Here is a 72,089-nt window from a genome sequence, read left to right on the forward strand (position 1 = left end):
GCAAATAAGAGAATCAAAATAAGTAACTATCACAATGGAAAGCTCTAGCCATATTACTCTTCCATTCTCTTGCTTACAAGTTACCCTAGAGTATAAATTTTAACTAATCTCTGCTTAATATGGACGAACTCTTGAGTCTCCACAAGGATTACTATCAGTACTTATACACATAACCAAATATGGAATCATATTCCTTAATATAAAATTTCCACATCCTAACTCACTCTCCAATACTCATTTACAAAGTTGTTCAAGAAAAATCCCTAACCTCGTGCTCTCACTAGTGCCTTATATTATCCTCTTAGACCAATTTTCTACTGCTTTGGAATCAGACCCTCCGTGAAACTTAGGTGGGGCGAACTTCAAGAATTGCTCTAAAGATCTATCCTCACCCCTCTTTTGGTTCCTAGGTTGGTTGATTGGCTCAGAGCCTTGGTGCTCAGCTAACCTTGCTAAGATATCAGTCATACGGTTAATAGTAGTAGCTACTTGGTTATCTCCATCATTTCCTTGTCCTTGGTTCTGTCCAATTGCTGATCCCTGATCATCCCCTTGAGCTTGGGGTTAGCTAGCCCCTCGCCCTCGGCCTCTTCCACTTCTTTGGCCGTCCAAAATTTTAATATTTTCTAAAGGCATGACGTAAAATAAATATACATAAGCGAAGTTTGAAAATGATACTTTAATCATGCAAAACAAAAATAAATAAGAGAGACACCGAAATAATTGCAAACATGCACAACCCATAGTATAGATTAGAAGTCATAGAGCAATAAAGTCAAGCACCTCATAAGTAACGTTCAAGTGCTTCAAAAGATAGGAAACATAGTTAAGCAAAATACAATGGTATTTGAACAAGTACTACCCCGACTATCTTGGACAAAAACTATTAAAGTAGACTAAATCACTAACTTAGTGATTGGCAGAGCCAGAAGTCTCTGCTACTTCAGTAGGATCATATTCAGCACTAGGAGTTTCTTCCTCATTTTCCTCGCAAGTATCTTGCCATCCACCACTTGTTCGACCAAAGTAACACGCTCAACCATCATCCCCTCAGTCCGGTCTCTAATTTCGTGTACTATCCTAACAAGTCGGCTCTTAGCCTCCTGAAACTACTCACGAAAAGTCTCAACCTTTTTCCGCTCCTCAAGTACATCCATTTCCAATTCATGAATTCTAGCAGTCTAGGCATCCACAGTTGCCCCCAGTCCTCGATTATCCTCTAATCACTTATTCCGATAAATTCAAACCTTACATCAATTATAATAAGGCTCTTGGGTTAATTCCTCTCCACAAAGAGAAAATATAGCTTTATAATGAAATCAAAATGTTTGAAATTTAAGAGAAGGACATAAAATTTTCAGAATGACGCTCATAAGAGTGAAAATTTAATAAATTTTTTTAAGTAGGTAAATAAGTGGAAAATGCATTTTATTCCTTTGAAAACTCTTTTGTTTTGGTTTAAAATCATCATATGTGGAATTAACTAGCAAATCTGGATTTCGTATCTCTAATAGCTAAAACTACTATTTGCACCGATTTCTTTCATTCCTACAAGTATAAAGATAATTCGAATCTCATTCAATATTTCACTACTAATCTCTCACATAATGTTTCCTTTCGATATAATACCACATAACTCCTCAGTTTTGTTTCCACCAATGCTATATAAGAAACTCTCAAGTATTAATTCTATTTAACCCCTAAAACACAGTAGGTTCTCCAGTTCATGTAATATTTAAGTTAATCCCACAGTCCGGCATCCAAAACTTCAAGCCTAGGATACACTACAAGATCTGAAGTCTAAAGCTATGATACTAACTGTGACGCTCCCACCTCTCCCTAAGGCGAACCCTAAGGTATCATCGGGACGCCTGCCCAACTCTTGTGAAGACTCACGCACTCGTTCAAGCTTCATATAGAGCCACAAAACAACCATCGACTTAATAAAAGTAGTTTGAATATACAAGCTATAACTTCAAAGCTAAAAGTTACGATTAAAATCCACCAACCAACAATAACAAAATTACACTTAAAGTGTGAGAACCCTCACTTTAAATACAATTTTCCCAAATTACTTGCCTTTCCCTAGGATTTAAATCACTTATTATATGCCCTTGCATTATATTCTACATGTGTTACAACAATTCCCCTGTATTGCATTTCATTTCCTCTTACTTAAATTAAAACATTTCTTTGAGTTGGTTTAGTTTATTTCACCACTTGCAATTTTTACCAAATATTCTTTTATTGTGGTTGGGACTTTATATGATAGGTTAGAGGTGTTAAATAGGTATTGGAACATTTGGAAGGGTTGAACATCTTTAGTCAAAGATTAAGGAAGAAATGGACAAGAATTGGGCCAAGTGGCCAAACCCTAACCATGTATCTTGTTTGACCAAGGGATTAGAAGGAATTTAAGCCATCTTGGAGCCTTTTTTTTTCCTTAGCTTGGCCGGCCCTCATAGCTTCCAAAAAAAGGAGAGAAAATTCCTTTTTCCTTTCTTTCTAAACCTAGTTTGATCTTGAGAGAAAAATCAAAAGTGAAGGACTTGAGTTGGTGAGCAAACTACTTCCAACCTAATGGGTGATTTTCAAGCTTGAAGCTCTTGGTTTAGTGGTTGTTTTGGGTGACTCAAGCTTCTTACAAGAGAAGTAAATGATCTTTAAATCTTAATTTATGATGATATATTATGTACTTTAAGTTTTAATGGCAAACTACAAGTTATTTGGATGAGATTTGTGGTTAATCTTCTTGAACTAAATAAGTGGTAGTAGGGTTAGTTAGTTTGCCTATCATGTGTTTGATGAAATGTTTGAACTTTGTTCATGGTTATTTTTGAAGTATTAACATGTTTTAGACACTTGACATTTTGTTTAAGTGAAAACCATGAAAGGATGAAGGTTGGTTAAATAAGTGAACTTGTGGACTGTTTTCTTTCTTCTTGGCTGACCGGTTTTGGAAGGAGAAGTTTCTCCTTGATTTTGTGGTTCTTTTGTTCCTTAAATTAAGCCTAAGACACTTGGCTAGACATTGGTTGAGCTTATGTGTGAGTTGCAGTAGAAATGAAGCAAGTAAAGTGGTTGTTTGGACCACTAGTAGACTGTTTTGGTTTCTCTTGTTGGCTAAACTGTTATGGCCTTTTAAATCATGTTTATCTATTTCATTTTGAGCTCCAATGGTACTAAGTGACTTGATCCCCTGTATATGAACACTAGAGGATCGAATTGGATGAATGTGAACCAAAACAAATGAAGATAGCATCAAGATCTAGTGTATCTTTGCTAGGGTTTAGGGCTGATCTAGAACTGAAAAATCAGCCATCTTGTCCGAGCTACTGGCACTAATAGGAGATGAACTAGAGTGTGTATTTGGAAATCTAATTTCGACATTTCCACAGTGAGATATAGCCATTTTCCCAAAACTGCGCGGGGGCAACTGTTTTACCCGTGAAGAACATTTTGAGCTTGGATGAAACTTTTCTTGTGCCCAACTTTCATGCACTTGTCAAACTTGTTTCTCATGAACTTTTACTGCATTTTGGGCCAAATTTGCATGATGAATTGTGTGGCTTTAACTACTCACTTGGTCTCTTAATGAGCCTACATTTGAGTAGGAAATGGATCTAGAATGTTAACGATTTCACTCGTTGCCCTAGGATTGGGAAACAGAGGTGATTGTAACCGAGATACTTGACGTTTGATCACTGCATTGCTTGACAGGTGAGTGTTCCACTACCTGTTACCTGCTTATGTGAAATATCTAAATACTTGATTTACGACTGTTTGAGCCAAACCTTGTTTTGATAAAAATGGTGGCAAGCGTGTACTTTATCACACTCGACCTCCCTCATTTTCCACTGAGGCTCTGTATACTGCTATTATGAGATGTGATTTCTCTATATGTGATTGTACTTGAGTTGTTTGGGTGATACTCCATCAACAACTGCTACCGTTTGGGTACCCAACCTCATAGGTGAGTCGGTTGTATCGTGTGACAGCCCCACCTTCCCCTAAGGCGAACCAAAGAGGTTAGCGGACTGCCTGCCCAGCTCTCGCCAGGACTAACGGTGCAGTATAGAGCGATCTTTCACGTTCCGGAACTTATAACGCGCGCAAATAAGGCAAAAGGGCAAAATAACCCAAAATAAAAGAAAATGAAACCCGGAGTCGGCCATGAATAGTAACCGACTCGTCCGAACCCAACCAAACATCGAATTACATATACCCCATAACATTTAGCCTTTACAAACCAAAAATGACATTTAAAAGTGATACAAAAGTCGCTACATATATGGTTTGCCAAGACAAAAGTGAAAACGGCCCTAATGATACATTTAGGGTCCCATTTTATATACAATACAAAAGAGTCATTCATCTAGTTCATTTGGCAACCATTTATCAAAATTCATTCCAAAAGTGTCATATTCCTGTAAGGAAAACAAAAGGAACGGGGTGAGCTAAAGCTCAGTGAGCAACTATCACAATAGCAATTAAGATCACATAAGCAAAACCATTCAATTCCAGTATGCAATTTCGAAGTAAAGTAAATCAGTGAAAGGATACGGTCGGCTCTCAAGAGCCCATTTCCACGCTTATGTCTTGATCCAACCTCATTGACTCTCCGTCAATGTTGAAGAGTGACCAACCGTAGACTCCTCTTCTCTCCCATTCCTTCCACCAAACATCCCCCTACTGGGCCCGCACTCCAAACACTTGCACTGTGGTATTACTCGAGTATACCGGAATCAAGAGTCTCTCATACTACAAGATTCCTTATAACTTTACCCAAGGCTCATTAATTGTCACGACCAAACCCTTGTCGGCTCGATTCAATCAACTACCAATGGGGTTGAGCTCAATGATAACATTTGTAGTCGTTGGATACTTGTCCAATCGATATCAAGTCATGTATTTCATTTCATATATCAGTTCATATAACTTTCCAATAACTTTCCAATAACTTTTCAATAACATGTGAAACAATAAGTGAGAGTGGTAAAGTACACTCTCACATCAATCCATTAACATACAACATCTCAAGTTCAAATATCAAAGCCATATAATAGCACACAAGTGAGTAGTACACTCACCAATCAATTAAGTGCTATTTCATGCACTTCCGTCAGGAGAATGTCGTGAGCTATCGTCACGCCCTAGAACATGTAAACAAATACCATAAGACTCGATAACGAGTCATAAAGTCAAACCAATTATCGCCCAATAGGGTTTCATGCATGGAAATTCAAGGGTTAAATACTTAACCTTTACTCAAGTCGAGAATATAGTTTTCTAAATCGCGAGTAAAAATTCGGGCAGCATGCCCTTTGTGTTTACCAAATTTTCCAGCCATAAGGCTTCATTATTTTTCTTCAATCACAACCCAACAACACGCATATAAGCATTTCATGTCAAGAGCCGTTCCATAGCTCACAATATCATAAAACAAGAAACCATACCGAGCCATAAACAACACCAATTCACAACCCCAATAGGGTTTTATAAACATATACAAGCATGAAAGCAAACCAGAAATTAAGAAAGGCTTTAATGTTGGCCTTGATAAGAAAACCGGTTTTGACGTCATAATGCGGTAATGGCACAACTCTCACTACAATTATCGGTTAGGGGTGTAAGACCCACCGTTTCGAAGCTATGGGACAGGGCTACAACAATGTAGAAGGTCACTCAATCCAGTTCCTGACCCAACTAGGTCAAAAATGCCAAACACTAAACCAGAATCACCAAAACAGGTTTGCAAAACACAGAAAACTGTAATCGGTATATCTCAGTCCATACAAGTCCAAATGCCGAAATTCCAAAGGCATAAGTTAGCTAAGACATTCAGCTACATTTCATCAGAAGACACCAACTTCCAAATCCAAACCAATTCCAGTCAAAACAGGCAATTACTATCGCAGTTCGGACATTCTGTGCACCAAAAAAAGCAACAGTAAAAACGGCATAACTCACTCTACACTTGTCCAATTGCCCTGAAATTTTGCAGACACACTAAACTCATCAATACCTACAACTTTCATGTTTTGAGCAAAGTTCAATTCGACCTCTAGCTATGACCTAAAATTTCGGACAGAATAGGGGTTCAAGAACCCTAACTTTTCACATTTCATTCCAAATCCAAAATTGATTGCATTTAACAACAATTCACACCTACTAGAGCCAAAGCCCCTTATTACCAACCATCATACTAGTCCAAAACATCAAAATCATATGAAACCAGAAAATTCCTCATAAAATGGAAAACTTCACCAAATCAAGCCAAACCAAGAAATAAATCATATAATCCAACACTCAAGCCACTTCTAAGCATAATATAACCATCATTAGGTGTAGTAGGGTGTTCAAGCATCACTTACCAAGAAATTAAGAGAGATAGAGAGGTTGGCCACCTTAGAGCTTCAAAACAACTTCACTAATACACTTACAAGCACTAGAAGAAAGATTTTTATGGAATAGAATCTAGTGTAGGCTTTTGGTCTTGCAAGATTGAGTGAAATGGAAGCTTGAGAGTTGAAGAAATTCCTTTCTTCTTTGCAGGAGAGGGCCGGCCATAAGAGGTAAGAAAATGGTGGTTTTTGTGCATTTTTTTGATATTTAAACCTTTGGTCAAAAAAAGTCAAGAAAGTGAATAGTGTTTCTTAAAGTCCAACAAATGAGAAGGTGACACTTGTCACCTCCATAAATGCATCCTTATCATTCTTTTCTCTCTCTCACATCAATCACTTCACACACACTACTTATCTCTTAACACCCGATAAAATTTTCACTGTATCCGAAACTTAACCTTATTGGCCGAATTTTTCCAAACTTTTCGCACTAGTGGGTCCCACGTCCAAAATATATTCTTAATTTTCTAAAAACTCACCAATACTAGAAAAATCATCTAAAAACTATAATTACTCATAAAATCTACCAGAAAAATATTCCTAGGCCCGAAAATGCAGAAAACATGCAATTAAGGGGAAATAAACCCTAGGAAAATAATTAGGGTTTTACGGGTTCTCACATATCGAGCCAGCAAGGGCTTGGTCGAGAAGGCCGATAAACCTTGGGGATTGGAAACCGATATACTTGTGTATTACCTAACTAATATTTATGAAATGCGGGCCCGGTAGGAGGTTGACCGGTGGACAGATATTGGAGGAAGTGGTGTTCTACGGACTTTATATTATTTAAATGCAAACGTTGTTGGAGAGTCAACGGACCCCAGTATGATCAAGCTCGAGGGGATTTGGCTTTTGGAAGCCACCCGTATCCTTGAATTGAACTGTGATTAAATTGTTATTGTACTATACGTTGTTTGCCTGGTTATATTATGTCCTTATTTGGCTATGTGCTTACTTATTTACTTGGAACCCCACTGAGCTTTAGCTTACCCCACTCCCTTTGTTTTCCTTAACAGATCGGGGAAGGACTTGTGGTCAAGAGCTTTCTTAGCTTTATTTTGCTTTGAACTTGTAACCTTTTGTTTAAGATGACTTTACTTTTGACTCTTGTAAGTTTGAATCCATAAGTTCGACTTATGTTATGTAATTGTAGTATGGAGTGGTAAGTGTGACTTTTAGCTTGACATTTTAAGTTTGGAAAGTTGGCTTGATGATTATATGCCTTTAGAGTTTGTACGCTTTAATTTGAAGTTATTTCACCGGTTATATTGAGTTGCTAGTTCTTTGATCAACCGAGCTCCAGTGAGAGCTGGGCAAGCAGTCCGCTGATACCTTACGGTTCGCCTTAGGGAGAGGTGGGGCTATCATAGGTGGTATCAGAGCCTAGGTTTGAATTGGCCTAGGCGTGTTAGGAATTTTCGACTTGAGGATTATATTTGATTATTTCCCCTTAAGGGCACTTAAGTTTTCTCTACACTTTGTGTAGGATGGATGGACTTAGTGGTCCTAGTAATAGTCCAGTTGGCGAGCCACCTTGTGGAGTACTCCCGATAATTAAGTACCAGATTAGGCCACGAGAAGCCACTATGCGTTGGAGTCCGGGTAACCACCATCGGCGTTGCAAGTGCCGCCATACCTATGCCTACCCTAATACCGTAGTTTTGGCCGTAGTAGAGGAAAGGAAGGAGTTAGCGAAGGATAATGCTAGGCTTGAACCTGAAGTGAATCAACTAAAGGAATCTAATAATATGCAAGCCGAGCGGATTAAGGAGCTTGAGTATATATGGTCAAGGGCCAGGAGAGGATTGATAATCTTTATGCGCAGCCAGGGGAAACTGTGGCGACCCCACTTCCCCCTGAGGCGAACCAAAGGGTTGGCGGGCCGTCTGCCCAGCTCTCGCCAGGACTCACGCAAGCATTCTAACCCAAATCCTTTCGATAAAAATCTAATCTATTACAAAACAATTTCCTCGAATAGTCTCATCACGAAACCACACTAACTACACGGATAACAGTAATTAAAATTTCCAACCTACTGCTCTTAAACTTCTCACGCATTACATCCAAGGAATAGGATCGCACAATCCCAAATACATATAAAACTATACAACCAAATATCGAACTAGGGTTTACACATTTTCCAGCTTCAAGTGGCAATCCAAAATAAAAGTACATTATCCGAATCAAACACAATACAGCCCACAACATAAGTCATAGTATTCGGTACATTCAAGAAGGGAAATATAAGCAAGTATTCCAGCTTTCAACTTCCAGAACCTGTTAAGGAAAACAATAAATGTGGGGTGAGCTAAAGCTCAGTGGTGCCCCAAAACATGCACTCACATAAATCAAACAACAGATAACAATTCAAACAAATTTAATCAATTAAGAAAGCGTATAACAGCACAAGGTAGGATACAGGGGCTCTCGGGAGCCATTCTCCTTGCTTGATCAGATACCCTCGTAGTTGACCCTCCGTCAACTTTCACTACTTATAGTCCATGTAGATCCACTTATTTTAATCCTAACCCGTCACCATTCATACCTCCGCTTCGGGCCCGAACTTCGTCTACCGACGCAGTATACTCGAGATATACCCGTAATAAAATTTGTCGAGAGATTCACGAATCGACGTTTTTGTAGTTGATTCAAGTGTCGAGGGATTCACCCAACGACGTAACTACATTTAGATTCAAAGATTATTGTAGTTCGATTCAAGTGCCGAGGGATTCACCCAACGACGTAACTACTTTTAGATTCAAGGATTATTGTAGTTGATTCAAGTGCCGAGGGATTCACCCAACGACGTAACTACTTTTAGATTCAAGGATTATTGTAGTTGATTCAAGTGCCGAGGGATTCACCCAACGACGTAACTACTCTTAGATTAAGGATTCACGAGAAAAATGATTCACGCAAGTCACCACTCGAACGGCTAGTGCGATAAAGTACACACTGCTCACTTCGATGGATCAAAAACTCATTTCACAATTCATCACATATCGAGTCAAGAAAGCACTTAATTCAAGTAGGAAAAGAACAGGCAGGGACACTCACCAAGAGTGGAGTTCAGATATCAAGTTGGGAATCGAATTCCGCGTCCTCGCAATATCCTAAAAACCAAATTTTGAAACTATAAGTTTCTACTCAGCTTTTAAGCTTATAGACATCGAGGTATATTTAATATACTACTAGTCTACTTTTCCTTAGAAGAATCAAGAGTTTCCGTAGGTTGAATCCTGACGAAAGTAGAAGAAATGTTTATTATAGTTTTCCTTAAGATACTTTTCCTTATAAAAGGTAACTAGTTTTATTTTCTTGAAATAAGTCGACAAACCTTTTAATATGAATGTTAGAAAGTTACTTTGAACATTTCTCTAAAGTTACGGCTTTTGCAAAAATTATCCTTAAAAACTATTTTTCCTAAAATAGGGTTTCTTGCCGAGCAAGTTTCCCAAGCTTTTCACTAAGATTAGTAAAACTCATATTTTGGAACTTTTCCTATAGTTAACTATCCAAGTGCAAAGCTTAAGAAAAGAAAAGGAATTAAAATAAGACTTAGAGTTTTCAAAAGCTATAGAACTTATTTACTATAGCTATCAAGGCTAGATTGAGCTAAAGAAAATTATCGAGTTGGAAAGTTTTAGGCAAAACACTAGATATTGAGTTTTTATAATTTAATACTAGTTGGAAAATATTTTTGGTTAATTTTGAACGCAGTTACTCGAGTTCGCAAGGTCTATACAATTTCCCCCCGCTCCGATTCCATTTCGAGATCATAATATGGATCAAAATATGGCAAATAATCACATAGCAAATTACTAGGGCTTCGTCAATCATTAGCCCTAGCTTTCAACAAGTGCATTTCTGAATAAAATAAAATGATCAGCCAAGGCTTCATCAATCATTAGCACTTGGTTTCAGCAAACCCATCGAAAGCAAATAGAAATAGAAGTAAAGCCCCAAGACATTCCAGCAATTAACTTCCATCATCCAGTAATACTTATAAAATCATTCCAATGGCCAAGGGCTTCATCAATCATTAGCCCTTGACAACATCAATCACTCCCAACCACAATTTAATCAAGAATTTAAACCACAAGTAAGCTAAAATCTCAATCCAAATCCAACTTTAGTTTCACAAAGAAACAAGGCATTCACACCAGACAGTCCACTTTGAGGAGTCACGGACAGCAGTACATATGGAGGAAAAATATGAAATTTCTACAGAACAAAGGCCCATGAATCTAGTTTCAAATGCCACTGACGGCACCTTAATCGGATTTTCCTACACCAAGATATAAGCATTTTACTGAGACTGGTCAGTAAGTCCCGAAAATCTGGAAGCTCTTGCTCACATGGGGAAAAGCTCCTTTTTCTCTTTTTAAAACCACAAGGCTTTTTGTCTAACCATTCATACGACTCTAATAGAATTTAAGCACCACATTTTCCAGTCAATTTCAACCATTATGAATTCAAAGAATAATTTCACAATCAAGCTGGAAATTCTTACTCAAACTTTGACAACTACAGGGAAAATTTCCAGCATTCGTATACCCACGTTTTTGGTTAAGTCATTCGTGATATCAAGTATTTCATTGCTAAACAGCATGTATGTCTTAAAATGCACCCTTTTTCTGTGTTTCGAAACCATTTTATGCCAAGGAAAATATTCGAACATCAACTAGTGAAATCCGGAAACAATTCAATATTTTCTGCTCAAACGTTTGGTTAGCTAAATTTTCCAGCAACCATTTGTCTTGTATAAAATTTCTCCCTTGGCTTATTCAGGGATATAGATACTCAAATCCGGCATACGGATACTTAATTGGCTGAGTAACATTTCCAGTTCCAAAAATAAAAATAACAAAAGTTCAGGTGGGATAACAACACAAGTCACCGAATTTCCAAGAAAATCTCCATCTAGCCTCGGCATGAGCTGCACAAAATCCAGTTGCATCTTATTTTTATTTTCAGTTCTGACCCAACTATTTAGCTACATGCAAAGCTAAGATTTCCTTGCTATAAGCTAGCTGGTTACGATTATAGGCAATTAAACCAAATCAAGATGCATTAACCCAATCAAGCTCTCGGCAGCTCACAAGGAGATTTCCAGCAATGGTATGTTCTTAACTCCAACCTTTTCCTTGGCCAAAACAGGGTATTTAGTTACTCAATTCAGCAGGCCAACACCTAGTTGGTAATTAGCTTCTTTAGTTCAAGAATTAGGTTTGATCAACACCAATGACGTTCAATTTTTTCGAGAACAAAGTTTCCAGCTAGCCCCGGAATAACCTGCATGAAACAGATCCTGTTCTCATTTTATTTTCTTGGTTTGCCGTGTTAATCATCCTCATGCCAGCCTCAATCATCAAGTTGTTTGCTAGATAAGTATAGATATCAACTCAGATTATCACATTTAATCACATTAGATTGCAGTTCAAAATTTCCAGCTCACGGTAATTCAACTCCTCAAGCAGAGTTTCTCACACCTCTGGTTCCAACATTTGATCGAATCACTCTATGTGCAAGGCCATAGTTCTCTTGTCTTAAGTTAGGTAACACAGCCGAGAGCTCAGGTTATCAATAGGGATAGTTAGGATTAAAATCACAGCTTGTCAAAATTATGCGAATTAAGCAAATCATTTCCAGATTATTCTCGGCAGAATCATATCCCTTAAAACAAAATTTTCCTAAGCTTCTTAATACAACATCCGAACACTTGATTGACATGCATGGTCTTAAATCTCATGTCCAGAGTTAAATAATCGCATAGGTGAGCTCAGATTACCCCAGGGAAATAAGATTGAAGCTGCATTGCTAATACAGCTACTCGGCAGGGACATATAACCAAAACAGAAATTTTCCTAATAGCTTAAATCCATCATCCGATGGTACCACAGTACATGCATGCTTCAAGATAGCTCATACTACCCCTGATTAGTCCTAAAATAATCCAGAATTTTACCTCACAGAAGCTCACTCACTCGACAGAAAGCTGAAGTCAATCCCTCTCACTCGGCTCTTCTCCTCACGCACGGCAGACTGGTTCTAGTTGGGTTTCAGTGGGTGCAGCTGGTGATGGTGGAAGCTGGATAACACTGGCTGAGCTTGGAGAAGGCAGAGGCAAGTCTGCTCACGGCTCCTCCTCCTCTCCTCCCTCTTCGATGCTTGCGGACAGAACCAGAAATGGGCTCGCAACTCCCAGCTTCCTCCCTCACTCTCGACTATAAGTAGCAGCTCAACCTCTCCCTCACTCTCGGTCGATAATAACAAGGGGAGGGTGGAGTGTGGCCTGGGTTGAAGGATTGCAGAGGCTATGGAATGGAGGTGGAGTGTGCAGGAGTGATTGAGTGTGTAGATAGAGAAGAAGGGCATTGGCCGGATGAAGAGGTGCTTGATCATTGTGTTCCGGGGGAGTGTTTGGTGTTGCTGAAATTGGTTATGGCCGTGGGTGATGTTGTGAAGTTGTGAGGGATATTTTAGTCTTTTCACCACTTCTCCTATTAGCCACTTAAGGCCTTGGTCTTAACTTGATCCCAAAAATTAATCCCAAGTATGATTTGATCGCTTAATTATACGCTAATATACCTAAACCATTTTTATCGAATAATAATCAATTAAACTTGAATATTAAGGTTCCTATTAATTCCTGACATTATTTAGCGATTAAATTAGTTATCAGAATTTCCAATTATTTGTTCCCAAGAAATAGAGTTAGTCTAACTCGAAATTTATCGATTTAGTATAATGAAGTCAAGTGAAATAATACTTTAATGCAAGTGTGCCAGTTTGCACATAAAAGTTATTTTTACGCACTTATTTGAAAACAAAGAAAGATAAGGATATATTTATCGAATTTTCACGCCGTAAGCATGTTTAATATATTAGAATCATATTTATCTAAAATTCATTGGTTTTCATCTTAACGCGGAAATTCCTATTAACATTTAACATTATTAACGATTAAAACTAGTTATCGGAAATCAAAGAATTTATTTTAAGGTAATAGAATTAATCCAACTCAAGAAATATTAATTTAGTATAGCAAACCGAATAATTCAATATTGGCACAATTATATTATTTATTACATAGAAATTATCTTTATACTTTTATTGCAAAACAATTAATTACAATACTAGAATTCAAAGAAATTAATTATTAGATCAATGAAATAGTTTACCATAGAAATATGAAGTTAATGTAACAAAACTAAGAAGTTTAGTAGTTTAGCACAATTCTTTTATTTTGCACCTGACGTTTATTTCTACGTACTCATTTAAAGACAATTGGACTTAGTGCTAAAATTTATTAAAGAATTAAAATGTAAATAAAATATGCACTGATATTTATATGTCTATTTTCAGGGTTCTCACATCCTCCCCTCCTTAAAATGAATTTTGTCCTCAAAATTCTTACTTCCTAAAGAGATAGATCGGGGTACATATATATATATATTTGTATATAAATTCAATTAGGCACTTAATTTAACCATTTATTTGCTATAATATTTCTAATAGCAAAGTAGTTAAAATAAAGGATATTCGTAGCATACATACAATTCGTAGCGTACATGTAATTCTTAGCGGAAAATTACGCTTCCAAAAGTGCTAGTCTAGTTTAGGGTAACTATAACCTCTATTCCTTGAGTGAAATCAAACCCTCTTGATTTGTAAAACGTTCACTACTAGGACCCCGTTCAAGGTCATTAACACGAATTACTTCCATCTGGCACCTGATCGATCTGTAGCGGACTTAATTATCTGCTGAGTACTTCCTCTTTGTAAATGCTCTAGGGCATCCCGGAATCTTGTGCTTGGTACTACCGCACCTCAAGCACTTTCCCTGTTTCCTCCCACATCCGTCCTTAGTATGGCCAGTTTTCCTACAATACCTACAATTTGCTTGAAAAGTGGCGGCCTGGCTATTTCGAGAGTTTTCTTTATTTTCCTTCTCCAGTTCTATATTTTGGCGTAGTAGCTCAATTTTCTCTGCATATTCTTGTTTCCATCGTCCTTCCCAGTAGTCGGCCAATTTCTTTTGAAATTCTACCTCATTTCGGAGAATGTCCATTTCCTTACGCATTTCTTCCAAAGTTGTCATCTTATTAGTTGGCTTAAGTCGAACAGCTAGCCTGCCAGGCAGATCATAGAATCAAAATAAGCAACTATTCATACTGGAAGCTTAAGCCGTAATACTCCATCATCCTTTTACTGATGGTTACTCCAAGATATAAACCTTACTACTTTCTACTTAATCCAACGAGTTCTTAAATGTCACCGAGATTACCATCGTTAATCACTATCACGACAGAGTAAGGAAGCCTTATCCCAAAGAAAAATTTTCATGTCTTAGTGCACTATTCAATACTTACCTTCAAAGTTGTTTGAAACAATAGTCGTACTTCTTATTCTCACTAGGGCCTTATTATATTCCTTCGATTCAATCTTACTATTTTGAGATCAGATTCCCCAATAAAACCTAGGTAGACGAATTTCAAGAGTCACTCCATTTTCGCAACTCTTTTGGTTCCTAGGTTAGTTGATTGGCCTAAAGCTTTGGTACTCCACCAACCATTCTAAGGTATCAGTCATATGGTCAATTGGGGTAACTACGTGGGTGGTTCCTTCTAAATTCCCATTGATGGCACCTTTGTCGAAGTCTGTCTACCATTAGCTCTTGCAACAATTATAACATCATTAAAGGCTCTACTTTCAAAATTTTACGTACCTTTCGTGACTAATAACAGGGTATTAATTACACGTTTGGAAAAATTGTGGTCTAGATACATATATAAATAAAATGGTTATTCGAATGGAGGGCGAGAAGAAAAGAAATTGGTTCTGATCTTGATAATCAAAATTTCCCACTTTTAATCGTAGAGATTTTCCGGGTATCCTTTCCGTATTTTATCTTCCATTTCCACATCATTTCGTCTAATCATTCATGTTTGCCACGAAACCTTAACTAAAGGAATTTGGCCTTAGTGTTTTTCCGTAATTTAAGTGTCGAATCGACTGCTTCCCAAAGTATATAAAAGTTCAACTGCTCGAATTTACAATTTATCTGCGCGTCATACTCAACTAAAAATTTTCACCCAAGATAGCATTATCACTCCCTAGGCTCTATATTTCTCACAACGAGCTGATTTAAAATAAGTAATAACCTATTATGCATATATACGATTGCGGTTAATTTCACTCCATATATATCATTAATACTAAGCAAATTCATGATCAATTTAATTATATCACAAAACAAAGTCAATTACAACATATATCCAGCTCAAGTACACTCTAATCAGAAATCGAACAAATCTCTTTTTAAGTGCATTCAATATCCAAACATGGTAAAGTTCCGACTCCAGCATCCCATCCTATTGATTTCTATCCGTAATAGAGTTGGTGAATCCTTGAAATTCCTACCTTTGTTCGCAAAAGTTCAGTTTATTTCATTATTTCCTCTTTTTTTTTTTTTTTTTTCATTCACTGGATCTATCAAGTCATTGCTTCAACGTTGGTTTAACCCTTCTTCTAAAGGTATGAGCTGATAAATAGATCGAGTATAATAACTTTTAAATTTTATTCATGTTCTTACCCTTTCCTACTTCTGGTTATTAATAATGGTTACATCAACAACTTGTATACATGATACGATAACTATTTCTTTAACTCATAAACTGTAACGATTTTACCAAGACATGATTGCCCTAATAGTCTCCACCTACTCCATATATTATTTATTTTTATTTTTATTTATTTTTTTATTTTTTTTTTCTAATCTCATAGTTCTATACACCACTTTGGTTACCAAAATTCACTCAGGTTAGTAATTATTTAATTCCCGGGACTAATAAATATTACAGCGTTACAAAATTAAACACGTAATCATCAAATTATATACTCACAATATATGTCACATTGCATACCAAATTCATACAACTTCAAAAGCTAGATAATTCACAAATACATTCAATATTTTCATACATAACTCAAACTTCAATCTTTATAAGCATGAAAGGATACAATACAACAACACACAAATTATTATAACCACATAGCTAATAGCCTAACCCTTAGTTTGGGTTCAACTTAACCTTCATTAGTTTAGTCCTGGACAATCCCACTAGACCCCCTTAGTAACACTAATCAAATTTCCTTAGTAAATTGTAGATCTACTACGTCTAGTGCCAAATCAAATAATATGATCATTACTTAAGTACATCAGTGGCTCTTGAGTATTCTAAATGATCTCAAACATTTCCTACATTGGCTTTTCTAATAACCTACAACTAGTTATCTTTATCCTTTTGAACATTAGCCCCAAATAATCCTCCAGTAAAATTTAAGGAGCCACAATGCCGTCGAAAATTCACCTTACATGGCAAATTCATCAAACTCATCTCACCTCAAATTTTTTTAAAATTCTCCTCAAGGTTTAGAGCTATTCACGACTGCATAGTTCTTACTTAAACTACGATTTCGCTCAATCTCTATGTCTAAACCAATAGTTTGGGTAAAAGATGGCATATAATCCACTTACCATGTGAATGACTAGCAAAATTATCCATCTTAAGTACAGAATTGGCACTAATCTTCAAGATCTCACTATTGGCTTTTTACTTTTATTTTTCAAAAGCTAAACTTGCTACTTTCGGTTCTACTCTTCTGGATTTGATCCCTAGTCACATCATAATGCAATATACTAAATTCTTCCAAATTTGCAAATACACCATTTAATGAAATATCTGGTATTCGAGTACAGGAATCTAGAAACGGGGTAGTTCACAGCTCAGGCTGGCCAGTCCCAAGAGTAACTTACCTACATTTGAGATTCCTACCCAACATACATATCTAATATCCCCAACTGTAGACTTTTGTTTCACACTTAACAAGTCAATCCCCACAGTCCGAGAACCTTTTCCCAGTTTGAGCTCGATAAGAGCTCTGATACCAACTGTAACGGTTCTCAGGGTCACATCACGGGGTACCTATCAGCTTGCCACCCGCACGCGGGCATCCCCTACGGAGAGTTTCGCTTCGTGACTCTTCACGAACGAGAGGCTCGGGGCTTTTCCAGACGAAGGACTTAAGGTCCCAACTGTCGGCATATGCCTCTGATACCACCTGTGGCGACCCCACTTCCCCCTGAGGCGAACCAAAGGGTTGGCGGGCCGTCTGCCCAGCTCTCGCCAGGACTCACGCAAGCATTCTAACCCAAATCCTTTCGATAAAAATCTAATCTATTACAAAACAATTTCCTCGAATAGTCTCATCACGAAACCACACTAACTACACGGATAACAGTAATTAAAATTTCCAACCTACTGCTCTTAAACTTCTCACGCATTACATCCAAGGAATAGGATCGCACAATCCCAAATACATATAAAACTATACAACAAATATCGAACTAGGGTTTACACATTTTCCAGCTTCAAGTGGCAATCCAAAATAAAAGTACATTATCCGAATCAAACACAATACAGCCCACAACATAAGTCATAGTATTCGGTACATTCAAGAAGGGAAATATAAGCAAGTATTCCAACTTTCAACTTCCAGAACCTGTTAAGGAAAACAATAAACGTGGGGTGAGCTAAAGCTCAGTGGTGCCCCAAAACATGCACTCACATAAATCAAACAACAGATAACAATTTAAACAAATTTAATCAATTAAGAAAGCGTATAACAGCACAAGGTAGGATACAGGGGCTCTCGGGAGCCATTCTCCTTGCTTGATCAGATACCCTCGTAGTTGACCCTCCGTCAACTTTCACTACTTATAGTCCATGTAGATCCACTTATTTTAATCCTAACCCGTCACCATTCATACCTCCGCTTCGGGCCCGAACTTCGTCTACCGACGCAGTATACTCGAGATATACCCGTAATAAAATTTGTCGAGAGATTCACGAATCGACGTTTTTGTAGTTGATTCAAGTGTCGAGGGATTCACCCAACGACGTAACTACATTTAGATTCAAAGATTATTGTAGTTCGATTCAAGTGCCGAGGGATTCACCCAACGACGTAACTACTTTTAGATTCAAGGATTATTGTAGTTGATTCAAGTGCCGAGGGATTCACCCAACGACGTAACTACTTTTAGATTCAAGGATTATTGTAGTTGATTCAAGTGCCGAGGGATTCACCCAACGACGTAACTACTCTTAGATTAAGGATTCACGAGAAAAATGATTCACGCAAGTCACCACTCGAACGGCTAGTGCGATAAAGTACACACTGCTCACTTCGATGGATCAAAAACTCATTTTACAATTCATCACATATCGAGTCAAGAAAGCACTTAATTCAAGTAGGAAAAGAACAGGCAGGGACACTCACCAAGAGTGGAGTTCAGATATCAAGTTGGGAATCGAATTCCGCGTCCTCGTAATATCCTAAAAATGAAATTTTGAAACTATAAGTTTCTACTCAGCTTTTAAGCTTATAGACATCGAGGTATATTTAATATACTACTAGTCTACTTTTCCTTAGAAGAATCAAGAGTTTCCGTAGGTTGAATCTTGACGAAAGTAGAAGAAATGTTTATTATAGTTTTCCTTAAGATACTTTTCCTTATAAAAGGTAACTAGTTTTATTTTCTTGAAATAAGTCGACAAACCTTTTAATATGAATGTTAGAAAGTTACTTTGAACATTTCTCTAAAGTTACGGCTTTTGCAAAAATTATCCTTAAAAACTATTTTTCCTAAAATAGGGTTTCTTGCCGAGCAAGTTTCCCAAGCTTTTCACTAAGATTAGTAAAACTCATATTTTGGAACTTTTCCTATAGTTAACTATCCAAGTGCAAAGCTTAAGAAAAGAAAAGGAATTAAAATAAGACTTAGAGTTTTCAAAAGCTATAGAACTTATTTACTATAGCTATCAAGGCTAGATTGAGCTAAAGAAAATTATCGAGTTGGAAAGTTTTAGGCAAAACACTAGATATTGAGTTTTTATAATTTAATACTAGTTGGAAAATATTTTTGGTTAATTTTGAACGCAGTTACTCGAGTTCGCAAGGTCTATACAATTTCCCCCCGCTCCGATTCCATTTCGAGATCATAATATGGATCAAAATATGGCAAATAATCACATAGCAAATTACTAGGGCTTCGTCAATCATTAGCCCTAGCTTTCAACAAGTGCATTTCTGAATAAAATAAAATGATCAGCCAAGGCTTCATCAATCATTAGCACTTGGTTTCAGCAAACCCATCGAAAGCAAATAGAAATAGAAGTAAAGCCCCAAGACATTCCAGCAATTAACTTCCATCATCCAGTAATACTTATAAAATCATTCCAATGGCCAAGGGCTTCATCAATCATTAGCCCTTGACAACATCAATCACTCCCAACCACAATTTAATCAAGAATTTAAACCACAAGTAAGCTAAAATCTCAATCCAAATCCAACTTTAGTTTCACAAAGAAACAAGGCATTCACACCAGACAGTCCACTTTGAGGAGTCACGGACAGCAGTACATATGGAGGAAAAATATGAAATTTCTACAGAACAAAGGCCCATGAATCTAGTTTCAAATGCCACTGACGGCACCTTAATCGGATTTTCCTACACCAAGATATAAGCATTTTACTGAGACTGGTCAGTAAGTCCCGAAAATCTGGAAGCTCTTGCTCACATGGGGAAAAGCTCCTTTTTCTCTTTTTAAAACCACAAGGCTTTTTGTCTAACCATTCATACGACTCTAATAGAATTTAAGCACCACATTTTCCAGTCAATTTCAACCATTATGAATTCAAAGAATAATTTCACAATCAAGCTGGAAATTCTTACTCAAACTTTGACAACTACAGGGAAAATTTCCAGCATTCGTATACCCACGTTTTTGGTTAAGTCATTCGTGATATCAAGTATTTCATTGCTAAACAGCATGTATGTCTTAAAATGCACCCTTTTTCTGTGTTTCGAAACCATTTTATGCCAAGGAAAATATTCGAACATCAACTAGTGAAATCCGGAAACAATTCAATATTTTCTGCTCAAACGTTTGGTTAGCTAAATTTTCCAGCAACCATTTGTCTTGTATAAAATTTCTCCCTTGGCTTATTCAGGGATTTAGATACTCAAATCCGGCATACGGATACTTAATTGGCTGAGTAACATTTCCAGTTCCAAAAATAAAAATAACAAAAGTTCAGGTGGGATAACAACACAAGTCACCGAATTTCCAAGAAAATCTCCATCTAGCCTCGGCATGAGCTGCACAAAATCCAGTTGCATCTTATTTTTATTTTCAGTTCTGACCCAACTATTTAGCTACATGCAAAGCTAAGATTTCCTTGCTATAAGCTAGCTGGTTACGATTATAGGCAATTAAACCAAATCAAGATGCATTAACCCAATCAAGCTCTCGGCAGCTCACAAGGAGATTTCCAGCAATGGTATGTTCTTAACTCCAACCTTTTCCTTGGCCAAAACAGGGTATTTAGTTACTCAATTCAGCAGGCCAACACCTAGTTGGTAATTAGCTTCTTTAGTTCAAGAATTAGGTTTGATCAACACCAATGACGTTCAATTTTTTCGAGAACAAAGTTTCCAGCTAGCCCCGGAATAACCTGCATGAAACAGATCCTGTTCTCATTTTATTTTCTTGGTTTGCCGTGTTAATCATCCTCATGCCAGCCTCAATCATCAAGTTGTTTGCTAGATAAGTATAGATATCAACTCAGATTATCACATTTAATCACATTAGATTGCAGTTCAAAATTTCCAGCTCACGGTAATTCAACTCCTCAAGCAGAGTTTCTCACACCTCTGGTTCCAACATTTGATCGAATCACTCTATGTGCAAGGCCATAGTTCTCTTGTCTTAAGTTAGGTAACACAGCCGAGAGCTCAGGTTATCAATAGGGATAGTTAGGATTAAAATCACAGCTTGTCAAAATTATGCGAATTAAGCAAATCATTTCCAGATTATTCTCGGCAGAATCATATCCCTTAAAACAAAATTTTCCTAAGCTTCTTAATACAACATCCGAACACTTGATTGACATGCATGGTCTTAAATCTCATGTCCAGAGTTAAATAATCGCATAGGTGAGCTCAGATTACCCCAGGGAAATAAGATTGAAGCTGCATTGCTAATACAGCTACTCGGCAGGGACATATAACCAAAACAGAAATTTTCCTAATAGCTTAAATCCATCATCCGATGGTACCACAGTACATGCATGCTTCAAGATAGCTCATACTACCCCTGATTAGTCCTAAAATAATCCATAATTTTACCTCACAGAAGCTCACTCACTCGACAGAAAGCTGAAGTCAATCCCTCTCACTCGGCTCTTCTCCTCACGCACGGCAGACTGGTTCTAGTTGGGTTGCAGTGGGTGCAGCTGGTGATGGTGGAAGCTGGATAACACTGGCTGAGCATGGAGAAGGCAGAGGCAAGTCTGCTCACGGCTCCTCCTCCTCTCCTCCCTCTTCGATGCTTGCGGACAGAACCAGAAATGGGCTCGCAACTCCCAGCTTCCTCCCTCACTCTCGACTATAAGTAGCAGCTCAACCTCTCCCTCACTCTCGGTCGATAATAACAAGGGGAGGGTGGAGTGTGGCCTGGGTTGAAGGATTGCAGAGGCTATGGAATGGAGGTGGAGTGTGCAGGAGTGATTGAGTGTGTAGATAGAGAAGAAGGGCATTGGCCGGATGAAGAGGTGCTTGATCATTGTGTTCCGGGGGAGTGTTTGGTGTTGCAGAAATTGGTTATGGCCGTGGGTGATGTTGTGAAGTTGTGAGGGATATTTTAGTCTTTTCACCACTTCTCCTATTAGCCACTTAAGGCCTTGGTCTTAACTTGATCCCAAAAATTAATCCCAAGTATGATTTGATCGCTTAATTATACGCTAATATACCTAAACCATTTTTATCGAATAATAATCAATTAAACTTGAATATTAAGGTTCCTATTAATTCCTGACATTATTTAGCGATTAAATTAGTTATCAGAATTTCCAATTATTTGTTCCCAAGAAATAGAGTTAGTCTAACTCGAAATTTATCGATTTAGTATAATGAAGTCAAGTGAAATAATACTTTAATGCAAGTGTGCCAGTTTGCACATAAAAGTTATTTTTACGCACTTATTTGAAAACAAAGAAAGATAAGGATATATTTATCGAATTTTCACGCCGTAAGCATGTTTAATATATTAGAATCATATTTATCTAAAATTCATTGGTTTTCATCTTAACGCGGAAATTCCTATTAACATTTAACATTATTAACGATTAAAACTAGTTATCGGAAATCAAAGAATTTATTTTAAGGTAATAGAATTAATCCAACTCAAGAAATATTAATTTAGTATAGCAAACCGAATAATTCAATATTGGCACAATTATATTATTTATTACATAGAAATTATCTTTATACTTTTATTGCAAAACAATTAATTACAATACTAGAATTCAAAGAAATTAATTATTAGATCAATGAAATAGTTTACCATAGAAATATGAAGTTAATGTAACAAAACTAAGAAGTTTAGTAGTTTAGCACAATTCTTTTATTTTGCACCTGACGTTTATTTCTACGTACTCATTTAAAGACAATTGGACTTAGTGCTAAAATTTATTAAAGAATTAAAATGTAAATAAAATATGCACTGATATTTATATGTCTATTTTCAGGGTTCTCACAGAAACTCAGGCGCGCATGGTTACTAGAGCTATGAAGGTGAGGACTAGAGCCGAGTCGATCCCGAACGTTTGTGATGACCTACTTGGGGATGTGAGCGATGAGGCTTCCTACATTGGAAACGAGGCAGGAGCTAAACCTGCCCAGGACGGGAGGTCAGCTAGTCCCACAGCGGATTAGGTCTTCACTTCTAGGTTAGGATTGTGGATGATTTTGACCATTGTACATAGAAAGGTTAGGGAATGTGGTGACTTGGTAGTTGTACAGTTCTCTTTTGACTGCGTACATTGGCCTGTGCATGATATGACATGATGAGCTGTGCCTGTACTTTTGAGGCTCGTACTTGCTACTTCTAGCCTTGTTAGCTTGAAAATGACTGCTATGACCTTTGAATGTATAATACTTTGACCTTTGATTTTGACTTTTGACTTTTGACTTTGACTTTGACCTGACTTTATTTCAAATTGGCATTTAACTACTTTGTGTTTTCCCTTGCTTATCGTGATTTCGACTTCATTTTTCTTTGACTTTCGATTGTGAATAAGTATCTGTTGTGTACCTATACTTGCTTACCCAGTTAGTTATAATACTTGGGCCCTAGACCAGTAAGTAATAATGGAGACTAGATGACAACGTGGTCGGGGCCGTGGACATGGATCCAGGCAGGTTCAGGATCAAGAGAAGGAACAGGGGTCTGTAGCTAATCAAAATCAGGGACCCAGAGTTGAAGGAGGGGACTAGGTAGCTACAGCTATCAATCGTATGACTGATTTACTGGCCCGTTTGGTTGACCAGCAGAGTCAAGTACCTGGTAATCAGGAAAAGGACCCCAAAGTAGGTGAAGATAGGGCCCTGGAACAGTTCCAAAAGTTCGCTCCTCCAAAATTTCTTGGGGGCCCCGATCCCGAAGTTGCCGAGAACTAGTTTGAGCGAATGGAGGATATATTCGCTGCGTTACATTACACTGAAGAGAGGCAAGTGACTTTCGCTGTTTTCCAACTGGAAGGTGCGGCCCGTTCTTGGTGGAACATAGTGAGGGCAAAGTGGGACAGGGAGCAAACCCCACGTACTTGGTTAAATTTCACCAGGGAATTTAATGAGAAGTACCTCCCACCCTTAATCTAGGAGAAAAGAGAGGACGAGTTTATCAAACTGCGCTAAGGCACTTCAAGAGTGGCGAAATATGAGACCCAGTTCACCCGACTCTCCAAATTTGCTCCAGAATTGGTAGTTAATGAGCAAAAGCGCATAAGACAGTTCATACAAGGTTTGAATGTAGAAATTCAAAAGGACTTAGCCTCTGCTCAAATTGATACATTTAAAGATGCTCTTGACAAAACTCAACGAGTGGAGCAGGTCCGACTTCAGGTTCGGACCTTTCAAACCAAGAAACGTGGTGCATCTAGTAGTGTCCCTGGACGAGGTGATCAGAATGTACTGCCTCCTAAGTTTGGAAGAGGTGCGGGTGGAGTCCGAATTGTTGGGGCACCGAGAGGAGGAGCTCCATCTAGAGGGGCTCAAAATGGAACGGGACAAGAACAATAGAGGACTATATCCCTAGGAGTTCCTACACCCACTCCTCGTGCAAACTGTAGATATTGTGGTAGGGCAAACCACACTGAGGACGCTTGCTAGCGAAAATTGAAGAAATGTCTCCGTTGCGAAAGTTCAGAACATCAGATCACCACTTGTCCTATTAAGAGCCGTGAAGGAAACGAGGGTGCATGGCCGGAGATGTCAAACCATAAGCAACCAACTGCTAGTGGGAGTAGACCAAAATCCTCTGCTAGGGTTTTTGCCATGGACTATCAGTGAGCCCCTGAGTCCTCTGAGGTAGTAAAAGGTATGATTCCTGTATTCCACTGCTTATCTAAGTTTTTAATTGACCCTAGGGCAACCCATTCATTTGTGAATCCTGCTTTTATGTGTGGTATTGATGTGAATCCTGTTAAATTGCCCTATGACTTGGAAGTTAAAGCACTTACTGGGAATCGAAGCCTAATTACCAATATAGTTTGTAAAAATTGTGAGATTTGGGTAGGAGAACGGAAGTTGGTGGGAGACTTGATAAGTTTAGACCTTAAGGGGTACGACATGATTATAGGCATGGATTTGTTGGCCCGTTATAATGCCCAATTGAACTGTAAAACTAAGGTGATGGAATTCTTGATACCCGAAGATGCCACTCTAAGGTTGGATGTGAGAGGTAGGTTAGTCTCGTCTGCACTTGTTTCGGAAATTCGAGTTAGGAAGTTATTGAGAAAAGGGGCGCAGGGTTACTTAGCTTTCTTGATTAACACTCCTGGAGATAAGGTGAAAATGGAGGATGTGTTAGTACTAAATGAATTTCCTGATGTTTTCCCTGACGAGTTGAAGTCGATGCCACCAGAGAGGGAAATAGAATTTAAGATCGATTTGGTACTTGGAACCACTCCTATTGCAAAAACACCATACTGAATGGCCCCTGCCAAACTTAAGGAATTGAAACTGCAGTTACAGGATCTGTTAGAGCGAGGGTTTATTCGAGAAAGTGAACCACCGTGGGGAGCGCCTGTTTTATTTGTTAAAAGAAGGATGGTAGTTTGAGACTTTGTATAGACTATCGCGGCCTAAATGATGTCACGGTGAAAAATAAGTGTCCTTTGCCACACATTGATGAGTTGTTTGATCAGTTGCAAGGAGCGGTGGTTTTCTCTAAATTGGATCTAAGACAAGGTTATTATCAGTTACGAATTAAGCAGGAGGACATACTGAAAACTGCTTTTAATTCCAGATATGGACATTTTGAATTTGCCATGATGCCTTTTGGTTTAACAAATGCTCCTGCCGCATTTATGGATTTGATGCATCGAGTTTTTAAATCCTACTTGGATCAATTTGTCGTAGTGTTTATCGATGATATCTTGGTATATTCTTAGACTCGAGAGGATCACGAACGGCATTTGAGGATAGTTTTGTAGACTTTAAGAGAGCATCAGTTATATGCCAAATTTAGTAAGTGCGAGTTTTGGTTGGAGAAAATTTCTTTTCTAGGGCATATAATATCTAAAGATGGCATTTTCGTGGATCCAGTGAAAGTAGAGGCCATAGCTTAGGTGAAACGGCCAGAAACCCCAATTGAGATCCGTAGTTTCCTAGGTTTAGCTGGGTATTACCGTCGGTTCATTAAAGATTTCTCCAAGTTAGCCGGTCCTTTAACCGACTTGACGAAAAAGCATGGTCAATTTTTCTGGAGTTCTAAGTGTGAATCTAGTTTTCGGGAATTAAAGAAACGGTTAACGTCGGCACCCATTTTAGCTTTACCAAATGAGAAAGACAGCTTCACTGTACATACAGACGCCTCAAGAGAAGGATTCGAATGTGTTCTAATGCAAAATGGGAGTGTAATTGCCTATGCCTCTAGGAAATTAAAATCCCATAAGCGAAATTACCCCACTCATGACTTAGAATTGGCCACTGTAGTTTTTACCCTAAAGAAGTGGAGACATTACTTATATGGGGTGACTTTTGAGGTGTATACTGACCATAAGAGTTTGAAATACCTATTCTCTCAGAAAGAGTTAAATTTGAGACAACGTTGGTGGGTGAAATTTCTTGAGGATTATGACTGTACAATTAACTACCACCCGGGCAAGACCAATGTTGTAGCGGATGCTTTAAGTCAAAAAGTGCATGCAGCTAGATTAATGGTTAAGGAGTGGAATTTGTTGGAAGATGTGAGTGAATGGAACCCGCGATTGGACCGACAGAGGGTGATTTTAGGCAATATTACGGTGAGATCTAATTTGTTGGACCGAATTAAAGAAGCTCAAAAGAATGACCAGATGATGCAAAAGTGGACAGAAAAAATGCAGAAAGGGGAAATCTTAGACTTTAATGTGAGTTCCGAGGGTATCTTGAAATTTCGTGATCAGATAGTGGTACCGTAAGATGAAGTGATAAAAAGGGACATTTTGGAAGAGGCACATCGATCCAAGTATACAGTACATCCTGGAAGCAGTAAAATGTACCAAGATTTGAGGAGGCTGTATTGGTGGGATAAAATGAAGAAAAAAATTGCTCAATTCGTCCGAAAGTATTTAGTGTGCCAACAAGTGAAAGCTGAACATCAGAAGCCCTCAGGTCTTCTACAACCTCTTGAAATCCCTGAATGGAAATGGGAACATATTACCGTGGATTTCGTGTCAGGATTACCCCGTACCCAGAAAGGTCATGATGCCGTTTGGGTAATAGTAGACAGGTTGACCAAGTCTTCTCATTTCTTACCTATAAATATGAGATACTCTTTGGAGAAATTGGCCCAACTGTACATAGGTGAGATAGTGAGGTTGCATAGGATCCCCGTAAGTATTGTTTCTGACAGAGATCCGCGGTTTGTGTCTCGTTTCTGGCAACAATTACAAGGAGTCATGGGTACCAAGTTGAACTTTAGTACTACTTATCATCCTCAAACTGACGGACAGTCGGAGAGGACTATTCAAACACTTGAGAACATGTTAAGGACATGTATTTTGGATTTTGGGGGAAGTTGGGGACAATACATGGCTTTAGTTGAATTTGCATATAATAATAGCTATCATTCTTCCATACAAATGGCACCGTATGAAACTCTCTATGGAAGGAAATGCCGATCACTAATATTCTGGGATGAAGTAGGGGAAAGAAGGGTTTTAGACCCAACTGCCATACCATGGATCGAGAACGCTTATGAAAAGGTAAAGGTGATACGTCAGAGGCTTCAGACAGTTCAAAGTCGGCAGAAGAGTTATACTGATAATCGATGAAAGGACTTGGAGTTTGAAGTTGGGGACAAGGTATTCTTGAAGGTTATACCACTTCGAAATCTCACGGCGGGAAAAGGAAAGAAGCTTTAACCGAGATACATGGGACCATTCAAAATTCTCCAACGAGTTGGAAATGTAGCATATCGATTGGAGTTACCGGCAAGTCTATCTAGGGTTCATGATATATTTCACGTGTCTATGTTGAAGAAGTATCATCTAGATCCCACTCATGTACTGAAGCCAAAAGAAATTGACATTGACGAATCTTTAACTTATGAAGAAAGGCCGGTACAGATCTTAGATTGAAAGGTGAAGGAATTGAGAACTAAACAAATACCCTTAGTTAAAGTTTTGTGGAGGAATTATGAGGTGGAGGAAGCTACTTGGGAAGTGGAAGAGGACATTCGTGCCAAGTACCCTGAACTATTCAGTGATCAAGGTGAGAATTTCGAGAACAAAATTCTTTAAGGGAGAGAGAGTGTGAGAACCCTCACTTTAAATACAATTTCGCCAAATTACTTGCCTTGCCCTAGGATTTAAATCATTTATTATATGCCCTTGCATTATATTCTACATGTGTTACAACAATTCCCTTGTATTGCATTTCATTTCCTCTTACTTAAATTAAAACATTTCTTTGAGTTGGTTTAGTTTATTTCACCACTTGCAATTTTTACCAAATATTCTTTTATTGTGGTTGGGACTTTATATGATAGGTTAGAGGTGTTAAATAGGTATTGGAACATTTGGAAGGGTTGAACATCTTTAGTCAAAGATTAAGGAAGAAATGGACAAGAATTGGGCCAAGTGGCCAAACCCTAGCCATATATCTTGTTTGACCAAGGGATTAGAAGGAATTTAAGCCATCTTGGAGCCTTTTTTTTTTCCTTAGCTTGGCCGGCCCTCATAGCTTCCAAAAGAAGGAGAGAAAACTCCATTTTCCTTGCTTTCTAAACCTAGTTTGAGTTGGTGAGCAAACTACTTCCAACCTAGTGGGTGATTTTCAAGCTTGAAGCTCTTGGTTTGGTGGTCGTTTTGGATGACTCAAGCTTGTTACAAGAGAGGTAAATGATCTTTAAATCTTAGTTTATGATGATATATGTGAGACCCCGGATAGTCCCTAATTTCGAAATTATGTGATATTACTAGCATTTTGTTCTATTTTGTACTAAATTATTAGAAAACCCTAAATTGGATTATTTATAAAATCCTAGTTTTTGTATTAATCACAAATTTGAGTTGTAATTCATGTTTGGTAGACTAGAGTGGGTTTTGGTACAAGTAAGTATAGGATTCGATTTATTTTATATCGGTTAAGTAAGTGTAAAAGTTAGAAAACCTCAGACTAGTAAACCCTCTAGTGTTCCAATAGATTAGAAAGCTTAAGTTGGATTTAAAACCCTAATTTTGCCAATGTTATAAAGGTTGTTGTTTAATTGTTTTTATTATGGAGAAAGTATGATTAAGTGTAGATGATTAAGTTAGTGGGGTGATTAGTAGAGAAATCAAGTAAGATTAGTTAGTTTGGACTAGATTAAGTTTAAGTCCAATGGAGTAAATTGAAAGAGTTCCAAATGTTTGTGGGCAAGAGTATAAGAAAGAGAAAGTGTTGTTGCAAGGGCTAGGAAGTAAAATCCCACCTCTTATGTGATTGGTTGTTTGGGAAATATCTCCTAGGGTTGATGACTAAGCTATTAGGGTTGATGACTAAGCTTAAATCTAGAATATTCAAGAGAGAACCAAGCTTATAAACAATAAAACACCAAAGGAAAAACCAAAGGAAAAGAAAGAGAGAGAAGGCCGAGTTTGAGAGTGTAAGGCCCAAAGACAACCTAAGAGGGGGGGTGAATTAGGTTGATTAAAATCTTAATCAAATTTATGCAATTTTTGGTTAATAAAAATTTACCTTCTTTTCTAGTAATAATCAATCAAGTAGATTAGAAGAAGAGAGCAATATTGATTCGAAAAACAAGTATAGATAAGCAATGAGAATTTTATTAAACAAAAAGAATAAGATAGAATATCAAACCGATTGTCTACCAAGCTTTCCTCAAACTTGAAGACCAATCACTAGGTTGAGCAACTTCTCTTTGATGAAAGATGATCAACTAGATGTACAATGGAGGGAGCACTTCCTTCTTGCCCTAAGCCTCACTTAGTCAAGCTAAGAAGTTTTACAATCACTCAGATAACCCTCAACAAAGCTACACTAATGAAACTTTCAACCACAAGAGAAAAGCTCACAAGAAATTCACACCACTTGGAGAACAAATCTAGCTTTGGAGACTATTTTCTAGCTAAAATAACTCTTGAGATCTTGTAAACAAAGTGTGCAAAAGTCCTCTTCTGAATCAGAATCGTTTGTATTTAAAGGGAGCCAAAAATGAGCTTCATTAATACATCCAACGGATAGAAGGCAGATGAAGAGTCAGCTAGCCGTTGGAGCTGTCGGACGTCCGACGTCTTAGTCATCGTCCGATCCCATCGTCCGAAACTCAGTCAAGTTATTGTTCGGACGTCCGATGGTATTTTATCGTCCGAGCTTCTGTGTCCGAACGTCGTCCAGAGAGTTATCAAATCTTCGTGGAATTTTTAGGACGTCCGATGAGATTGATGTGCGTCCGAAGCATGCGTCCGATCCTTCAGGACGTCCGATGCTTCCTTACGAGCGTCCGACAGAGTCTTGGCAGAGAGTCATCAACATTTTGTGGAATTTTTAGGACGTCCGACACGTTCGATGTGCGTCCGAGGAGTACGTCCGATCCATCCGGACGTCCGATGCTTCCTCACGAGCGTCCGACAGAATCTTCTTCTTAATGATCTTCATCCTTTCGGACGTCCGACCAATTCCTTAGGACGTCCGATATGAGTGTCCTGTTTTTGCTTCTTCTTTTGGTTGATTTTCAATTCTTGACATATTCGTACCTGATTCTTTGATAGGCAGAAAACACTTATATTTGAAGAGAGTTAAACAAACATTTCAAAGACCTTTGTGATCATCAAAATCAAGAATAACATTCTCCCCCTTTTTGATGATGACAAAACAAAGGTTTGAAATGAGATTTGATGATTGCAATAAAAAAACTCCCCCTTTCTCAATAGACAAGAACTCCCCCTTACTTAGTGAATCATAAAAATTTTTTGAAAAACTCCCCCTCACTTGGCTGCCCAACCGAATTAAACAATTATCCAAAATATGACAATTAAGCAGCCAACATCCAACATTTTACCAATTCAATCCATCAGCCAATCCAAATTTGATGAAATCATCAATCATCAATCAATCCAGTCCTCTCCCCCTTTTTGTCATCACAAAAGGGCAATCAATCACATCCATCTCATCCACAAACATCATTCAAAAATACTTAAACATTCACACAATCATCCACAAAATTCATTACATCCACACAATCATCATTCAAAATACTTAAACATCTATCAAACAGTACCAAAAGAAACATAAACATAATCATAACCAAATGTTGAATTCATCTACATATCCATTGTTGAACACCACAAACACATGAAATAAACAAAATGCAAATGTCCTAAATGGTGAACTATGTGGATCCAGGTGTTCTTCGAGAGAGCTGATATTGGGAGAGGTCCTCCTCTTCAGTTTCTTCATCATCTGCAACAGCCTCTTCAACTGGTGCCTTGCCTTTATCTGTTGTGGAAGGGCCATGAGGAGTCACAGGAGTTGATGAACCAGGGTCTGGAATTGATGAGCTTGGATCAGTGGGGTGTGGTTCTTTGTCATGGGAAACTTCCTCAACCACAGGTGGGGGAAAAAGAAGGTTCTTTTTATCTAGGAAGGCTGTTTGTTGCTCAGAGGACATGGTGAGTATTAGACCATGTTCTAGAAGAAGAACATGCTGTTTGAGTTCACGAAGGAACTCAATCACTTCATCATTGGAGGAGGAAGCTGCTTTAGTGGCAGACTTCCTGGGATGAATGGGAGTGAGTGAAACAGATGAAGGATCATGTGCAGTCTTAGACCTCTGTTCACTAGATGATGCCCCCTTATAAGCCCACAGATTATCTTTAAAAACAAGATTTTTCCTTTCAAAATATCCTTTGGTAAAGGCATAAGAAGATGCTTCTTTGGGACAAACACCTAAAATTGGAACTTTGTAAAACTTAAAAATCTTTTGAAGAAACTTTCCATAAGATAATTTTCTGCGAGAATCAGTGGCATAGCGAAGTAAAAACTTGCACATGACAAAACCAAAATCAATACGAATTTTTTCTCGAAAACAGTAAAAGAGATACAACTCCATTTTGTTTGCATCAGTTCTATGGCCATCAGTGGGTACAAGCAGGTTTGAAATGATTGAAAAGGCAATTAGATTCACAGGAGCAAGATCATTCAGTTTAGCATCAGCAGGGGAGGTAAAACTTCTTTTAAAATAAGTTAACATTTTAGCCCCATCAAAATGATTATCAGCAGTAGGGTGCTCTTCATAGGAAAAGAAATTTGCAATTTTGTCCTTGCATCCAGGTTCAATGGTAGTTTTTAAAATATCATTCACAATTTCAGAATCAAAGACTAAGTCTACCACATTAACCCTGGACATAATCTCAGTCTGATCAGTGCCTTTCCTAAGATTAGCAAAGAATTGATATAGCATTTCAGGGTAATAAACATTGGGCATAGAAACGAGATGTGACCATTTCTGGAAAGCAAATAGACTCAGAATGGATTCTAAACCTATGTGGCGAAATTCAGAAGTGTTTACAATTCGTTGAGGGATGACACCTTTCTGGGATATCCAGGAGTGTTTGTCTTTTGCCGCATTATCAAAGAATGTAGGGAGTGTGGCTGATTTTGGAGGCAGTTGAGAAGAGGTTCCCTGTCCAGATTCAGGTTGAGAGGTGGGTTGTGGAGTAGGCCGTGACATTTGACCTTTTACGGCTCCTCTCTTGAAGCGTTTGGATGAACGTTTGACCGTAGGAAGATCCTCCTCCTCATCCCTGAGTGGATGCTTGCGTCCGGCAGTAACCTTTCCTCCTCTTAGATTCACCATTGTGCGAAATGTGTGGAATGAAGGATGCAAATGATGCACACAGTAGTAGGGAAGTGAATCGCACAGAAATTTTGGGACAAACAGGCCTTGAACAAGATTTGACAGAGCGGTTATGAGAAAGTAGGGTTTTGAGGGAAATTTGGGACTTTACGAAATGTTATGCGATTCGGTGAAATGATCAGGAGAAACGAGTCGCAATCGATCAGGAAAAGTTTTGGTTGAGTCAATTTGGGAATGAGAGCTTCAGAATGGTATGAATTTGAGAGTGAGAGATGAGAGAGTTCTCGTCCGAGAGGAAATAGAAGAAGAAGAGTTTGAAGCAAATGAGGAAGAAAGTTACTTTAAAAAGTATACCGTTGCACTGTCGGACGGCCGAATGAAGTCGTGCGTCCGACATATTCGTCCGAACAGGTGTTTTCTGGAAAAAATAGCTGAAGAACATTATCGGACGTCCGTTCATCTTCTTTCGGACGTCCGAAGACTTTGAGAAATTTTAAGATGATTTTTCGATTATTCCCAATTTTGATCTTAGATGAGTGAACTGATCTAATGGCAAAGCTTTGGTAAAAATATCAGCAAATTGATCTTTAGAACAAACATAATTTACACAAATTTCACCTTTTTGAACAAGATCTCGAATAAAGTGGTGCTTTATATCTATATGCTTTGTCCTAGAATGTTGAATTGGATTTTTGGTCAAATTAATAGCACTAGTATTATCACAGAATATAGGCATGCAGTCATATAACAATCCAAAATCATTCAAGGTATGCTTCATCCATAAAAGTTGAGCACAACATGCACTAGCGGCAATATATTCCGCTTCGGTTGTAGACAAAGATATTGCATTTTGCTTTTTGCTAAACCAAGAAACTAAGCAATTACCAAGAAAGTGACAAGTTCCACTAGTACTTTTTCTGTCCACACGACAACCACCAAAATCCGCATCCGAATATCCATATAAAGCAAATTCACAAGATCTAGCATACCAAAGACCATAGTCTAATGTACCTTTCAAATACCTAAAAATTCTTTTAACAGCATTTAAATGTGATTCTTTTGGACAAGATTGAAATCTAGCACACAAGCAAACAACAAACATAATATCAGGTCTACTTGCGGTTAAATAGAGTAAGCTTCCGATCATACCTCTATAGTGCTTTTCATCCACATGATTACCTTCTTCATCTTTGTCAAGTTTTGTAGAAGTGCACATTGGAGTTCCAACTTGCTTTGAGTCTTCCATGCCAAACTTTTTCAGCAATTCCTTGGTATATTTTGCTTGATTTATAAAAATTCCCTCAAGGGCTTGATGTATTTGAAGTCCAAGGAAGAAATTTAATTCCCCCATCATACTCATTTCTAATTCACTTTGCATAGTGGTGGAAAAATCCTTGCATAGATACTCATTAGTAGCACCAAAAATAATATCATCAACATATATTTGCACAATAAGAAGGTCATTTAACACTTGCTTAGTAAACAGTGTGGTGTCCACAAAACCTCTTTTGAAACCATTTTCAATCAAGAAACCACTTAATCTTTCATACCAAGCTCTTGGAGCCTGTTTTAAACCATATAATGCTTTAGATAGTTTAAACACATGACTTGGAAATTTTGTATTTTCAAAACCGGGAGGTTGATCCACATATACTTCTTGATCAATAAAACCATTTAAAAAGGCACTTTTAACATCCATTTGAAACAATTTGAAACCTTTGAAACAAGCAAAAGCAAGAAGCATTCTAATAGATTCTAATCTTGCTACGGGAGCAAATGTTTCATCAAAATCAATTCCTTCTTCTTGTGCATATCCTTTAGCAACTAATCTGGCTTTATTCCTTATAAAAACACCTTTATCATCCAATTTATTTCTAAATATCTACTTTGTGCCAATGATAGGTTGATTTTGAGGTCTATCAACAAGTGTCCAAACCTTATTTCTCTCAAATTGGTTAAGTTCCTCTTGCATAGCCAAAATCCAGTTATCATCCTTTAAAGCATCATTGATGTTTTTGGGTTCAAAAAGAGAAACTAAAGCAAAATTGTCTATCAATATTCTAGATGAAGAACGAGTCTTTACCTTTTCGGATGGATCACCAATTATAAGCTCTCTTGGATGATTTTGGCTGAATTTCCAAGCATTGGGAAGGTCTTTGACTGAATCATCATTCTCATCTTCATCACCCTTTTCTTGATCATTATGAGCTTCATCCATCATTTCCATTGCTACTGGTTTAGATATTCCTTCATCACCAATTTTCAGCTTTTCCATTGCCTCACGAACACCTACATCATCATCCTCACACGACCTTTTGGAATTATCATCATTAGTTTCATCAAATGTTATGTGAATGGCTTCTTCTATCACAAGAGTCCTTCTATTAAAGACTCTATATCCTCTTTTGTTCTCACAATAACCCAAAAATATTCCTTCATCAGATTTTTTCTCAAACTTACCAAGATGTTCCTTTAAATTTAAAATAAAACATTTACAACCAAAGACTTTGAAATATCCAACCGTAGGTTTTTTTATCAAAAATCAGTTCATAAGAAGTCTTATTCAAGATGGGTCTCAAAAGGATTCTGTTCATCACATAACATGCAGTGTTTACTGCTTCAGCCCAAAGGTATTTTGGCAAACTACATTCACTCAACATAGTTCTAGCAGCCTCTTGTAGTGTCCTATTTTTCCTTTCTACAACACCATTTTGTTGTGGAGTTCTAGCAATTGAAAACTCATGTGTTATGCCATTATGATCACAGAAATCTGGAAAACCACAATACTTGAATTCCGTTCCATTATCACTTCTAATCCTAACAATTTTTAAGCCAAGCAGATTTTGCACTTTAGCAAACAATGAAGTGAAATTCTTGAAGGCATCATCCTTATGAGCAAGAAATATCACCCAAGTATATCTAGAATAATCATCCACAATCACAAAGCAGTATTTCTTACCTCCCAAGCTAGTGATTTGAGTAGGACCAAATAAGTCAAGATGCAAGAGTTCTAAAGGTTTAGAAGTTGAAACACACTTCTTTGGTTTAAAAGAAACTTTTGTTTGCTTTCCAAATTGACATGCATCACAAATTTTATCCTTTTCAAAACAGATTTTTGGCAAGCCTCTAACCAGCTCCTTTTTCAAAATTTCCTTTAGTAAATCCATGTTAAAATGACAAAGTCTCCTATGCCACAACCAAGGATCTTCATTTGAAGCTTTAAGACATTTGAAGCTAGAAGAATCAATTTTATCAAGAACCACAATATATATGTCGTTAAACCTCTTATCTTTGAACACAACATTATATTTGGAATCAAGCACAATGCATTCATGCTTTTTAAACAACACATTCAAGTCTTTATCACACAATTGACTAACACTAAGCAAGTTATAACCTAAATTATCAACTAAGAGCACATTATGAACAAAAGTTTCACCATCCTTACCAACATCACCTATTCCAATTGTCTTAGCTTTCACATCATCACCGAATGTCACCTTTCCACTTGATTTTGATTTTAGCTTTATGAACAAAGAGGGATCACCGGTCATATGCCTTGAGCAGCCACTATCAATAAACCATTTGGACTTGTTTGAGCCTTTTTCCTGAAAAGAGAAAATGTTTGGTACCCTTTTTAATTTTTGGGTCCACAATAGTTAGCATTGTATCTCACTAACCATATGCATTTCATCCCTTTGTTCAGATTTCTTTTCACATAGCAATCTCCTTTCAAATGCCCTTTTTGACAACAAAAATCACACATAATGGAAGAGTCCTTAACATGTACTGGTTTGACATATCTCAATCCATTTCTTCTATATGTTGTGAAACCATGTGCATTTTTGTTGCGTGCTAATGTTCTTTGATGAGCAGTAAGAAAGGTAGATGACATGTTCTTTTTGAGAAAATCTTGTTTTCTTGCTTTCAAAGTCTCATCCAAGTTGTCCATTCTTTTCATCAAATCACCATGTCTTTCCTTCAGCATTTTACAAATATTTGTCTTTCTATCAAGTTCATTTTGAACATTAAATCCGGCTCTTACAAGACAATCATTGTCAGTCTTTAGTTGTTTATTTTGTTGAAGTATCATAAGATTCCTTCAAGGCATTATGCAGTTTTTCAACAAAGGATTCAAGATCATCATCTTCTTCATCATCACTTTCAGATTGAGAGTGTATGGAAGTTACCTCATTATCTCCAATAGCCATGAAGGCCATTTGAGCTGATTCTTCCTCTTCTTCAACTTCCCCTTCAGAGTTGCATTCATTCCAAGTAATCTGGAAGTTGTTGAATCTTGGCTTTCGATCAGCTTTCCCATCTTTCATTTTCTTCATGGGACATTCATTTGCATAGTGTCCAGGCTGTCCACATTCATAGCATTTATCCACTTTCTTGTTGAATTCTTGTTTTCCTTTGTTCCTTGCATTTGATGAATAATTTTGAAATTGATTGTTAGGACCTCCCTTTCTAAACTTCCTTTTATTCAAGATTCTCTTGAAGCCTCTTGTGATGAGAGCAAGATCATTATCATCACCATCTGAGTCTTCATCATCCAAGTGAGCTGGATCATCTTCACTTTGAGTAGTTTTCAGAGCAATATTTCTCTTTGCTCTAGCATCCTCTTCCTCCTGCACTTTAGATTTCAGTTTCAACTCATAAGAGGTTAGTGAGTTAATGAGAGATTCAATAGGCACAGAATTTAAATCCTTAGCCTCCTCTATTGCAGTCACTTTATTTTCCCATTCTTTGCCCAATGCATTGAGAATTTTCATGTTCTTCTCTCCCAAGGTGTACTCTTTGCCCAACACCTCGAGATCTTTGATCAAGTCATTGAACCTGCAATACATTTTGTCAATATCCTCAAGAGGTTCAATTTTAAATGATTCATACTTTGTGACCAAGATAGCCTTTTTCTGTTCTCTCACGTTGTCACCACCCTCATGGATTTCTCTTAGCTTATCCCACATTTCTTTGGCCGATTTACAGCCTTTTACTCTAATTGATTCATTTGAATCTAAGGCACTATAAAGAACATTCATGGCTTTGGCATTCAATGTGAGATTAGTCCTATCTTGAGCATTCATTTCAGCTCTTCTTTTTGGCCGAAGCAACCCTGTATCTGCATCAAGAAAGTTAGCTTCATGCGGTCCTTCACTCACAATAAACCATAGCTCAATATCAATAGATTGCAAAAAGATAATCATCATTTCTTTCCAGCTAACATAATTGGAGCCACTGAACATGGGAGGCCTAGTAACAGATTGCCCCTCAACAAACATAGCATGACTGGTTGTCATCTTTACTCCAAGCCGTTAGAGCTTAATCTCTAGGAGACCAAGCTCTGATACCAATTGTAAGGCCCAAAGACAACCTAAGAGGGGGGGTGAATTAGGTTGATTAAAATCTTAATCAAATTTATGCAATTTTTGGTTAATAAAAATTTACCTTCTTTTCTAGTAATAATCAATCAAGTAGATTAGAAGAAGAGAGCAATATTGATTCGAAAAACAAGTATAGATAAGCAATGAGAATTTTATTAAACAAAAAGAATAAGATAGAATATCAAACCGATTGTCTACCAAGCTTTCCTCAAACTTGAAGACCAATCACTAGGTTGAGCAACTTCTCTTTGATGAAAGATGATCAACTAGATGTACAATGGAGGGAGCACTTCCTTCTTGCCCTAAGCCTCATTTAGTCAAGCTAAGAAGTTTTACAATCACTCAGATAACCCTCAACAAAGCTACACTAATGAAACTTTCAACCACAAGAGAAAAGCTCACAAGAAATTCACACCACTTGGAGAACAAATCTAGCTTTGGAGACTATTTTCTAGCTAAAATAACTCTTGAGATCTTGTAAACAAAGTGTGCAAAAGTCCTCTTCTGAATCAGAATCGTTTGTATTTAAAGGGAGCAAAAAATGAGCTTCATTAATACATCCAACGGATAGAAGGCAGATGAAGAGTCAGCTAGCCGTTGGAGCTGTCGGACGTCCGACGTCTTAGTCATCGTCCGATCCCATCGTCCGAAACTCAGTCAAGTTATTGTTCGGACGTCCGATGGTATTTTATCGTCCGAGCTTCTGTGTCCGAACGTCGTCCAGAGAGTTATCAAATCTTCGTGGAATTTTTAGGACGTCCGATGAGATTGATGTGCGTCCGAAGCATGCGTCCGATCCTTCAGGACGTCCGATGCTTCCTTACGAGCGTCCGACAGAGTCTTGGCAGAGAGTCATCAACATTTTGTGGAATTTTTAGGACGTCCGACACGTTCGATGTGCGTCCGAGGAGTACGTCCGATCCATCCGGACGTCCGATGCTTCCTCACGAGCGTCCGACAGAATCTTCTTCTTAATGATCTTCATCCTTTCGGACGTCCGACCAATTCCTTAGGACGTCCGATATGAGTGTCCTGTTTTTGCTTCTTCTTTTGGTTGATTTTCAATTCTTGACATATTCGTACCTGATTCTTTGATAGGCAGAAAACACTTATATTTGAAGAGAGTTAAACAAACATTTCAAAGACCTTTGTGATCATCAAAATCAAGAATAACAGAGAGAGAAGGAAAAGAATAAATTTCTTCCAAGTTTTCAAGTTTAGCCACTCATCTTGGTTTGGAGCTTGAAGTAACAACCTTAGCACTTGATTGTGGTAGTTTGATCACTTACAAAGCCTACTTGAAGGTAAGTTATCTCTCTTGGAAGTTAAAGTTTGGTGCTTAAGTCTTGAATCCATGAAAGGTGATGCTTTTGTTGTTTTTATGATCTTATATGATATAGATGGTGATTATATGGAGTTTAATGGTTCATCTTGGTGATATTTTGCTGCTTAAATTTCGGTCAAGCCAAGAGAAATTAGGGCTTCTTGTTATAGGTTTTCTTAGTTGATTTGGTTGGTGATTCGACTTGATAATGGAACTTTTGGTGTGATTATCTCATTTGAATGGTGGGTTCTTAACAAAAGCAGGTTTGTTATGAAACCCTAATATCAATGGAAGTTAGTTTAGCTTGGCTAGGGTTTAGTTGGTTATGGTTTTGAAGTGAGTGCAAAACTGGTGAGATTGGATTCTAGATTGTGGTTGGCGTTTGGTAATTTTTGTGGTAATTTGGGGAGAAATTTCGAACCATTAGTAAGTCTTTTAGGATCTGGTATATGTAGTATTATTTGGTATAAAATTAGTTAGAAACCTTGGATAAGAATCGTAGCAATGGACCATGTGTTTGCAAAGTTCAAAAACCGGCAAAAATTGGAAACAGGGCAGTCCACAAATCCGAACTTGAGTTCCATTTTTCTTTATGATGCGTGCTGATTCAGAAGTTTCTCAAAACATAAAAGTTGTAGCGTCTTAAGTCCTTAATGTGCCTCCAAAATTTCAGGTCAAACGGATCAGTATGGCCCAAGTTATAGCCAAAACAATCTCTCCTGTTTGGAACACTGGATTGTGTTACGTTTTCAAATTTGGCCTCTGGCCATGCTCGGTTCGCTTGTATAACGTGCGAACTGGGTGTTGATCCCTTTATAAGAAATGTAGATCTTGGTCTTAGCTTCGAAACGGTATAGATTGCATTCAAATCTGAATTCTGTAACTCCATTTATGACCAAAACAAGAACGGTTGTCAGAACTGCCTTTGAATTTGGACAGTTCTGACAGGAACTTTGGACCCATTTTCCACCCTACCTGGTATTGATTCAGGTTTTGGCCAAAAGATAAAGGTTTTAGTATTATGACATATCTGTCTAACGCCTTTGGAATTTCTTGATTTGGACTTGTGAGCTGGGAGTTATGGTCCAGCAAACAAACCCTGTCCGTCACCCTAAAATGCAAACTTCTGGTACTGTTTTCCATAATTTCAACCTGCTTCCATTCAGATCTAGATTAAGGTGTCTTCATGAAAATTGTAGCCCTTCCTCTTATCTTCACAACGGTACCTCATGCACTTTGATCCAACACTCGTAGCTTCGATTGTGTTCAAAACAGTTTTTGACACCAAAATGGTTATGCTGCCATTTCCGTTTCCGTATGCCGTTTCCGCGCATGCATGTGCCAATTTTGCCGTTTTACTTGAGTTATGCATGTTAGTAGCCGTTTGTGATATATTGTGATGCAATCTTCTATTTCAGACGGTGGTGAGCTAGACGGAGCCGGTGGGTCCTACTAGTTACTATACGTGACGTGATCTTCGCTCTTTTGCTATACTTGCTTTTGTGTAAGTATTCAGGCCGTTTTTGTGTATAACTTGCTTATGTGCTGTGGTGTGGATGAGAGGGTATTTAGGCGAGGGTGTACTTGATCACACTCAACCTAAACCCTAATTTGTACTTGTGCTTCTTTATGAGCTGTGTATATATGATTTATTTTGGTGCTGAACCACTTGAGCTTGTAACTCGGGGTGACTTTTGTGAAATTTGTGAAATGCGATGAAGTTGTGGGCCCGATCTCAAGACCTAGATGGACTATTCGAGCAGGTCAGGGCTTGGTCGAAGTCAGTCCGACCTAGTCTGAGATCACCAAGTTCGTGAATCCGGTTCACCGAGTATGTGAACCAAGTTTGTGAACCGAGCTTGTGAACCAAGCTCAATTTCGTTTGCTCAAGCCATTTTGTGAGGTGACTGGCTAGTGTGGGTGATAAGGTGTACGGTGAGAGTAAGTGGAGTTCTAAGGACCCTTATTTGTGGTCGACGGAGTGTCGACAGGAGGTCACACATGGCACATGACGTGGCTTTGGAGCCAACCTGTATCCTTAACTTGTGTTGTTACTTTTATATTTTGGATTTGACATCTTTGTGACGTAATTGTTTGTATCACTGTGAAATTTACGTTTTTACCCCCGTTTACTTACTAAGCATCTAACTTACCCCTTTCCCTTTGTTTTCCTTAACAGGGGCCGACGCGGGGAACTTTTGGCACTATCACTAGTATAGTTAGGCTTGGTTTGTAATAGCCGGAGAACTAAGATGTTTCTTCTTGTTTTGGTGATTTGTATAAGAACCCTTCATCAGGTCTACTTTATACTCTTGGTGATTAGCATATGGTGATGTAGTGATCGGAATATCTATTTTGGAGGATGTAAATAGAACCCTTTTGCTAATATATATATTGTGCATAGTCCTGGCGCGAGCTAGGCAGGCGTCCCGCCGATACCCTCGGGTTCGCCCTTGGGAGAAGTGGGGGCGTCACAATATATCATGTACTTTAAGTTTTAATGGCAAACTACAAGTTATTTGGATGAGATTTGTGGTTAATCTTCTTGAACTAAACAAGTGGTAGTAGGGTTAGTTAGTTTGCCTATCATGTGTTTGATGAAATGTTTGAACTTTGTTCATGGTGGTTTTTGAAGTATTAACATGTTTTAGACCCTTTTGAGTTAGATTTAACACTTGACATGTTGTTTAAGTGAAAACCATGAAAGGATGAAGGTTGGTTAAATAAGTGAACTTGTGGACTATTTTTTTTCTTCTTGGCTGACCGGTTTTGGAAGGAGAAGTTTCTCCTTGATTTTGTGGTTCTTTTGCACCTTAAATTAAGTCTAAGACACTTGGCTAGACATTGGTTGAGCTTATGTGTGAGTTGAAGTAGAAATGAAGCAAGTAAAGTGGTTGTTTGGACCACTAGTAGACTGTTTTGGTTTCTCTTGTTGGCTAAACTGTTATGGCCTTTTAAATCATATTTATGTGTTGCATTTTGAGCTCCAATGGTACTAAGTGACTTGACCCCCTGTATATGAACACTAGAGGATCGAATTGGATGAATGTGAATCAAAACAAATGAAGATAGCATGATGTGAAACCACCTGGCCACGATCTAAACAACCAATTCACCAACGGTTTAGGCAGCGGAAATTTGACCCAAATCTAATCCCCGAGATAACAAACACTATTGATATTATCTCAACCCGTCATCTAACAAACTAGAGAACCAAATTAAAGGTAGAAGAACGCCACAACCAAGGAGTTACTTGATTGATAAGTTCAATTGAACAATTTGAGAAAGATTCTCAAATATTCAGAGAGGCTCTCTTGGAAAGAGAAAAGTGAAAAACTCACAATTTTATTGATGTCAAAAAAAATTGAGTGTAAAGGTCTCTTGCTTTGGCTATATATAGCCATACACTTGACAACCTAAAGTGACTTGAAACAAAACCCTAACTCGGCTAGGCTAAGGCCTTTTGGGTCGATTCTATTAATCAAACCTACTAACTAATGGTCGGCCAAGGCTAAGGGATTGATGGCCGACTCCAGTAACAGAATAAATAACGAAAAATAGAAGCTAAATTGACTAATAAGTCCTCGGCTTCAAGTAAGACTAATCCTCACTTGAATCTTCCACTTGGAGCAATGTGTATATTGTTGAATCTTCATTCTCCAAGCCTTCAATAATCTTCAAATCATATCCAATTCTCTCTTGGACAGTACACACAAGAGCTTGAAGGGATTCACGCATCTTCTTGGCACGAGCTCTTGTGATTAGACCACTTGGTACTCGAATGACTTGCTCTTGATCGCCGAGGGCCCTTGGTGCTCCTTCATCAGTCCCCTCCTCTTGAAGGCAATTTGTCCCCAAATCAATCTCATCATCTACATAAAAAGGGCTTAAATCAGCAACATTGAAAGTAGCATGTACCCCGTACTCACCTGGAAGGTCAAGTTTGTAGGCATTGTCGTTGATTTTCTCCATGACTTGGAATGGACCATCACCCTTTGGAAGGAGTTTGTTGCGCCTTTGGAGTGGAAAACACTCTTTGCGCATGTGTATCCAAACCCAGTCACCTGGTTCAAATACCATTTTGCGTCGGCCTTTGTTTGCACTTTGGACATATTGAAGGGTGCGCTTCTCGATGTTAGCTCGAACCTTAGCATGTAGGTCTCGTACAAATTTCGCCTTTTTCTTTCCATCCAAGTTAATTCTCTCATGATCAGGTAAAGGAGATAAGTCCAATAGAGTGAGAGGGTTAAAGCCATAGACAATTTCAAAAGGGGAATATTGGATAGAAGTGTGCACAATGCAATTGCAAGCAAATTCAACATGCGGTAAGCAATCTTCCCATGTCTTAATGTTCTTTTTGATTATGGCACGCAACAAGGTAGACAAAGTCCTATTAACTACTTCAGTTTGTCCATCAGTTTGTGGGTGACTAGAAGTAGAGAAAAGCAATTTAGTGCCTAGCCTACACCACAATGTTTTCCAAAAGTAGTTAAGGAACTTTACATCTCTATCTGACACAATGGTACGAGGCATGCCATGAAAACGTACTATATTTCTAAAGAACAAGTCGGCTACGTGCTTAGCATCATCGGTCTTATGACAAGGTATAAAATGTGCCATTTTAGAGAAACGGTCAACTACAACATAGATAGAGTCATGACCTTGTCTAGTCCTAGGTAATCCAAGTACAAAATCCATAGACAAGTCAATCTAAGGTGCATGGGGGATAGGTAAAGAGGTGTAGAGCCCATGAGGATTTACCTTTGATTTTCCATGGTGATAAGTTACACACTTTGTATGTGTCTTTCAACATCTCTCTTCATGCGTGGCCAAAAGAAGTGCTCTTGGAGGATGGACAATGTTTTAGTAATTCTAAAGTGACCCATAAGTCCTCCTCCATGGGCTTCTCAAACTAACAGGGGTCGCATGGAGCTTAGTGGAATGCACAATTTGTCCTTGTAGTACAAGAATCCCTGTGATAGAAAGTAATGCTCACGAGTGTCTCGTAGCAAGGAGTTGAAAATCTCACCAAAATCTGGGTCAGTGGCATAGAGATCCTTGAGATATTCAAATCCTAGTAATTTTGCATCTAATGTAGTAAGTAGTGTATAATGCCTAGAAAGTGCATCCGCTACTACATTAGACTTACCTGCCTTATGAAATTTATCCATCTTGCATGTCGTTTACTCAACTTGGTTTGTGATTTGATGTGCTTGAGAGATTCGTGATCAATATGTAAGACGAACTTTCGAGGTCGAAGATAGTGTTGCCAAGTTTGGAGTGCTCGAACCAAGGTCATTAGCTCTTTGTCATAGGTTGAGTAGTTCAAAGAAGCTCCATTCAGCTTTTCACTAAAATAGGCAATCGGTCGGCCTTCTTGGAGTAGAATAGCTCCAATACCTATACCAGAGGTATCGCACTCTATCTCAAAAGCTTTGTCAAAGTTAGGTAAACTTAGAACAGGTGCATGTGTGAGCTTGTGTTTAAGTACTTAGAAAGACTTAGCTTATTCTTCCCCCCATTAAAATGGTGCGTTCTTCTTGATGATGGATGTAAGTGGTGCAGCTATGGTGTTGAAGTCCTTGACAAAGCGTCTGTAGAAGCTTGCCAAGCCATGGAAACTCCTCACCTCACTTACGTTGGTAGGTGTTAGTCATTCATTTATAGCCTTTACCTTTGCTTGATCAACTTGTACATCCTGTGCACTTATAACATATCCTAGAAAAACAAGTTGATCAGTGCAAAAAGTGCACTTCTTAAGGTTGGCATAGAGCCTTTCCTTTCGAAGTACATCCAAGACAGCTTGTAAGTGCAATGTATGCTCCTCTAAACTCCTACTATAGATAAGGATATCATCAAAATATACCACTACAAATTTTCCAATGAAAGGACGCAAAACATGGTTCATTAATCTCATAAAAGTACTAGGTGCGTTAGTTAGGCCAAAAGGCATGACTAACCACTCATATAAGCCATGTTTAGTCTTAAAAGCAGTTTTCCATTCGTCCCTGTGACGATCCCACCTCCCCCTAAGGCGTACCAAAGGGGTCGGCGGACCGCCTGCCCAACTCTCGCCAGGACTCACTCACTCGTATCACGTGCATACATCCATAGATAATAAATAACGACATAATTTAAACTTATAATTTACATCGATGCACAATCAATATACAAAGCCTCCATATCCCAAACAGGTTCAAAGTGTATACAAACCCAAGTACAGTCATCCTAATCGAGTGATAGCGCGAGTACAAGTCAAAAGTCAAAAACAACTAGGCTACGCTAGTCTTTACATATCTCACACCTCGTTCGTACCCCTCTAAGGAAAATAAAACTAATGGAGTGAGCCAAAGCTCAGTGAAGTTCCAAATATCAAATTGGACATCAAATAAAGTAATAACAGTGTGATAGTGAAATAGAGAGCAAACAAGTCGAATCAGACAAATAACACTTCAGATAATCAAGAAATATCTGGTTCACATTCACATGTAAGGATACAGTAGCTCATCTCTCGGCTCCATCCCAGCTTGATCAATTGGTAGTTGACACTCCGTCAACTTTCAAGTAATGAACTAGTCCAGAAAAATCCCACTTCACGCCAGTCTCCGTTCCCAGATCCACCCCCTTACCGGGCCCGCACGCCACACGAAATACGGGTGGTAATACTTGAGTATGCCGATTAGTCGAGGAGATAATACTCCACTCGACATCACTAATTACCCAGGGTTCGTTATCTAATCGACCAGACCCTTGCCGGCTCGACTCGATTAACTAGCCACAGGGTTTCTGGAATTCCAGGCAAGATATAATTCACTCGCATGTAGAGCAAGACAATTGAAATCGATGAACAAGAACAAGTCTTATTAGGGCAAGTGCGATAAAGTACACCCTTGCCTTATCAAATCACTTATATTTCATGTAATCATATTGGTCAAAGATAAATCACAAATATCAAGTTCAATCAGATATTTGGAAGCACTCACCAAAAGTAGTGCCTCTAGTGATCGCGTCTGGGTTGTACTCCGGGTTTGGAGTCCAAATCTGCGATAAAACTTGACTTAAAACTTTGAAAATCGACTAAGGTTTGAAACTTAGACGTTTCGTTCAATAAGAATCAAGAAATTGAAATTCACTTGGAGAATACTCGTGAAACACTTGCTCGCTTTTCCAACTGAAAAATTTTGTAACTTGTATACTTGGAAATAACTTTTGAGTCGAAAGTACAAGAAAAACATACTCCGATCAGTCATTATTTTATTTCTCAAGGGTACAAGTTCGGCCAAAACCTTACTTATATACCTCGGAAAAAGAAGACGCAAATATCCTAAATGGTTCAAGTAGTAATCACTCTTGACCCTTACTCAAGTCGCAAGTATATTTCTCTAGTTGTCGAGCATAAATTTGGGCAGCATGCCCTTTGTATTTTCCTATTTCCAGCCATTTACAGCTTCATTATTTTCCTCAATCAAACCCAAAGTTACACACAACACAAATCCATTTCAATAGCCGTTCAATAGGCTCAAGGTAATACAAGTACAAAAATCAAGCTAAGGACATGTGCGGAAATGAAGTCTAGCGAAAGACAGATTTGATGTGTTTTTGCGTAACGGACACAACCGAGGTTCCACTTATCAGATTGAGGTGGAACTTATACCGTTTCGAAGCTGAGACAAAGGGCTACAACTTTGGTGAAGACCACCTAGTCTAATTTCCAGTGTAACCCAGTCAAATTCCCAATTCACAGAACCAAATTCCAACTAACCAGCCAGTTAACCGTACTACCTCCAAATGGCCATATCTCAAGCTACCAAAGTCCGTTGAAGGCATTCTTGGAGGCGTTGAAAAGCTAAGACAAAGTACTAAAACTTTCATGTTTTGGTTAAAAGCTAGTTTAGTACATATCAAGGTGAACAAACACAACCAACTTAGTGTACTGTCAAAACTGTCCATTGACTTTACTCCTAGGGCAGTCAGGGTATTTTCGTCTTTTCACAGGCTATGTTGCTTCGATTGAGCTGAAATTTTGTAGGCAACACAAAATGTCCTTATCTACAACTTTCATGTTTCATGCTAAGTCTATTTCGGCCTCTAACATGATGAAATAGAACCGGACAGAACTGAAGCTAAGATTTCCAGAAATCTGGAATTTTGCTATATTCAAGCTATACTTCTCATTTTTATCTTGAAACTACCACTACTATCTCTTTTACAAGATTATATACCACATATATACATCATATAACACTTAACCCATAAGAAACCCTAACTCAAATATCATCCATCCAATCATCAAAACCACTTGAAGCAATCATCACAAGAACAATACTAACATTAATACCCAACTAAATCATGATTAATGGAGAAAGAAAGGTTGGTCAGCCATTATACCTCAAGGCAAGAGTTTGCTAGGATGATCCTTCACCTCTCCTTAAGATTTTTGGTTCCTTAGCTTCCCAAGCTTCCAAACTAGGGATTGATCGGTTTAGTTTTTCTTGTTTGCACTAAAAAGATTAGATTCAAAGTAGAAGATTGGAAACTCTCTTCCCTCTCTTGCCCCTTCTTGCTCTCGGCTGTAGACACCAAATTTTTGGTTTCGAATTTTATTAGTTTAATTTTAGATTTATTTGTTTCAATTTTAGGTTTATTTTGGTTGTTTCCTGTTTCGTGCCTTTTATTGTATTTTAATTAGTTTACGAGCATTTATTTTATCTACTAATTTGATTTTAATCAAAGAGAGTCAGAAAAAAGAAAAAAGAAAAAGGGGAAACCCGAGAGCGGGTTTTAGGCTAATTAGGAGGGTCAAAGAAAAAAAAAAGGAAAAAAAACCAAGCTCATGCACCCGGAACTGCATAGGATCCTAGCCCATTTTCTCCGTATCACATTTCAACCACAAACATGCACACGAGTATAGGCAGCGGCATAAATGATATCATCTTCATACGGTTTTTGTGGGAGAGAGTAGAGCAAACCTTTCATCCTCACCATTGGGGTGAGGGTTTAGGAGCCTTGGGGTTTCATATAAAAGAAAAGAAAGTAACCGCAGCCAAAGGGGATCAAAAAGTTGACGGCTGTAGAGAAAGGAAAAAGCTACGAGGGATCTGGAGAGAGCTAGAAAAACAGGAGAGAAAAGAGGACTGACGGCTAGGTTTTTCATAGAAAGGAACGAAAGGAAAAGGGCTGAGGGAATAAGGAGATTGGGACGGCAGAGGTGGCGGCTGAGAATAGAACAGAGAGAAAGGAGAGAGATTTCTGGGTTGACGTCTGAACAAATAGAGAGGGACGACGGCTACAAAAGGAAAGAGGATCCTGTAGCGGCTAGGGTGGAAGAAAAGAAAGAACGCCGCTTTGGGGAGGAAAGAAACTGTGGAGAGAAAACCAGAAAAAACCAGAGTGAAAAGGAAAAGTTCGAGCAGGAGAAATTCTTTTGGAAAAAAGGGAGAATGCCGTTGTTACTGCTGCTATCGTTCTACTGCCGCTGATTCTACCACCCCAACTCCTCCCCGCTGCCACTGCCGGACAAGCATTATAGCCAACGGAGGATTTGGTGACAATCCTGGGGTAGCTAAGGATGAATAAGTGACTTCACCCCATTAGAGCTCCATTTCAAGGGAGGTATGACTTCTTTTATCTTTTTTGTCTCTCCCCTATGTGATCCAACGTGCTAAATGAGAATTGCATGTCTACTTGGCTTTCCTTGCTTTTCCTTAAATCATTTCATTTATTTCATTTTCATTCACTTTTGCTTAAGTCATCCTTTTATTTATTTATGGGGTATGTGTACACCTCTTGGCTTGTAATAGATAGGGCTTGGAGAGCATTTTGGTCCATTTTTCCCCTTCCCATTTTGTTTTAGTTAGCAAATGTAATAGGTTCATTAGCTTGATTGCTTGCTTTTGTTGCTACGTGTTAATTTGCTTTATTAGGCTCTTGCATCTAGTCGAGCATGCTAAGTGTTATGTGCTATGTGTTTGTATGTGATTGGCATGTCTACTTGCTTTCTATAGTCATAGATGAATATGATGGATGAATGCACGTCACCACACTAGTCCAACGCTAGTTGTGGCTCATTGTCCCGTTTTCCACTAGTCCAACGCTAGTAGGAATTCATAGATATGGGCTAGTCCAACGCTAGACCCTTAGGGGTTTCCCTCGCTAGTTCATACTTGCATGTTTCACTACATTTCATGCATTTTTCTTAGTTTTCTAGCATTTGGCATGCTCCTCCAATCTTTTCCCCTTCATTTTAGGCTTTTGCATCTTCATGCTAGTTATAGGGTACATTTGCTTGAGAGTCCCCTTTAGATAAGGGAAACGAGCGAGTGTGGCTACAAAATAGCCTTAGCACGCTAGTTCTTCCTTCTAATCAAAAGGAAAATTAAAGTCGCGAAATTAGGAGTCATTCCCGTACCCGATTTGATGCATTCCTCTAGGTTCATGCACTCTCATTCTTATCATATCACTTCCTCACTTTTTTTATCTACATTTCCCACTACTTATATTTTTCTCACTCCACATGCCATGTTCACACACTTCTCTTCTTTCCCTATCACTTATTTATTTTCTACCTCACAAATTGCACCCAATTGCACTTATATGCATTTACTACTATTTATAGCATATTTTCATCCACTTGCACACAAACACCTTCATTTTGCTCAATTGGCACACATGCGCTTTTCTTACATTTGCACACATGCACTTTTCTTATATTTGCACACTTGCACTTTTCTTACATTTGCACACTTACACTCATACTTGAGTCTTCATTTGCATTGCCCGTGACCTCTATGAGGACTTTCCTTATTGGCCACCACAACTCATGTGGTTGGGACCAAAAAGCTTTATAAGAGACATTTTAGATTTAGGATTATATTTTTTTAGCATCCATTAGTCATGTCCAACATGCAACACATACTTTGGGTAGAAGAATTAGGAAAAGTGGGGCTAAGTCACGCAACTAGCTTTGGCTAGGGGGTAAGGGAGTGCCTTAGGCTTTGCCTTTGCCTTCTCCCTTATCAAATGTGACCCCCGATCCCTTTCTTTGGTTACGTAGACCTAAAAGTTCTTTAAAAAGGGTTTGTTTACTTTTCTTTCCAAAAATCACTTTTTGGGTGACTTGGCACACCCTAACTCTATACCAAGTGGCGACTCCATTTTCCATTCAAAAAACCCTTTTTGAACTTTGTTTGGCCGAATCGTCGCATTTTCAAGTCCCACGGCCTTTTATTTTCATTTTCACACACGTTCACATACACACTACTTTCACACATCAAGAGGTGGGGCGCGACATCGGCCAAAAACAGAAAGAAATGAGGAAAAATGGGCTGAAATAAGGGATAAGAAGGCGAGATAAAAGGTTGGTCAAGAATCCATAGATGGTTGACATTTGTCACCACCAAAGCCATCCAAGTTTTGCTTTCTTTTTCCTTGCATTTTGGCCACAATTTTCGGCCATATGGCTGAGGATGAGGGGGGATATTTTGCAAAAATATCAAGGGTATGTGGTGGTAAGGAAGTGGTGGTCAAGTGGTGGGTTCAATCGGTAGTGATCGATACCCGTCGGTTCGAGCCGTTTTTTCTTAAATCACGTATACTAGGGTTTTTACCCTCTAGTCACCAACTTATTATTATCATTTCAAATCATATAATATTTTCTCATCCAAAAGTCACTCTTACCTACCAAATTTGATCCTCACTCCGTACCGAATAGTCATACTACGGAAAAATGTGAAAATCCTAATTCGCTCTAACTTGAAAACGGACAACGAAACCCTTACTTCTATATTCATTTACACTTATTGTAGGGTGCTTGGGTAGTAGGGCCATAATAAATGAATAATTTTCAAATAAAAGGGCATTTTTAAGAAAAATATAAGGAATTTGCAAGTCCTCACACTCTCTCCCCCTTAAAAGAATTTCGACCTCGAAATTCATACCTTTCGTCGTGAACAGGTCGGGATATTTCTCTTGCATGTCCTTTTCTAGCTCCCAGGTTACTTCTTCCACTTCATGATGCTTCCATAGAACCTTTACTAATGGAATCTGCTTGTTTCTCAGGTCCTTCACCTTCCGATCCAATATTTGAATGGGTCGCTCTTCATAGGTTAAAGACTCGTTGAGTTCAATATCTTCTGGTGGCAAAATGTGAGTCGGATCCGGATGATATTTCTTAAGCAAAGAAACATGGAAAATGTCATGGATCCGAGACAAACTAGCTGGTAACTCAAGTCGTTAAGCCACCTTTCCTATCACTGGAGTATATTGAAAGGTCCTATGTATCGTGGTTGCAACTTTTTCCCTTTTCCTGCTCTAATCTTTCCTTTCAAAAGGGTAATCCGAAGAAACACCTTATTTCCTATCTCGAACTCCAAATCCTTCCTCCGGTGATCGGCATAACTCTTCTGTCGGCTTTGGGCTGTTTGAAGTCTCTGGCAATCATCTTTACCCTTTTGTAGGCTTCCTCAACCCATGGTATTGTAGCCGGATTTATAATCTTTCTCTCTCCTACTTCATCCCAATGGATGAGAGATCGGCACCGTCGTCCATACAAGGCTTCATATGGGGCCATTTGAATAGAGGAATGATAACTATTATTATATGCAAATTCAACCAAGGTTAAGTATTGGCTCCAACTTCCTCTAAAATCCACAATACAGGCTCTCAGCATATCTTCAAGAGTTTGAATGGTTCTCTCAGATAGTTCATCAGTTTTTCGATGATACGCTGTACTATAGTTCAACTTAGTTTCTAGAGTCTCTTGCAATTTCTGCTAGAATCGAGATACAAACCTAGGGTCTCTATCGGATACAATGCTCACGGGTACCCCATGTAGTCTCACCACTTCATCCATATAGAGTTTGGCAAGTTTCTCCAAAGAATATTTCATATTTACTGGCACGAAATGTGCGGTCTTCGTTAGTCGGTCCACTATTACCCAAATCGCATCATGCTCCTTTTGTGTTCGTGGCAACCCTGATACAAAATCCATCGTTATGTGCTCCCATTTCCATTCAGGGATCTCTAAAGGCTGTAACAGACCTGACGATTTTTGATACTCAGCTTTCACTTGTTACACGTAAGACACTTTTATACAAACTGGGCAATCTCCGTCTTCATATTATCCCACCAATACAGACTTTTGAGATCTTGGTACATCTTATTATTCCCTGGGTGCACCGTATACCTAGAGCGGTGAGATTCCTCCAAAATCTCCCTCTTTAACTCCTCATCCCTAGGTACAACGACACGATTTCGGAACTTTAAGATTCCATCAGGACCTAGGTTAAAGTTAGGCAACTCCCCTTTCTTCACTTTTTCCACCCACTTTTGCACCATTGGGTCCTTTATTTGGCCCTCTTTAATCTGATCCAACAGTGTCGACTTCACCTCAATATTTCCAAAAATCACCTTCTTCGGTTCCAGACGAGGTTTCCATTCACATACATCTTCTAACAAGCTCCACTCTCCCACCATGGAACTTGCTAGTTGTGCCTTTCGACTTAAAGCATCTGCTACAACATTGGCCTTTCCGGGATGATAGTTAATCGTATAATCATAATCTTCTAAGAACTCCACCCATCGACGTTGTCTTAGATTTAGCTCCTTCTGAGAAAACAAATACTTAAGACTCTTGTGATCCGTATATACCTCAAAAGTCACTTCATATAGATAATGTCGCCATTTTTTCAAAGCAAACACAACAGCTGCAAGCTCCAAGTCATGGGTTGGATAGTTTTGCTCATGAGGTTTTAACTTCCGAGATGTATAGGCAATCACCTTCCTATTTTGCATCAACACGCACCCTAGCCCCTCTCTGAAGCATCGGTATAAACCGTGTAGCTATCATTCCCCTTGGGCAAAGCTAATACTGGAGCCATGGTTAATTGCTTCTTAAGCTCTTGGAAACTACTCTCACACTTAACATCCCAAATGTACTTTCCTTGTTTCTTTCTCAAGTTAGTTAAGGGTCCCGCAATTCTCGAGAAGTTTTTTATAAATCGGCGGTAGTACCCTGCTAAACTTAGAAAACTTCGCACCTCTGTGGGATTCTCTGGCCGCATCCATTTGGCTATGGCTTCCACTTTCGCCGGGTCTAAAGCAAGCCCATCCTTTGAAATTATATGATTTAGGAACGCCACTTTTTCCAGCCAAAATTCACACTTGCTAAACTTAGCGAACAATTGGTGCTCTTTTAGGGTTTGCAACACTATTCGCAAGTGTTGTTCATGCTCCTTCCTTGACTTCGAATATACTAGGATATCATCAATAAACACCACTACAAACCTATCCAAGTAAGGTTTAAACACTCGATGCATTAAATCCATGAATGCCGCTGGGGTATTGGTTAAGCCAAAAGGAATTACCGCAAACTCAAAATGCCCATATCGAGTGTTAAACGCCATTTTTGGTACATCCTCCTTTCTAATTCTCAATTGATAGTACCCCTGTTGAAGATCCAACTTAGAAAACACCACTGCCCCTTGTAATTGATCAAACAACTCATCGATGTGGGGCAAAGGGTATTTATTCTTAATAGTTACTGCATTCAACCCTCGATAATCAATGCATAACCTTAAACTCCCGTCCTTCTTTTTAACAAATAGCACTGGAGCTCCCCATGGTGACTCGCTCTCATGTATGAATCCCCGTTCTAGTAAGTCTTGCAATTGCACCTTTAATTCCTTAAGCTCAGCAGGTGCCATTCGATAAGGGGTTTTCAAAATGGGAGTAGTTCCGGGTACTAGATCAACCTTAAATTCAATCTCCCTTTCGGGTGGCAGTGACCCCAACTCCTCCGAAAATGCGTCCGGATATTCACTGATTGTCGGCATGTCTTCCAACTTAATCTTTTCTCCCGGAGTGTTAACTAGAAAAGCTAAATAACCACATGCCCCACGACTAAGAAATTTTCTAGCCCTTATTCCCGAAATGAGCGCAGATGAGGCTAACATCCCCCTTACGTCTAACTTTAAAGTGGCCTCACCTGGTATGCAAAACTCTACCACCTTCATCCTACAATCTACCCGAGCATGGTAATGAGCTAGCCAATCCATACCTAGAATAACATCGTACCCCTTAATGGCTAGACTAATAAGGTCGACTACTAATTTCCGCTCACCAACCCAAATATCACAATTTTTGTACACCTCATTCGCAAGTAAAGTTTGGTTACCCGTAGGTGTTCTTACTTCTAAGTCATAAGGTAGCCTTTCAACTTTCATGTCAATTCCAAGCATAAATGTAGGGTTAACAAAAGAATGAGTGGCACCGGGGTCTATCAAAATTTTGGCTAACCGGTGAAAAACAGGGATCGTACCTTCCACTACCTCCGTTGGTTCAGGCACCGATTGTTGGTCCAGCGAATACACTCTGGCCGGAACCCTCGACCTAGTCCCTCCGACATTGGTCGGCTTTGGGTTTGACTTGGCAGTCGACTGAGTATCACTGATCAACGGGCAGTTGACTATCTGGTGCTCCGTACTTCCACACCTTAGGCACTTCCGAGCCTTTCTCCAGCATTCATCCTCTGTATGGTTTGGTTTCCCGCAATATCCACACGTTACTCGGGAAGTGGAGGTCTGGCCTCCCTGTGGAATGCCTCTACCTTGTCCCCTACCACTTTGGCCTCCACTCTGGGCACCTCCTTTTTGAGCACCTCCCCTAGATGCACTCAAAAACCGTCCACCTCTAGCCCCACGACCGGATTTAGCAGGTGGCATGTTCCGATCACTCCGCGCTGACCCTTGGGCTCCACTAGGTACCCATTTCCGTTTTGCGTGGAAATTTCTCACTTGTGCCCTGGCAGTCTCTATCCTTTGGGTCTTCTCCAAAACCTCCGTAAATGTATTAATTTGGGCCACCGCCAAGGCCACTTGTATCTCCACATTGAGCCCTTGCACAAATCTCCGTACTCTTCTTTGCTTCGTAGCTATCAGTTCAGGAGCAAATTTTGATAATTTCGTAAACTGAGTCTCATACTCAACTACACTAGAAGTTTCCTGCCGGAGCTTAATAAAATCATCCTCTCTCTTCTCCTGGACGATAGGTGGAAGGTATTTTTCGTTAAATTCTCGTACAAAGTTTAACTAGGTCCATGCAGTTCCCTCTCTCTCCCATTTGGCCCTGATTACATTCCACCAAGCCCTGGCTGGACCTTCGAACTGGAAAACTGCGAATTGTACTTGCCTATCCTCTGTATAGTTTAAAGCGGCAAAGATATTGATCATGGCCTCTAGCTATTTCTCAGCTCCTTCCGGGTTTGGTCCTCCCAAGAATTTAGGTGGAGAGAACTTCTGGAATCTTTCTAAGGCCCTATCTTGCCCCATATCGGGGTCCCTAGGTTGATTTACAGGGACTTGACCCTGTTGTTCCACTAAACGGGCCAGAATATTAGTCATTTGTTGGATTACAGTTGCCACTTGATCTCCTCCTACAGCTTGGGGTCCAGGTTGTGGCTCAATCGTTGCCTTTCTTTTCTCTCTCGGTTCTTGTACCGGTTCCTGTGCTTGTCTATCCCCACGGCCACGACTAGGACCGCGTCCTCGGTTAGTTCCCCTGGCTTGACTTCTTCTACCCTCCATATTGTGGATTTAACCAACTATAGACATATAAACAAGGTAAGGTATGGTTCATGTAGCACGCTTCAAAAGGGTAAACAGAGTCAATAAAACGTATAATAAACAAGTTCTTTATATGCATAGCAAACAAGTCCCATATACATGCCAACTTAGGCAAGTCAAAGGCTATACTAGCCAAGGAACATAGAACAAAAGAAACCCTATTTACATCCACCGTGACACGTCAAAGTCAAAAACAAAAGGAAACGTGTCGTCCTACTATGTTCCTAACTATCCCACAAAAGTCTCCTCAATCCTCACAAGTCATCTGACTAGATGTCGACCCAACCAACTCCGTTGATGCACTCGGCTCCTCCTCCGGGCCCTCCTCAGGATCCTCCTCAGGAGTGCCAGGAACATCAGGGACTACAGGCACTTGGCCCTCTTCGGCCAAGTCCTGAATCACATCTTCCACCAGTGCCTCGCACTCAGTCAGGATATGGCCGGTCCAGTCTCGAATATCCTCAACCACTCGCATAAGGCGTCCAGTAGCCACCTGAGCCTGCTAGCTGAAGGCATCAGTCCGCTGCTGCTCCTCCAAAATCGAGGCCTCCAGCTCTCGGATTCGGGCTCCCTGAACTCGGAGAGCATCCTGGAGACGCTTTATCTCCGACTGGCACCTACGATTGGCATTACCCAATCATCTCCGCTCATCGTCCACTGTGAGCACTACCCGATTCGGGATAGAAGTAGGTCTTCCAGCAGTCGCAACACCGGATCTTACGTGCTAGGGACCACCGATGCACTGGCCCACCGGGGCTCTCCTGGTACGTGATCACACGACAAACGGGCCCCTCCAAATATGGCTCGTCAGTAGGAGCGTCAGTAGTTACGGTCTGAGACGGCCCAGCACCACCAGAAGCCTCAGTACCCACCATCACCTAGGTTTGCAAGTAACATTGCAAAAGTAAGTACATGAGACGTAGAAAACAAGGCTAAAGGCTAAGCTCGAGAATAAAACCCTAGCCTATAGTATCAAGCACTCAATCTATCCAAATCAATTCACAACCTAAGCTCTGATACCACGTGTAACGACCCCACCTCCCCCTACGGTGTACCAAAGGGATCGGCGGACCGCCTGCCCAACTCTCGCCAGGACTCACTCACTCGTATCACGTGCATACATCCATAGATAATAAATAACGACATAATTTAAACTTATAATTTACATCGATGCACAATCAATATACAAAGCCTCAATATCCCAAACTGGTTCAAAGTGTATACAAACCCAAGTACAGTCATCGTAATCGAGTGATAGCGCGAGTACAAGTCAAAAGTCAAAAACAACTAGGCTACGCTAGTCTTTACATATCTCACACCTCGCTCGTACCCCTGTAAGGAAAACAAAACTAACGGAGTGAGCCAAAACTCAGTGAAGTTCCAAATATCAAATTGGACATCAAATAAAGTAATAACAATGTGATAGTGAAATAGCGAGCAAACAAGTCGAATCAGAGAAATAACACTTCAGATAATCAAGAAATATCTGGTTCACATTCACATGTAAGGATACAGTAGCTCATCTCTCGGCTCCATCCCAGCTTGATCAATTGGTAGTTGACACTCCGTTAACTTTCAAGTAATGAACTAGTCCAGAAAAACCCCACTTCACACCAGTCTTCGTTCCCCGATCCCCCCCTTTACCGGGCCCGCATGCCACACGAAACACGGGTGGTAATACTCGAGTATACCGATTAGCCGAGGAGATAACACTCCACTCGACATCACTAATTACCCAGGGTTCGTTATCTAATCGACCAGGTCCTTGCCGGCTCGACTCGATTAACTAGCCACAGGATTTCTGGAATTCCAGGCAAGATATAATTCACACGCATGTAGAGCAAGACAATTGAAATCGATGAACAAGAACAAGTCTTATTAGGGCAAGTGAGATAAAGTACACCCTTGCCTTATCAAATCACTTATATTTCATGTAATCACATTGGTCAAAGATAAATCACAAATATCAAGTTAAATCAGATATTTGGAAGCACTCACCAAAAGTAGTGCCTCTAGTGATCGCGTCTGGGTTGTACTCCGGGTTTGGAGTCCAAATTTGCGATAAAACTTGACTTAAAACTTTGAAAATCGACTAAGGTTCGAAACTTAGACGTTTCGTTCAATAAGAATCAAGAAATTGAAATTCACTTGGAGAATAGTCGTGAAATACTTGCTCGCTTTTCCAACTGAAAAATTTTGTAACATGTATACTTGGAAATAACTTTTGAGTTGAAAATACAAGGAAAACATACTCCGAGCAGTCATTATTTTATTTCTCAAGGGTGCAAGTTCGCCAAATCCTTACTTATATACCTCGGAAAAAGAAGACGCAAATATCCTAGATGGTTCAAGTAGTAATCACTCTTGACCCTTACTCAAGTCGCAAGTATATTTCTCTAGTCCTCGAGCATAAATTTGGGCAGCATGCCCTTTGTATTTTCCTATTTCCAACCATTTATGGCTTCATTATTTTCCTCAATCAAACCCAAAGTTACACACAACACAAATCCATTTCAATAGCCGTTCAATAGGCTCAAGGTAATACAAGTACAAAAATCAAGCTAACGACATGTGCGGAAATGAAGTCTAGCAAAAGACAGATTTGACGTGATTTTGCGTAACGGACACAACCAAGGCTACGCTTATCAGATTGAGGTGTAAATTATACCATTTCGAAGCTAAGACAATGGGCTACAGCTTTGGTGAAGACCACCTAGTCTAATTTCCAGTGTAACCCAGTCAAATTCCCAATTCACAGAACCAAATTCCAACTAACCAGCCAGTTAACCGTACTACATCCAAATGGCCATATCTCAAGCTACCAAAGTCCGTTTAAGGCGTTCTTGGAGGCGTTGAAAAGCTAAGACAAAGTACTAAAACTTTAATAATTTGGTTAAAGGCTAGTTCAGTAGATATCAAGGTGAACAAGCGCAACCAACTTAGTGTATTGTCAAAACTGTCCACTGACTTTACTCCTAGGGCAGTCAGGGTATTTTCATCTTTTCATAGGCTACGTTGCTCCGATTGAGTTAAACTTTTGTAGGAAACCATAAAAGGTCATTATCTACAACTTTCATGTTTTATGCTAAGCCTAGTTCGGCCTCTAACATGATGAAATAGAACCGGACAGAACTGAAGCTAAGATTTCCAGAAATCTGGAATTTTGCTATATTCAAGCTATACTTCTCATTTTTATCTTGAAACTACCACTACTATCTCCTTTACAAGATTATATACCACATATATACATCATATAACACATAACCCACAAGAAACCCTAACTCAAATATCATCCATCCAATCAACAAAACCACTTGAAACAAGCATCACAAGAACAATACTAACATTAATACCCAACTAAATCATGATTAATGGAGAAAGTGTAACGCCCTGACCAATATTGTCCCACCGTTAACCACCCCATTGGGCCGTGGGTTTTGTTCCTGGAGGTGGGGTTATACCCACAACAAGTGAAGAGCCCAAGCCCGCAGGTCAAGAAGCCCAGCACCTCTCCAAAAGGCCTCGGTCAGGTGGGAGAGACCACTAAAGGCTATTAAAGCAGCCCCAGGACTTCCTCCCTAGCCGATGTGGGATCATTACAATCCACCCCCCTTAGGAGACCCAGCGTCCTCGCTGGCACACCGGGGTCGGGAGTCGGCTTTGATACCACTTGTGACGGCCCCACCTCCCCCTAAGGCGTACCAAAGGGTTTGGCGGGTCGCCTGCCCAGCTCTCGCCGGGACTCACTCACTCACTACAGTCCTCCAATGAAGTGCATCCAAATCCAAGTTCCGTAGCTTCAGTTATGATCAAAACAAGATCGGTTGTCAGAACTGCCTCCGAATTTGGACAATTCTGACAGGAACTTTGAACCCATTTTTTCTCTGTGTTCCGTGCTGAATCAGTTGTTGGTCAAAACACAAAAGTTATAGCCTTATGTCCTAGCTTTACAACACTTTTGAAATTTCTTGATTTGGATTTATGAGCTGTGAGTTATGGTCCAGCAAACAAACCCTGTTCGTTACCCTAAGATGCAAATTTCTGGTACTGTTTTCCATAATTTCGACCTGCTTCCATTCAGATCTAGATTAAGGTGTCTTCATGAAAATTGTAGCCTTTCCTCGTATCTTCGAAAAGGTGTCTCACCCACCTTGATCCGATATTCCTAGCCTAACGTTTGATCAAAACGGTTTGAGATGGCAGATCTGCCCGTTTCCGTTTGTCGTTTCCGCGCGCGCGCATGTGTCCATTTTGCCGTTTCCGCACTTGCATGTGTCGATTTTGCCGTTTTGCTTGTTTTGAGCATGTTAGTGGCCGTTTGTGATATTATGTGATGCAATCTTCTATTTCAAACAGTGGTGAGCTAGGCGGAGCCGGTGGGGGGCCCACTACTAGCTTGTAACGCCCCGAGGCAGAAGAAAAGGAAAAATTTCTGGTGAATAGAGTTTTGTGAGGAATCCGGCCCACATAAATCTGGAAGAAATTCGGTCCGCATAAACAGCTTAAAGAGCCAGCTCTTTAAGGCTTTCCGATAAGGACTAAAATACCCTTTTATTTGAAAATTATTATTTATCAAAGCCCACTACCCAATTATTTCACATAAGTGTAAATAAACCTAGAAAATAGGGTTTTACACTTCGGTTTCAAGTTTGGAGCAAAGTTAGGGTTTTCGCGATTTTTCGCCGGATGAATTTTCGGTACAGAGTAAGAATTAATTTGGGGATTAAAAGTGACTTTTAAGTGAGAAATAAGATGTGACTAGTGGCAATGATATAAGGTTTGTGAATGGGAAGTGAAAAACCTAGTACGTGAGTTTTTAAGAAAAACGGCGCGATCCGGCGGGTCCCGCGCATTACCGATTAAACGCACTGCTTGACCACCATTTTTCTTACCCAACAAGTTTGTTGACTTTTGTACATAATATCTTCTTAAATTACAGCAAGGTTGACCGAAAATTGTGGCTCAAAGGCAAGGGAAGAAAGAGAAAAATTTTGTGGCCAAGATTAGTCCAAGTGTTTGCCCAATTTGTGGACACCATTAGTCCTAATCCTCTTGCTTTATTATAAGGCAACTAAGCTCCATTTCTCTTCATATTTCTGCCAAGGAGCCGAGAGAGAGAGAGGGGAAGAACAAGAGAGAAATTTCTTCATTTCATCTTCAAATCCAACAACTTAGTGAGAAAACAAACAAAGTAAACCGATTAAACTTGTTCTTGAGTGATTAGCTAGTGGCTTGTGGTGTGATTTTTTGAGGAGAAAGCTTGGGCTACTTGTAGTAACCTCTAGTCAAGGTAAGAGAGCTTATCTCTCCAAGTTTTGCTTTCAATTTTGTTCAATTAAGCTTGGCAACTTGATCTTGTGGTGAGATTATGGATGATTATCATGTTTTAGTAGTTTTTCCCAATTTATTTGATGAACTAGGGCTTGTGGAAATTCTGCTCAAATTGTTGTATGATGCTTATATGTTGCAATTGAGGTGTTATAAGGTGTTGTGGTAGTGATTAGACCAAGAAATTAAGGAAAGTTGCACTAGAAACTCAAAATTCCAAAATCTGGAAAATTTGCTCAACATTCTGTCCGAATTTGTATCTGTATGTTAGAGGCTGATTTGGCCTTAGGTCAAAGAAGAAAAGTTGTAGAGAATGGTATTTTATAGGTGCCTACAAAATTTCAGCTCAATCGGAGCAACGTAGGACGTGAAAAGTCCAAAATACCCTTACTGTTCTAAGTATTTCCCAGCAGTCCGTTTCACCAGTTAAGTCCAGTTTATCACGTTTTTTGACCAGGATCCATTCTGATTTAGTTCAGGGCCAAAACATGAAAGTTGTAGTGTTCTGAAATATCTTTAAAATTCCTCTAAGAACACCTGATTCGGACTTGTGTACACTGAGTTATGACCATTACAGTGTTCTGCGTTTAAGCAGCCGATGAATTGGTTTCTGGTTTAGTAATTTGCGAATTTGACCAAGTTACATTAGAAACTGGACTTAGTGATAATCATAAACATTGTAGCCCTGAGTCTTAGCTTCGAAACGGCATAGTTTTCGCCTTAATCCGATTAGCGTAGCCTCGGATAACTTATTTCCGCTTTCATACGTCAAATCTGTCTTTTGGCTATATGGAATTTCTGCACTTGCTATTGTTGTGAACCTTATTATTATGATATTGTGAGCCTATGGAACGGCTCTTGACATAAATTGCGTATATATATGATGTTGGGTTGTGTTTGAGAAAAATAATGAAGCCTAAATGGCTGGAAAATTAGGTAAACACAAAGGGCATGCTGCCCGAATTTTTACTCGAGAACTAGAAAACTATATTTGCAACTTGAGTGAAGGTTAAGTGATTACCACTTGAACTAGCGCAAACTTTTGCTACTTTGTTAATCGATGGTTATACGTTAAAAACCTAAACGAACTTGTACTCTTGAGGAAAAGATATAATGGCCAATGTAAACTTGTATTTCCTTGTACTTTCAACTCAAGTAATGTTTCCAAGTATATATGCTACAAAAACCTTATGATTTGAAAAGCGAGCAAGTGTTTCACGAATGCCTTTCAAATGAATTTCAATTGGTTGATTCTTATGAACGGAACGTTTAAGTTTCAAATCTTACTCGTGTTTCAAAGTTCTCAAATTGGATTTCTATCGCAGATCTGGACTCCAAACCTGAAGTATAATTGAACGTGACTACTTGAAGCACTATAGTTTGAGTGAGTGATCTCTCCACTACTTCTCAAAGATTACTTTTGAAATGATTCTTGCATTGATTGCACAATTGCATATCATTGTGTTTGTGTGTGTGCCATGACATAATTTGGCTCCAATGAGTTCCTGGAAAGTCTTATGCTTAGAACCAATGTCTCCACTATTGTTTACACATTCTTTGGAGCACGATGGCTCCTCACTTTTGTTTCATGGTTACTTGATCTAAACGAGCATTGGGTATTTAAGTACAAGAACTTCACTGGCTCACATGAGCAATAAATGAACATTTGATTACTGCATCATGACATCATATCAATGCTTTATTGTGAAATATACTTGGCTGTTGATTTTACTGGTCACTCGCTGAGCTTCTAGCTCACCCCCTATTATCTTTTTCTCCCCACAGGGATCGAAGTAAAGGAAGAACTTGTTTTTGGATCTTTGTGTGGCTGGATGGCGTACATCTTGTATAGTTTAGTTTGGTTTTGGTTTATGTACTTTTGGGCTTGTATAAATATTTGAAATTGAATCAGATGTAAATCTACATTTTACGCTTAGAACTAGTTTCCGCTTCGCTTATGATATGTAATTTTGGGAGAATTGGATGTATTATTTGAGTTGTACCTTGTAATTTATTTGAGGAATGTAGTAAGTGAGTGAGTTTCGGCGAGAGCTGGGCAGGCGGCCCGCTAAACCCTTTGGTACGCCTTAGGGGGAGGTGGGGTCGTTACATAGCTAACACGCACGAAGTGATTTTTGCTCTTGTACTACTTTTGTATTTTGAGTAAGTATTCAGGCCATTCTTATGCGATCGTTGCTTATGTGTTTTGATATGTATGAAAAGGGTACGATAGGCGAGGGTGTACTTTATCGCACTCGACCTAAACCCTACTTTGCACACGTATTTGTACATGGCATATGTATAAGAACCATTTTGGAACTAAAACCCTCGAGCTTGTAGCTCGGGGTGACTTTTGGATCATTTTGTGAAGTTTGTGAGTTTGAGGTCGATCTCACGACCTAGGTGGACTATTCGAGCCGGTTAGGGCTTGGTCGAAGTCAGTCCAGCCTAGTCTGAGGTCACCAAGTTTGTGAATCCGGTTCACTGAGAATGTGAACCAAGTTTGTAGGTTCAAGTTATGAACCAAGTTTATGACCCGAGCTTGTGACTCAAGCTCAAGTTTGTGATTTCGTTCGCCCGGGCAAGTTTGTGAGGTGACTGGCCAGTGAGGGTGATAAGGTGTTAGGTGGGAGTACAAGTGGAGTTCTACGGACCTTGTTTATGGTCGACGGAGTGTCGGCAGGAGGTCACGCATGGCAAACTACTTGGCTTTGGAGCCAACATGTATCCTTCCTTTGTATTGTTACTTTTGCACTTGACTTGACACTGTTGTGAAATAGTTACTTATCTAAATGTGAAATTTACGATTTTACCCCTGTTTACTTACTAAGCATATAGCATACCCCGTTCCATTTGTTTTCCTTAGCAGGGGGCCGACGCGGGGATCGCTCGGGAAGGTGGTTAGATTTTGAGCTATAGAATACTTGAATTTGTATTTGTTAAAAGTTGACGAGTAAGATGTATATAGTTGGCGTGGTGGTTGTAGTTATCAGTTTTTCTAGGTTTTACTTTCTGGTACTCGTGATATGTAATTCTTGGAGAATTGGATGTAATATTTGAGATTTATCTTATACTTCATTGGAGGACTGTAGTGAGTGAGTGAGTCCCGGCGAGAGCTGGGCAGGCGACCCGCCAAACCCTTTGGTACGCCTTAGGGGGAGGTGGGGCCATCACAGAAAGAAAGGTTGGTCAGCCATTATACCTCAAGGCAAGAGTTTGCTAGGATGATCCTTCACCTCTCCTTAAGATTTTTGGTTCCTTAGCTTCCCAAGCTTCCAAACTAGGGATTGATCGGTTTAGTTTTTCTTGTTTGCACTAAAAAGATTAGATTCAAAGTAGAAGATTGGAAACTCTCTTCCCTCTCTTGCTCCTTCTTGCTCTCGGCCAAAAACAGAAAGAAATGAGGGAAAATGGGCTGAAATAAGGGATAAGAAGGTGAGATAAAAAGTTGGTCAAGAATCCATAGATGGTTGACACTTGTCACCACCAAAGCCATCTAAGTTTTGCTTTCTTTTTCCTTGCATTTTGGCCACAATTTTCGGCCATATGGCTGAGGATGAGGGGGGATATTTTGCAAAAATATCAAGGATTTGTGGTGGTAAGGAAGTGGTGGGTTCAATCGGTAGTGATCGATACCCGTCGGTTCGAGCCGTTTTTTCTTAAATCACGTATACTAGGGTTTTTACCCTCTAGTCACCAACTTATTATTATCACTTCAAATCATATAATATTTCCTCATCCAAAATTCACTCTTACCTACCAAATTTGATCCTCACTCCGTACCGAATAGTCATACTACGAAAAAACGTGAAAACCCTAATTCGCTCTAACTTGAAAACGGATAACGAAACCCTTACTTCTATATTCATTTACAGTTATTGTAGGGTGATTGGGTAGTAGGGCCATAATAAATGAATAATTTCCAAATAAAAGGGCATTTTTAAGAAAAATATAAGGAATTTGCAAGTACTCACAGTCCCCATCTTTCATACGAATTTGATGGTACCCATTTTTCAGATCAATTTTTGTAAAAATGATAGCACCATGCAATTCATCAAGCATGTCATCTAGACGAGGTATGGGATAGCGGTACTTTACCGTGATGGCGTTAATAGCTCGACAGTCAGTGCACATCCTCCATCCTCCATCCTTTTTAGGCATAAGTAGGACGGGTACAACACAAGTGTTTATCTCAATCCGTAGATTTTGATGATTACAAAACAAATGGATGATTACTAATGTTCTCTCAAAGAGACTCTTTCAGAAATGGAGCAAAACAGGTTCAAAGATTAAAAGTACAAAGAATGCTAAATCTACTGTCGAACGCGCAAGAAGACTGGATCGGACGTCCGACAACCTTTGCACAACTTCGGACGAATGAAGAACTTCACCCTCGGACGTCCGAAGATATTGAGTCATTCCCTCCAAACTCACTGACTTCGATCGGACGCACATCCTCAAAGCATCGGACGTCCGACAAGAGTTGCGACACTTCGGACGCAAAGCCTTGGAGGGACCGGATGACCGAAAAGAATTGAAGAAGAACTCCTAGTTTCACCTCCTACTTTCGGACGCATGCATTGAAGGTACCGGACGTCCGATATAATTCAAGAAAATTTCTTGAACTCACTGCCTACGTTCGGACGCAAGAAGTTGATCTACCGGAAGTCCGACACTACCAACGGCTAGTTGACTCTTCAGCTGCCTTCTATCCGTTGAAAACATTAATTGAGGAACTTTTTGGTCCCATATAAATAGAACAAAGTCAACCACATGAAAAAATCTTTTGCATATTAAGACTACATCAATCAAGAGTGATTCAAGTGTGAGAATACTCTTCAAAAAGAAGATTTGTACTCTTAGTTGTGTAACTTTCTATAAGCTTTTCTAGTGTGAGTCAACTTCTTCAATAGTGTAGTTTTGTGAGGGTTATCCGAGTGATTGTAAAACTTTCTTGCTTGACCAAGTGTGGCTTGGGGCAAGGAGGAAGTGATCCTTCCCTTGTACACAAAAGATTGGTTGTAAGTTGATCAACTTGAAGAAACTTGCTCTATAAAGTGATATCTAAACTCAAGAGAAGTTTGACTTTTGGTTTGATATTCTATCTCTTTTTACTTACTATTTTGATATATAATCTGTTCATTTCTTCTACTCATAAGCACTTGTGTTTTCTCTTCTATTACTCGATTGTGTGGTCGTTTGGAAAAAGGGGACAGATACTCAAAAAGTGACTCATATCTTGGCAAGTTTTTTAAACCACCTAATTCACCCCCCTCTTAGGTTGTCTTCAATCCTTACAATTGGTATCAGAGCTTGGTCTCCTAGAAATTAAGCTCAATCGGCTTTGGAGTAAAAATGACAACCAACAATGCCATGTTCTTTGAAGGACAATCCGTCACTAGACCTCCAATGTTCAATGGATCAAATTATGTGAGTTGGAAGGAAAGGATGATTATTTTCTTACATTCTATTGACATCGAGCTCTGGTTTATTGTCAATGAAGGCCCATATGATGTCTCTACTGTTGATGAAGTTACCAACAGACCGAGACAAAAAATGAGGAGTGAGCTGACTGATGATAATAGAACACATATCACTTGAATGCCAAGGCCATGAATGTTTTATATAGTGCTCTAAATTCAAATGAGTCTATTAGAGTTAAAGACTGTAGATCTGCAAAAGAGATTTGGGATAAATTTAGAAAAATTCATGAAAGAAGTGAGAATGTGAGAGAACAAAAGAAATCTATTCTGGTCACTAAGTATGAATCCTTTAAGATGGAACCTCATGAAAATATTGATAAGATGTATTGCAGATTCAATGACCTCATTAAGGACTTAGAAGTGCTGGAAAAGAAATACTCTCTAGGTGAGAAAAATAGAAAAATTCTGAACGCCTTATCTAAGGATTGGGAAAGTAAGGTGACTGTCATTGAAGAAACTAGGGATCAAAATACCATGCCTATTGAATCTCTCATAAATTCTCTAACCTTTTATGAGTTGAAACTCAAGTCCAAGGTGCAGGAGGAAGAAGATGCAAAGCTGCGAAAGAGCATTGCTCTAAAAGTCTCACAAGAGGAAGATGACTCAGTCTCCTTAGATGGAGACGATATGGAAGTTGATGACAGTGATATTGTACTCATCACAAGAAGCTTCAAGAAGATTCTCAACAAAAGGAGATTCAGAAAAGGAGGACCTAGCAATTCATTCCCAAATCAGTTCAACAACTCATGAAACAAAGGGAAACAAGAGTTCAACAAGAAGCAAACTGACAAATGCTTCGAGTATGGCCAACCTGGATACTATGCGAATGAGTGTCCAATGAAGAAAAAGAAAGAAGGAAAATTTGAACGAAAACCAAAGGTTAGCAACTTCTAGATTACTTGGAATGACTGCAACTCAGAAAGTGAAGTCGAAGAAGAAGAGGAATCTGTCCAAATGGCTTTCATGGCCATTGGTGATGAAGAGGTAACAACCTGTAACTCTCAAACTGGTAGTGATAATGAATCTGATGATGATGTTAATTCTTTTATGGAAAGAATGCACAATAGCTTGAAAGAATCCCATGTTAGAAACAAGGAGTTAAAGCAAAAGATCAACTTTCTGATTCAAGACAATGCAAACCTATTTCAATAGAACAAGAAACTGAAAAATGAAAATGAAAACCTGAATAGAACTAAAAATGAGTTATGTGCTGAACTCGACAAAAAAAACAAACTTCTGTGACATGCTAAAAAATGAACAAGGAAGCTTGAAAAAAAAGAATGGAAGATCTTGATCAGTTGCTTCAGTAAAAGAAACAAAACTTCTTTCAAAGGAATGATGCAAAGCCTCATTTTGGCATTTATGGGAAAAGGCTGAATTCTAGTGCAAATGAGTTTACCATTTATAAGAGAAGGCAAATCGATTTGTTAAACCTGTCCATTCAAGTAACTCACCGACTATGTGCAGATTTTGTTGTCAAATTGGTCATATGAAGAGTAATTGTTCTGTGAGAAAGAATACGAGAAATGGTATGAAATGCATGTGGATAGTTAAGGATAATGCTGACTCACAAGGACCCAAAAAGTAAAGGGTACCAAATATTATCTTATAAACATTTGTGTAGGTGAATTTGGTGAATATTATCAAGAAATCAAAATGGTTCATGGATAGTGGATGCTCAAGGCATATGACTGGTGATCCATCACAATTCATCAAACTCAAACCAAAATCAAGTGGAAAGATAACTTTTAGAGATGATAACAAAGCCAAAACTGTTGGAGTTGGTGATATTGGTAAGAATGGTCAAACCTTTGTTCACAATATTTTTTTAGTTGACAATTTGAGCTATAACTTGTTAAGTATTAGTCAATTGTGTGATAGAAATCTGTTTGTGTTTTTTAAAAAGCATGAATATCTTGTTCTTGACTCAAAATTCAACACTATCTTCAAGGAAAAAAGAGTTAATGACATTTATATAGTAATTCTGGAACATGTTGATTCTTCTAGTTTTAAATGTCTTAAAATTGCAAATGAAGACCCTTGGTTGTGGCATAGAAGGCTTTGTCATTTCAACATGGATTTGCTATAAGAGATTTCCAAAAAGGAACTTGTTAGAAGATTGCCAAAACTCAAATTTGAAAAGGATAAAATCTGCGATGCTTGTCAATTTGGAAAACATGTCAAGGTTTCTTTTAAACCCAAGAAATGTGTTTCTACTACAAAACCTTTGGAACTTTTACATCTTGACTGATTCGGTCCTACACAAACCACTAGTTTAGGTGCCAAAAGATATTGCCTTGTTATTGTTGATGATTATTCTAGATACACTTGGGTGATGTTTCTTGCACACAAAGATAATACTTTCAAAAACCTTTGTTTCATTATTTGCAAAGGTTCAAAATCTGATTGGGTTAAAAATCATCAAGATCAAAAGTGACAATGGCACAGAATTTTATTTTTGTGGCTTTTTAGAATTTTGTGATAACAATGGCATTACACATGAATTTTCAATTGCAAGAGTTTCCCAACAAAATGGGGTTGTTGAAAGGAAGAATAGAACACTTCAAGAGGCTGATAGAACCATGTTAAGTGAGTACAATTTACCAAAATATTTTTGGGTTGAAACAATAAATACAGCTTGCTACACTATGAATAAAATTCTTTTAAGATCAATCCTGAACAAAATCTCTTATGAGTTGATGTTTGATAAAAAGCCTGTTGTTAGATACTTCAAAGTCTTTGGTTGCAAATATTTCATTTTAAACATCAAGGAACATCTTGGTAAGTTTGATAAAAAATCTGATGAAAGAATTTTCTTGGGGTATTGTGAGAATAAGAGAGGTTTTAGAGTTTACAATCGAAGGACACTGAAAGGAACAAGATTTGGATATTGGTTGAAAGACCTCAAAATCATCCTATCATTGGCATGAAATGGGTTTTTAGAAACAAAATGAATGACAAAGGTGAGGTGGATAGAAATAAGGCCAGACTTGTAGTCAAGGGATATGTTCAAGAAGAAGGAATAGACTTTGATGAAACATTTGCACCCGTGGCTAGGCTAGAATCAATTAGAATGTTTTTGGCCTTTGCATGTTTCAAGAATTTCAAACTATTTCAAATGGATGTAAAAAGTGCCTTTTTAAATGGCTTTATTGATCAAGAAGTATATATTGATCAAGCTTCTGGTTTTGAAAATGAGATTTATCCTAATCATGTGTTTAAACTCTCAAAAGTATTGTATGGATTAAAACAAGCTCCAAAGGCTTGGTATGAACGTCTAAGTGGTTTCTTGATTGAAAATGGTTTTAAAAGAGGAATTGTAGATACCACTCTTTTCACTAAATAAAGTTCACATGATTTGTTAATTGTGCAAATATATGTTGATGACATTATATTTGGTGCCATTAATGAGAGTTTGTGCAAGAATTTCTCTACAATAATGCAAAAAGAGTTTGAGATGAGTATGATAGGGGAATTAAACTTCTTCCTTGGACTCCAAGTGGTTCAAACCGGAGAAGGAACATTTATTAATCAAGCAAAATATACCAAGGAGCTGCTCAAAAGATTTGGAATGGAAGATTCAAAACAAGTTGAAACACCCATGTGCACCTCTACCAAGCTTGACAAGGATAAAGAAGGTACAACGGTTGATGAAAAGAAGTATAGAGGTATGATTGGTAGCTTGCTTTACTTAACTGCTAGTAGTCCTGATATCATGTTTGTTGTATGGTTGTGTGCTCGCTTTCAGTCCTGTCCAAAGGAATCTCACTTAAATGCGGTAAAGAGAATTCTTAGATACCTAAAAGAAACTGTGAATTTTGGCTTATGGTATCCTAAGTGTTTTGAATTTCCTTTATGTGGATTCTCGGATGCTGACTTTGATGGGTGTAGGGTAGATAGAAAAAGTACAACGGGTATATGTAACTTTTTTGGAAAATGCTTAGTATCTTGGTTTAGTAAGAAGTAAAATGTCATTTCCCTGTCTACAACCGAGGCGGAATATGTTGCTGCCAGCACTTGTTGTGCTCAATTATTGTGGATAAAAAATATATTGAATGATTTTGGATGTATGACTGTGTGCCTATGCATTGTGATAATACCAGTGCAATAAATTTGACAAAAAATCCCATCCAACATTCCAGGACAAAGCACATAGACATAAAGTATCATTTCATTCATGATCTAGTTTATGAGGGTGAAATTTGTGTTCAATATGTCTGTTCAAAAGATGAAATTGCTGATATTTTCACAAAAGCCTTACCACTGGACCAATTTGTGTCTTTGAGAACAAAATTGGGCGTGAGACAGCCCCACCTCCCCCTAAGGCGAACCAAAGGGTTTGGCGGACCGTCTGCCCAACTCTCGCCGGGACTCAGACGTTCACTTCAGTCCTCAATTAAAACCGGAATAAAACCTCAGGAATAAATATAGCAACAATCGAAAACTTAAAGCGAAACTTATATACATTTCTATCTCAAAAGTGAGTACAAAGATCGAATATACAAAGGTTCTCAATTCGTCATACATCCAGCCCGTGCCAAGCACTAGGGCGAGAACCATTACAAGAGAATCCAAAGAACTAGACTAAGCTAGTCTATACAGAGCACTCGTCCTTGCTCGCATCCCCTGTTAAGGAAAACAAAACTAACAGAATGAGCTAAAAGCCCAGTGAGGTTCCAAACACATAATCAAAAAAAAAAAGCTAATGGATTAACCATAGATAACCAATAATTCAAGAAACATTTACAATGGAAAGCGATAATAACACATTCATTAAAAGGATACGTGCTCACAGGGAGCCATTCATTCATTCGTTCATTCATTCTTCTTTCATTCCCATATTCCTCCAATCATTTGAAAATATATTTTTGTAAGTAAAATCCCTCATTTACATTGACATTCGTTCAATCATTTCATTCACCCCCTCCTAGACGTTGACCAGGCTCCACCAGACTACAAGGTAATACTCGAGTATACCAAACATTCACCCAGGGTTACCAAATTGCCCGACCGAGTCCGCTTCTGGCTCGAGTGGATCAGTAACGAAGGGCAGGGCCCAGTTCAGCCAAA

The 72,089-nt window shown here is 38.9% G+C and overlaps 1 protein-coding gene across 1 annotated transcript; it reads left to right on the forward strand.

Moving 5' to 3' along the window:
- Positions 1–24,804: 24,804 nt before the first annotated feature.
- Positions 24,805–25,527, forward strand: LOC113743864 (uncharacterized). The gene is made up of 2 exons (XM_027271951.1): positions 24,805–24,881; positions 24,963–25,527. Exons 1-2 carry the CDS (start codon positions 24,805–24,807, stop codon positions 25,525–25,527), a joined length of 642 nt encoding a protein of 213 aa, XP_027127752.1.
- Positions 25,528–72,089: the final 46,562 nt, after the last annotated feature.

The sequence above is a fragment of the Coffea arabica genome, chromosome 7e, assembly GCF_036785885.1.
Source record: "Coffea arabica cultivar ET-39 chromosome 7e, Coffea Arabica ET-39 HiFi, whole genome shotgun sequence".
Lineage (NCBI taxonomy): Eukaryota > Viridiplantae > Streptophyta > Magnoliopsida > Gentianales > Rubiaceae > Coffea > Coffea arabica.

Bases quoted from the DNA above. Each gene is read 5' to 3' on its own strand.
- LOC113743864 (XM_027271951.1), top strand. From the start codon at position 24,805: ATGTCAAACCATAAGCAACCAACTGCTAGTGGGAGTAGACCAAAATCC. The intron at 24,882-24,962 runs GTGAGCCCCTGA...AATTGACCCTAG, and splicing joins GTTTTTGCCATGGACTATCA to GGCAACCCATTCATTTGTGA.